At 36.8% G+C, this 72089-nt stretch overlaps 2 long non-coding RNA genes across 4 annotated transcripts; both read left to right on the top strand.

Moving 5' to 3' along the window:
• The first annotated feature begins 12675 nt into the window (after positions 1-12675).
• On the top strand, positions 12676-15473 carry LOC120779738. The gene is made up of 2 exons (XR_005705744.1): positions 12676-14175; positions 14231-15473. It is a non-coding gene; the product is annotated as an uncharacterized LOC120779738 (long non-coding RNA).
• Positions 15474-20280: 4807 nt separating this feature from the next.
• On the top strand, positions 20281-50532 carry LOC120779704. 3 transcript variants are annotated; one of them, XR_005705722.1, is made up of 6 exons: positions 20281-20321; positions 27862-27989; positions 30400-30641; positions 49048-49227; positions 49281-49624; positions 49782-50532. It is a non-coding gene; the product is annotated as an uncharacterized LOC120779704 (long non-coding RNA). The 3 variants fall into 3 exon arrangements; XR_005705720.1 differs by having other exon boundaries at positions 49281-50532; XR_005705721.1 differs by lacking the exon at positions 30400-30641 and having other exon boundaries at positions 49281-50531.
• The last annotated feature ends 21557 nt before the right edge of the window (positions 50533-72089 follow it).

Genomic DNA, 72089 nt, shown 5'->3' with positions numbered 1-72089 from the left:
TCCGATGTTATGTGGTTTGCCTTTTTGAGCAATTAACAAAGAGATATTGTACGAAGCTCGAAGTCCGTCGTCATCTTGCTTAGCAGCCGCCGAAAATAGTTTTGCTACACTTGGCTGAGTATTATGTTTCTTCTCTAGGTCTTAAAAATATGCTACATTCTTGTCTTTCTTATCTGGATGCTATTTTTTAAAATGATTTTGCAGTCTTGAAGGCTTCATCCGAAAATGTTTTTAGACATAGAAGACACAAAGGCGACGATGGGTTTGTGGGATTTTCAATGAATCCGAATTTAATATATTCCGCACAGTATTGCCGTCTCTTCTTTTTTACTTCCGACATTGTTTTACTTTGAGAAATACGTTCAACTTCGCGAGTAGTGTAAAGGAGGCGTAAGTACTGCTCATCTATTGCGCGCAAAACCACAAATGAAAATAAAATAAATATTACATTGTTTATATAGGAATGCTTAAGGGGGGGTAAGGTTTGTTTCGTCGAAAAAAGACCTTTTTTCGTGATTTTTTTTTGGAAAAAATTATTGTTGTAGATTTATTTTACTTATTATTATATGAAAGAACAACATTTGAAGGATTTTTAAAAAAATTTTATCGAAAAATAGCGAGGAATATCGGATTTATAGTCGATCTCTGCAAGCACCTCGAAAAAAAGTGCGGTGACCAGCCTACAGCATCACTGGATCATCCGAAACCAAAAAATCAAAATGCTTTCTTTAGTTTAATAGTTTATCTTTCAACTGACGTCGCCAAAATGACGATTTTAGACGAAATTAAAATTTGGAAAAACTCGACGTCATTCGAGAGCTATATATCGGGTGATTTTTTAAGAGCTTGATAACTTTTTTTTAAAAAAAAACGCATAAAATTTGCAAAATCTCATCGGTTCTTTATTTGAAACGTTAGATTGGTTCATGACATTTACTTTTTGAAGATAATTTCATTTAAATGTTGACCGCGGCTGCGTCTTAGGTGGTCCATTCGAAGGAAGTCCAATTTTTGGGCAACTTTTCGAGCATTTCGGCCGGAATAGCCCGAATTTCTTCGGAAATGTTGTCTTCCAAAGCTATGGAATAGTTGCTGGCTTATTTCTGTAGACTTTAGACTTGACGTAGCCCCACAAAAAATAGTCTAAAGGCGTTAAATCGCATGATCTTGGTGGCCAACTTACGGGTCCATTTCTTGATATGAATTGTTCTCCGAAGTTTTCCCTCAAAATGGCCATAGAATCGCGAGCTGTGTGGCATGTAGCGCCATCTTGTTGAAACCACATATCAACCAAGATGCTAACAAACTTTTGTTGCCAAAAATGGAAGAATTGAACTTGGTTGACATGGGTTTCAACAAGATGGCGCTACATGCCACACAGCTCACGATTCTATGGCCATTTTGAGGGAAAACTTCGGAGAACAATTCATCTCAAGAAATGGACCCGTAAGTTGGCTTTCACCAAGATCATGCGATTTAACGCCTTTAGACTATTTTTTGTGGGGCTACGTCAAGTCTAAAGTCTACAGAAATAAGCCAGCAACCATTCCAGCTTTGGAAGACAACATTTCCTGAAGAAATTCGGGCTATTCCGGCCGAAATGCTCGAAAAAAGTTGCCCAAAATTGACTTTCCGAATGGACCACCTAAGACGCAGCCGCGGTCAACATTTAAATGAAATTATCTTCAAAAAGTAAATGTCATGAACCAATCTAACGTTTCAAATAAAGAACCGATGAGATTTTGCAAATTTTATGCGTTTTTTTTTTAAAAAAGTTATCAAGCTCTTAAAAAATCACCCGATATATGTAGAATATTTGTACAAAATTTCAAAACGATCGATGCAGTAGTTTTTTCTGTAGGCTGGTCACCGATGAAATGACATATTTGGGAAAATCGATTCAAAGTTTTGTACACTCAGCGCAGGTAGCATGTTAAAACATGATAGATATCTACGAGTACTAATAACTATTAATAAGCGAAAGTGTGTCTTTTGCCTTTTTATTTGTTTGTTTGTGCCTACTTTCATTATGAACGGACCGATTGACATGATTTTAAGTTTTTTTATGTTCAATAAAATAGGACAGATATATGAACTACGCGGAGAGAAATATAGAACCGAGTTTGAGCAATCTTTTAATTCATATTAGTTGATGTTCACCAGTTGTTGTTGATAGTCGAGAGCTCATGCAGTCGTTGTCTAAGAGGCCTCCTAGCTAAATAAAATTACAAATCACTCCCCCAGGCCTCTACACAACGTCCCCATTTTCTTTCTGGGTCTCTTACTGCCCCCCTTGACACCTGCAGCGCCCACAAGGGGGCGTTATCGCCCTCTTTGGGAAAGACTGATTTAGATGCTTTGGAAAAGTTCATATTAGAAATGTTGCATATGAACTCAATATTGGTTATTCTTCGAAAGCGTGAATGGCCCAATCATATAGTCATATAGTAGAGCTGAGTTGATTTAGTGATGTGTGCCTGCCTGCTCGTCTGTATATACGCTAAGAGGGACTTCTTCTTCTTCACTGGCGTAGACACCGCTTACGCGATTATAGCCGAGTTACGTGGCGCCAATTAGATATTCTAAGCGAAGCCAGGTCCTTCTCCACCTGGTCCTTCCAAAAGAGTGCAGGTCTTACTCTTCCTCCGGCGGGTACTGCGTTGAATACTTTCAGGGCTGGAGTCTTTTAATTCGCTGACCTATGTCCATGTCGTCATATCTCATACAGGTCATCGTTCCATCGCTTGCAATACTCGCCGTTGCCAATGCGCAAGGACCATAAATCTTTCGCAGAACCTTTCTCTCGAAAATTCGTAACTTTGACTCACATCCTTGCCTCTGCACCATATGACTGGACGGGAATAATGAGGGACTTATAGAAATTGGTTTGTGTTCGTAGAGAAAGGACTTTACTCTTAATTGCCTGCCCATTCCGAAGTAGCACCTGTTGGCAAGAGTTATTCTGCGTTGGATTCGAGGGTGACATTGCTGCTGGTATTGATGCTGGTTCCAAGATAGGCGGAATTATATACGAAAAAGTATGACTGTCAACACGTACGTGAGGGACAACTTGCGAGTGCGACGACTGCTTATTTGATGACTGGAGATATTTCGTCTTGTCCTCGTTCACTACCAGACCCATTTGGAGAAAGCAGAACTAACGGTTCGAGAAAGCGGTGTTTTCGCCAGTAAAGAAGAAGAAGAATTTATAATTATATGTATATATATAATTTTAGGAACTGCTGAAAAGGTTTATGTTGTTTTGGTACGTAGAAATTAAGAGATTGTTAATTTAAATTATGGGGTTGAAAAAAGTTCTTTAATGTTGAAAATAGTCCGCATTTTGAATTAGAACAAGTTACCTCAATTTAAAAAAATTAATATAGTTTAATTTGTACACTTGTTCTAGTCCTCCCACTCTACACATTATTTGCTTTTGATACCATTTTTGTCGGCTGTCTGCCAGCCAAACCCTTATTATGCCTTTATCAACATACAAACACACACATAGCAACAAACGCTTCAAAAGTTATTGCCGACTCATAACAAAGTTTCTAGTGTTGGCAGAATGCTGGAGTATGCACTCGAAGTTGAATCAATTGTTGCTCCCTATTTCTTTTCCAATTCAATGCATAATTGCGCATGGATGCGTAAATTTACCGATTTTTGTACGACTTCAAAGCTCCGGCTTAGCACGATACAATTTGTTGTACGTTTCCTTAAGTTTGTATTGGTAAGATTTGGTGGCTATCTTCTTAGAGCTCTTCTTTGACCTCCTCGTCCTGCCGTCCTACTGGGTATATAGTATATACTTTTCAATATTCTATATAGAGATTGGAAAGCAGAACGATATCAGACAACAACGAAGTTTAAAACACTTTTTAACCAATTTATACAAATAATTGGGTCATTCAAGCTTCATACTCGTATCAACAATGAAAATATGTTGATCATCATCCACTAAGATATCTGATGTTGGGGTTTTTTCATATCTGAAACATACATATTTTAACACTTATGTATTTCGGCGGACCCCTATTACATACTATGCTACTGTGAGCAAAAAATAGTAAGATTCTTAACTTAAATTTCGCGCGAAATATTTTACTATTATTGACATCTGTGCCAAATGTCACATCAAAGCAATCATTACTGATAGTATACGCTTGTCTTTCTGATGTACATAAATTGCATTTGGAAATTTTTACGATGAGTGAAATTGTTCAACAAAGAAGTTCCATAAAATTTTGTGTGTGGAATCAAATTTCTGGTGCCGAAACGTTCAGAATGTTGCAAAAAGCCTTCGGTAATAACTGTTTGTCGCCAGCAAGGGTTTTTGATTAGTACAATTTATTCTAAGATGGTTTTGAACGCGTTGACAACGAACCGCTTCCAGCACGGTCATCAACGTCAACTGATGATCAACAAGTCAATATAATAAAGGAATTGGTGCTTAAAAATCGGCGATTAACAGTCAGCGTCGGAAGGAGCAGTGAAAACTACATTGAAAGTTCATTTGAGCCTGAGAAAAGTAATAGGGGGTAGATTGGAAAAAACGTTGATACAAGTGTATTGGGGTCAATGGGGATTACTTTGAGAGGGATGACATAGATTTTAAAGAATAAATTAAGAATTTTAAAGTTGGGAATAAAGTTTTACTAATTTTTTCATGGTACTTTTATGTGCAGAAATTCCTACATACATATAGTTATGTACATATTAGGTTGTCAAAAAAGTCTCATTTCACGCGCTAACACGTGTTTGATTGATTTTCGTTTCTTTTAAGTCGTTCGTGAGTTATAACGTTGCAAATATGGAGCAAAATAAAGAGAAAATACGGCATATTTTACAGTACTACTACGATAAAGGCAAAAATGCATCGCAAGCCGCCAATAAAATTTGTGCAGTTTACGGACCCGATACAGTTTCCATTTCCGCCGCACAACGATGGTTTCAATGTTTTCGTTCTGGTGTAGAGGTGGTCGAAGATGCGCCACGCTCCGGAAGGCCTGTCGTCGAAAATTGCGATAAAATCGCTGAATTGGTCGAAAGAGACCGGCATAGTGGCAGCCGTAGCATCGGTCAAGAGCTGGGCATGAGTCATCAAAAATTCATTTCAATTTCAATAAAAAAAAAATTCAATAAAAATACCGCAAGATTTTTTTGACAACCCATTATATAAAACATTCAAGTTCTTAATCGTAGGAAGGTCTTTCGAATTGTTTCGATACATAACAAATTACTTTCCACTGGAGGAGCTGGTGCTTAAAATACTTCTTAACGCCTCAACGAATGACAAATTTTGTTATTACTCCCTCAAAAAAAATGCATGTTGTGTCCTAAATCAGTTGTGTGCCTTATTGCACAAATACTTGCGTTCAATAAAAATGCACCACCAAAAATAATTGAAATAAGATCACATGAGCAATTTGTTTAAAAAGTTAGAATATTTAGGCAATTTTTATTTGTTTGACTACATAGTATGCAATATAGTTGTCCACAAAATTTTTTCTCGAAAATGGTTTTTACAAGGGACAGCCAATAAATTAAAAAAAAATTACAAACATGTACAAGCCGTGATATTCATGATTTAAATAAAAACAATGTGAAATTAATTTAAAACGACTGTCATTTTCACCACTAAAGGTAGATTCATTCCTCCTTTAGCCTCAATAACTGCCTTAATTCTTGAAGGCATTGAATACACTAGGAAATGAATTGACTTCCCTATAACGGAACCATACCTAAGCAGTTTTAAAATCTTTATTAATTGACTTTTGTTTAACAGCTTCACACTTCATAAGTGCTCAATAGAGTTTAAATCGGGGGAGTTTCGTGGCCAATCTAAGCGTTTAATCCTTAAATCTTAAAGATCGTTAAATGTATTGGCTAACTAAAAAAAAAATTCGAACTGGAATCATATACAAAAATGTTGTGTACATGTCTTATATTTATAAGATTTGTTTCCAGTCAAAACTTAGCCATTTTGCACGATGGCATGGCGCTGAGTCATCCTGGAGAATTAGGCGATCCCTATGAGGGTAATGCTCTTCAATTGCGGGTTCTAAAAAATTTTTAACCACTGTCGCATATTTTTGTACACAATTATACTGGAACCTCTCATTACATGAATGGCGCACCTAAAGCGAATTTTGGGAGCTTAGCAAATTAAATTTGCTTTCATCGTTTTTAGACCAATAAAAGCGTGCAGATGGAACTTTTTGGTCACGCCTTAATTTTTTAAACTTTTCAAGTACACAACCAAAACAAGACCATAAATGAAAAGTGTTCAGCTAATTACAGTTATATAGCTAAAATCTACAAAATTTGTGGTGCGTTTTTATTGACCGCAAGTGTACCTAATTGTATATGCGCGCGTATACATACATATGTTCATACATAACAGAATGGGAATTGTCACGAAAGTGCCTGTTAAAGCAAAATCAATTTGTGCTTATGATAAATTCAATTTTAAAATTTTTAATTTAAAAAAGTTCGTCGCTTCAATATGACCATAAAAATTATATTACTTCCATCTGACTTGTTTCGTAATTCAGTTAGTGATGCTATCACTTAATGGATGCTGGTGAGGTGATCGTCTCTTTACTAGACAGATGGCAATGGGGTTGCCAAAAAATTATGTTTGATAGAAGCACACACATGCGTTCCCATGAGTTATACATACATATGCGCATATTGTGTATATATATCCTTGAAGTCCGTGAGAAATATAAGTTCAAAGACTTAAGTTCTGTTGACATTCTGGACAGTGCAGATAACCCCAACAATCATTAAAAGATAGAGATTCAGTTCAGTACAGCTTGTCAACTTAAGGTAGTAGTCTGGTAACTCATGCCTATTTTCATGATTTCTTTGGAGGGTGGTTTTTTATAGGAAAATAAAAATGACTTATCTTGAATATTTAGAGTATTTTTATTTACATATTGAAAAAAAAAATATTTGAAAAAATTTAATACTTTATTACTATTATTATTGCCATTCGAAGTTGGAACCTAGTGGGTGGCCTGGGTGATTTTGGCTCTTGATGTTATCTGCAATCAAATATTCTTGATTATTCTTAATCCATAGAGATGTCAATCTGGTCGGAACTACTGAAGTTAAATTTCAAGGCTAAATAACAAAATGGTAGAAAAAAGTTAGGACCCGGGCCGACCAGAAAAACAATGTTTTGAGAAAGACGCTTTTAAAGTTCAACAACTCTGAGAGAGTGGACTCCGGGCGCTCCTGGAAACTCATTATAACTCCCGAAATATTTCGAATTTCTGTCTGAAATTTTCACAGTATATTCTCAAGACATTGTACTTTCAAATTAAGCAAAAAAAATCTTTTTTAACCAAAGTTACCAGACATACCTAAATCAAGAATATGAAGATTGGTTCATGTCCAAAGCAAAGGCCGAGTTATACTTTTATTTGTGTACGCAAATTTACTTTTTTCAAAAGTTGATTTTTTTTCATATTGAGTCCAATATTTTGCCTTAAAGAACATAAAAAAATGTTTCGCACGAAAATGTGGAACATAGAAACACAATCATTCTATTCCCAGAATTCATAAACCATCAGTTAAACACACTTTTGCTATTTTAATTGGAGATCGATTATATTTCGCATTTTCATCATAAATCGGAAGAGAAGCTCTTCTAAGTGTTTAGCAAAGATATATGTAAGAGTAGAATTAGAATTAAATAGGAAACACAGTTTTTAAACTTTCGATTGTGATTTTGTATTGAATATTAAATTACATACATAGGAATATGGCTTTCCATACACATACGTACTCGTTTGTCGAAATTTTTTTGGAAATGACTATTCTGCACAAATGTGGCTGAATTTCATTGATGGTGAATCTTTTCCTTTAAATGACGCTAAATCGCGCGTGGTTGGAAGTTTTTTTAATTGTTGTGACCCCTGTGTAAATAACCCCATAAAAAGAAATCTAATGGTTAAATTGCCCCATTTTCAGAAAAGTATGACACTCTTTATATGAAATGTTAGAATTAGCTCTCCAATATTCCGAATGTTTTCGTTAGGGAACGTTGCCTGGGCTACTTTGAGCAGCAGATTTGATCCAACGTGTTGTATATTTGTCGTTTTGTATTAGCATATACAGCAATAAGAAGTTTACATTAATTAAAAACATTAGTTCCAGTTTCTTGAGGATATCAGCACTATTTTTAAAAAACCCTTAAATTTTAAAAAATCTATCAGATAAGTTCCAATTTTTGCTCCGCATTCAAGCTTTCTGTATAACTACTTTCACCCCTAAATTAAAAAAAAATGTATAAGAACAATTCAAATTTTTGCACTGATCTGCTTTCAAGCTCTCTGTATCATTATTTTTGTTTAATTAGATGCTAGTGACATTAAGTTTTTAATAGTTGGTGGCAGGTAGGTGGAATCAGACGAGTCGATATGAGCATATTACACAAATACCGTTCTTAGAAAAAAACATAGGAAGCTATAACTTACTGATTGGCCAAATAAGCTACAAAACTCAAATTTGTGTGTGTGCGGTACAAAAGGAGGATGTAATAACGCCCTATAATAATGAATTTATTGTATGTAGTATTACAAACTACCAAAGCTTTGTGAAAATACCATAATAGCATTACTGTTAAAAGAAACGAAATCGGAAAATAGGCGCGTCCACCTCTGCTGCTTTGTTTTGAACTATCTAAAGTGCTAAAACGGTCTAACCAATTACACCAGAAAATTAAATTAAACGAAAGGAACTAATACTCGTATATTTTCACAATTATACAAGTGAAATTTGACAGTGGGCGTTTGTAATGAAAACTTTAGTTTGACATATGAGAAAAGATTTACATTAATGTTGTTGTTGTAGCGTCAGAAAACAGTCCTGAAGGAGGTGCCGAACCGTGTTCGTTCCTCTTACTTAGGTGCGAATGTCCTGGGAACGGATCGTTATGCGTGCGGATTCCTCAATCATACCAATATGGGCTATAGATAGATATGCTTGACTTTATATCCGATGATGTAACAAAATTACGTGACATATGGGATATGGAATAGGTTTTTAAAATACCAAAACTGTAAAATGTATTGTGCTTTCCACGGACCCATTATATATCGAAACTGTACAACTTTCCTTCCGCCGTTTTTTTTTTGTAAATTTAAGGCTTTATTGTATAAAAATGGTTACAAAAATGTTATTCAAAATATTGGCCGTCGCTAGCTACTGCTTTTGACCATCTTTCTGGCAGCATGCGTATTCCGTGACGAAAGAACTCCTCATCTTTCGAGTCGATCCAAGTATCAATCCAATTTTTGTTTTCTTTATAAGAACTGAAGTGCTCGTTAGCTAGACCGTGTGCCATCGATCGGAACAAGTGGTAGTCAGATGGAGCAACGTCTGCAGAATACGGCGGGTGGGGTAAGATCTCCCATTTCAACGTCTCCAAATATTTTTTTGAATGACTTTATCGTGTCTTTCCTCGTACTGTGACCGTTTTTCTTTTAGTGCTCGGCTCAAACGCATCAATTGCGTTCGGTATCGATCTCCTGTGATGGTTTCACTTGGCTTTAGCAGCTCATAATATATCATGCAAACAGATCTCTACAAATATTTTGTTGGGTTAGTGTTGACACAAATGTCCAAGATCGATATAAATCGATTTAATCGACCAGTGCTTGACCCTAGAGACATCTATTGGAAAACGGAGAAGTTGTAGACCTAATATTTTGGTTTTGATGGATTAGTTTGAATCGCTGCTATGTATATGTTATGGTGAGCCAATCCTCAAAACTTTTTAGAACATTGTAGCGTCGCCTTAAACAGTAATCTGTGCAAAACTTCGTAAAGATACCATTTCAAATAAAAAAATTTTCCATACAGGAACTTGAGTTTGATCAATCAGTTTATATGGCAGCTATACACTATAACGGTCCGAATGTGTGTAAAATTTCAGATCGATATCTCAAAAAATTTCTAGTTCGCTCATATATGATCGTATATACATTTTATATGGTCTGCGACATTTCCTTCAGGGTAATAAAAACTTTTAATTCAGGTACATATATTAATATATATTATGTTTTGTAAAAGAATTCACTATTCATTATTTGACGAAATTGTGAAGGGATTACAACCATATCAACTTATATAGGCCCCGGACATATAGTATATAGCTTCTTCACAAATTTTTGGGATATTGGGGCTAAGAGAAAGTGGCATATTATTGTGATACCTAAATTATTTACAGATACATATGTATATTCGGTATTTAGTCCACTAGAATAGCGCAAATCAGTACATGTAGTATATGGCGGCAACGGTAATTTATGGGCGTATTTCACGTACTAGTTACTAGTTACTCAGTGGCGTAACTATGTATACCGTTCGAGGCCCGTGGCAAATTCATCGAGTGGGCCTGCCCTCCCACTTCCCCAATATATAAAGAAGCTGAACCAACAACAATAGTATTTTTTATTTTATAATATTTATTTATACACTTTTATTTGTAAGAGTTAACTAATAAATTACTACGTGAAGTAGGTACATACAAACTTTATAATTATAATTTCTTGATTTTCTAATTATTCACTTTTAATTAAAGGTACCTAATTTAAAGTATATATTGAACTGAAATCACAATTTTATTTTAAGTACACAATTTTAATTACTAAAATTCCTTTCTTCGGACTTTCTGTTCAGCAAAAGTGTTAATGACATCATGAAAGTTCAAATTTCGGGCCATAGAATTTTCGATGGATAGAATAGCCAAATTGCTTAACCTTTCTTGTCCCATAGAATTTCTTAAATAAGTTTTTATCAATTTCAGTTTTGAAAATGATCGCTCGGCACTAGCCGTAGTTACAGGAATGGTGAGAAACAACAGAAATGCAGTGCACACTTCAGGAAAGCTTGAAGATATAAAATGATTCTTTATTATTAATAAGTCAGCAAGTTCTCTTATAGATGGTGACCTTTCTATTTCGTGTTTAAAAGAGGATCGAAAACTGAGAATTTCTTTGGAAAACGACATAGATATATCTTTTTTATATAAATGGACAAATGCTAAAGCCTTTTCCAATAAATCAGTATCGTTCAAGTTTTGCAAAGTGGCAGGCTGCAAGACACTAAAATTGGAAACAATTTCATTCATTCCAAGCAAACGCGATCTAAGTTGATTAATGATGATGTCTAATACACGATAGAATACGTTCACTTTAAACAAGCTTTCAGGATCTTGGAGACGTTCATCCTCACAAATTTCATCAAAATGACGTTTCACTTTTCTCTGACGAGCTTCAGGAAATTCAGGGTTTATAGACCATTTAACTGCAATACTATTTGCTTCCGTTTTTAAATCTTCAAATTCATGTCGATACTTTTCAAGTTCTTCTAGACAGACTTGCTTTGAAGCATTTGAAAGATCGATGGCTTTAGATTGAAGTGCTTTAGAAGCCGCGTCTATGGTTTGTAAGACTTTGCAATGGAAAACCAGCAACATAATAAAATTGTAGTTCTCTACCTTCTTCTTTAGCAAGATAGCTTCATTTCTCTCATCTGATTTGGAATTTGATAAAATGGTTTTTGTTAGCGCTTTTTGAACATCAACAAATCGAACATTTAAAGCAAACATGGCATCAAAGCGTCCTGCCCATCTAGTTGGATTCATTGTTTTTAATGTTACTGAATTTTATGATAAAACGGTTTCTCCTTTTTTGTTGTCAGATATAAAACTAGATAATATTTTCCGTCGTCTAATACTATGGCCAAAAAAATTATAAATTTGTTGCACAGTTTCGAATAATGTTTGTATTTCTATGACCTCTTACTGCATCATTTACTACCAAGTTTAAATTATGAGCAGCACAATGGACATACACTGCATTTGGCTCTATATCTCTTATGAGTTTTTGAACTCCGCCATAAGTACCTTTCATGGTATTGCTCCATCGTACCCTTGTCCACGGCACTTATTCAGAGAAATACTTTTGTCATTTATGGATTTTATTATCTGCTTGGACATTGCTAAGGCAATTTGATCCTTAACCTCATGAAATCCTAAAAATGACTCTTTAATTACGAGCGCCTTTGAAGTTCCATTTTCATCTTTCTCGATTAAGGTTGGTACGCAGCTCTCAAGTAATTGCTCAAGAAAAAACATACATTATTTCTCAAGTAATTTTGACAGCTGGTTACGCATTGTGATTACACATTACATTAGAAGAGCAAGAGAGAATAAACAAAGAAAACAAACTTTGTGCGTAATATGTATGTGTGTATGTGTATGGTAATATAAATATTTTCATTGAGATTTAAGAAATGTTGTTGATGATTGATAGGTTTTATACAACATTTCAAATTGGAATATACATATACATATACATATATATACTTCAAAATAATGATTTCAACTAATTTAGGATGAATTTGACGATTACTTCGAATTTCCTTCAAGAAACAATTGTTGATTTGATGTTTCTTCGCAAAACCGGGTTTGCCATATTCACATTTTACTGAAAAAAAGTATCAAAAATTAGTACTAGATTTCTTGAGAGCTGCGTACTAGCAGAAGTAAATTTACCGCAGGAAAGTTTCTTGACCGTTTCTTAAGCGTTTATTTATATGAAGTTTTTACGTTTCTTGACAACTGCGTACTAAGCTTTACACAGTAACGGTAAAGTTCACACAATTGATCTGTTTTGGAAATATCTTGAGTAGTATCAAACAAAATGGAATAAAACGGTGCAGTGACTATTTCATTTACCAGAGCATTTTCCACTTTTTGAACCAGAACAGCAATGAACTCATTTTGTATTTTTGGACTTAAGTATTTAATCTGGCCCTTAGATTTGTTTAGCAACTCTTGTAAAATAGGATCGTATTTGGCTAATAACTCAACAATACTCAAAAAATTTCCTTTTGGACCAGAATCGTTGCCATATACCGTTTCTTTATGGCCACGAAAAGCTAAATTACAGGTTGAAAGTGTCAAAGTAACATCAAGGAGTATAGGGAGTACCTGGCGCCAAAAAAATTTTTCTCTCTTGATAATGACTCTTGCTCTTCATCTAATGTTCCATGTAACTGCCCCTCTTGATGTACAAAACATGAATGCAAAAGTTCTTTCTATGTCTCATGTCTTTCTATGGCTTCCACAATATGTTTCCAATCATCATAGCCTTCCATCCAAATATTTTGTATATTTTTAGATGCCCTATTTGCGAATAACCAACATGGTTCACAATATGCTTTTTGAAGCAATAGAGAATAGGACAGCCATGTACGTTCTAACTTTACGCCAGATTTAGAAACAGTGTAATAATATTTATCTAAGAGAGAGCCCTTAAAAAGGGGCCTTTTGGTTTACAGTGTCCGTTTTCGATCACAAACCGTTTTACTTGATCATTGAGTTTTTTAAAGTTACCTTTATCAGTAACATGCGGTAAAGATTTTAATTTTTCTATGTCCAAACATGATTCATTTAAAGATTTGCTCGTACCTGGTTGTGGTTGCTCTGAATCTAAATATTCACTGTTATGGGGCCCTACGATATTGCCACTTATGTCATCATTTTCTGCCTTTCCGTCGCGCTGTTCATTTGATTCTTCTTGTATACTATCTTGATTATTAAAGTACTGACTTATTTTAGGTAACTTTTTATTTTGTTCTTTAGACTCCTTCTTTCGCTTCCACTCTGATACTTTCTAGAACAAAACCGCAAAAAGTTTGTAATAATACTATAGTTTTTATTTATTGAAAAATCTACTTAATTGCTAACAAATGCCAAAAAAGCGACCGTAAAAATGTTTATTACGAAAGTCCACCGATTGTTCAAAGTTCAATTCAAGTGTCAAAATTTGTAAGTTTTGAAAGAACGATGAACATAGGTACCGAAATAGTTTTGGTGGTTACGAATGTCAAAATAGTGAAATGATTTTGAAATGCGCAATGAGAATCATTTATGGTATTCAGAGTTTACTTTTAAAGTTAATAGGTAGCAACTTTAACAATGTAACACATTCAAACTGTGAGCAACCCTTCAAACAGCTGATTCGAACTGTCAAAAATTGTGTAGCTACAAAAATATTGACATGTAAGCAATGCCTCGCAGAAGTGGAAAAGAAAAATTACTAAACGGACTGTGCTTAAAAAACATGTTTTAATTGCTGCTCCAAGATTCAAGTAGGTGCACATTTCTATATTCATATAACTTTTGTAATTTTGCGCATTGATTTAGGCAGTGAAGATGAGGACTGCGATATTCTAATGGACTTTAATGTTAGTGCAGCAATAATTTTGTCCTCAAGAAGATGCAGCGACGTAAATGTGCCAAAATCTACTAATTGGATTGACACAATCCTTCCCAACTTCGATAACAATCGTATGCGGCAAATGTTATGACTGGAAACTCCGGAATTTCAACATATTTTAAGCTTAATCAAAGAAGATACTGCTTTTAAAAATAAAAATTCGGTTCCTCAAATGCCAGTGGAATTGCAATTAAAGATCGCACTTTTCCGTTTTGGTTCTAGTGGGGATAGTGCATCCATCAGAAAGGTTGCAAACTTGTTTGGAGTTGGAGATGGAGGAACTGTGATTACAGTTACAGACCGCATTATTTCTGCCATCGTAAATTTGAAATCTAAGTTTTTGTGTTGGCCAACTAGGGAAGAAAGACGCAAACTTTGTCGGAATCTCCAATTGAGGATCATGAATTCTATTTTTCCAGGAAAAAACAGTATTCCATGAAAATGCAAATAGTGTGCGACTATTCTTTGAGAATTCGACAAGCAACAATTGGATATAGGGGCAGTGTACATGATACTAAAATTTTTGCAGAATCAGCTATTGGACGAGCACCTGGAAATTATTTTTGAGAAAGGCAATGGATAGCCGGTGATTCTGCGTATCCCTTAAATAGAAATATAATTATACCTTTTCGGCAAAATGGCAACGAACTGTCGCAATATAAAAGGGATAGGTTCAACAAATACTTTTCTAAATATCGAGTACGAGTAGAAAATTGTTTCGGCAAATTAAAAGAAAGATTTAGCAGCTTAAAAGAGCTTCGGTTTCGATTGTCCAACGAAAATAATTACAAGAGCTGTTGCAGATGGATTTTAGCCTGCAGCATTTTGCATAATATATTGCAAGACTTTAACAATGACGACGATAATAGCTGTGATGAGGAAGAAATTGATTATCCTCCAGAAATTTATGAACAACACGAATTACGAATTGCATTGGCTGAATTTATTAATAATAGGAGCTCCCAATAAAAGTTTCTAAGTGATTTTTTTTTAATTTTTAGAACTAAATGTGTTTTTTTTAACCAAATACCATTTAGTTGTAAAGACAATTATCTTAATATTTAAAGGAAGAGTTCCAATGTAATTAATAAATAGAGTAGTAATTTTTGGTCTATCCTCGGAATGGGTTGAAAATTGTAAAGTACAGAAAATAAAAACCGCCAAAGAATATGTAGCAGTCTTTCCGACGACGTGTTTTTCTTTACGCTTGATTTGCAAAACAGGTTTTTATCAACACAGGCTTTAGTTATTTAAATTGAATTAGTTTCGTATAGAAATCTAAACTTTACAAATTTTCAGCGAAATATTCAACTTTTTAGTCGACATTTTTAGCCTTTTTGGTATGCAGTTCAATAGCCTATTAAATTTTATTGATATAAGAGATGTTTAATATTTTTCTAATGAAGGTGTTATACATGTTTTCTTCATATAACGCGATTTATTTTCTATATGGAAGAAAATACTTAGCACCGCGAGATTTTTATTGCATTATTTTCATTTTTTCCATTTCAATTCTTTCTTTCATTTCCAGTTCTTTCATAGCTATTCTCTCCCTCATTTGAATTTCCATAACTTGAATTTCCCTGTCAGCTTTTTTTCTAGCAACTCTTTTTCAAATTTTTCTTTATCAAACAAAAATTGTTGTTCTTTTAGCATTAATTCATTTTCCCTCATCTTAAATTCCTTCTCGATTCTGTCTTTTTTTGCATCCAATAAGCTGGAGTGTACATCGAGAACGTCTGATAGGGCTGTACGCGAATATATACCCTTTCGGACAGCCTTCGACGTAGAAGGGGTGACCAGAGACTCGGGTAATGCCACGATTTCCTCGACGGTTATATCAGAGGACGTGGCAACTTCTGGTGAACCAGTACATGCAATGTCCTCGGTATCCAATATAAGGCAGTTTGAAGTGAGCTCCCTATAGCCAAAAATGTCTAATGTTGGGCCGTTGGTTTCTCTAGTGGCCTGTTGTCCCTCAAAAGTTGATTAAACTTTCATTTTCGTTGTCGGTCCACTTTCTGTAGGGAGCCTTTCGAACACGCTTATGTACAACCTGCAATAGAACAATTATAGGCAGAATATTTTCATATTTATATTTAAAAATATTGCGAATACCTTCTGTATTTCTGTGTTGCTTTCCATTTTTTCTAATCGCGAATAGTCAGCTGAAGTTGCCAGTTTAGCAGGAAACAAAAACACGAAGTAAAGTAGAGTAATTTTGCCTAAGACTGTTATTTCGAACTTGTATAGGAAACAACAACAAGCAAAGTTACCACGTGGTAAAATGTTTTGAAGTTAACAGATGGCAAAATTAACACATCAGATAATAAAGAACTGTGAACACCCTAATTATTTTAAATAATAATTTCGTAACTTGTGATTTCAAACTTTACTACCGATACCTACCGACGATGTAAATGATTAATTTTATGGGTAGATTAAAAATTAAAATAATTGTAATAGTATAAATTATTTTAAATATTAGAATAAAATTCTTACCGAGTAGACATTGTCTACCTATTTTCACAATTAACTAATTAAATATATCCTCACTTGCAACAAACAACCAATTCTTACAACAATAAACTGCTAATTGCTTGGTGAGTTCTTGCGTAATACAATAGTGGAGTTTTTCATATTATATGTATATACAAACTCGAATCGGGGATTCTCCAAGCATCAGCAAGTATTACCAACATAAATTTTAAGCAGTGTTGCCGTTTGAGAAATAAAAAAATACACCAAACTCATTTCAAAATTGCGCTAAATTTTAGCTGTGAATTTTTAATGGCAATAAGAGAAGATGTGTTTTTATGTGAATTTATTTAACCATTATTACATTTATCAAAATCAACTAAATTAAATAACTGAATATCTTTCTGGTCATCATTACGTTCGGGTGCGGTTGGTGTGCCTTCTCCAGATGCCGTTACTTTTTTTACAGTTTTAGTCATTTTCTTCAAATCGTGTTCAGGCAACATAAAAGTGTGGCAATTTTTCTTAAGAACTTTTAACTGATGACGCATCATTATAATTGAACTCTGTTAGTAAAATCAGAGACAGTCATAACATAACACTTTAATGTAAAAAAGAGACAAAACATTAAACGCATCAATAACATTGTGATCGGGGAATACTAAATCCTTTGGGGAATTCCCAGCTCGTTATTTTCCTAACGTTTTACGGCTATAGCAATTAACTTATTGGCTTAAATTTACGCTCGTCAATAATTTTTACAATTTTCTACTAGATTCCGAAAAATATTTTTTAGCGCATTGTATTGAGAAAAAAAAGCGCTGAAGAGTCTAGAATTGCGCTATCTAGCGCGAAATGCGCTAAAACGGCAACACTGATTTTAATGTCGGCAGTATACCTAGTCTCAGCGAGACACCCTGTGACATGCCCAGTGGATATAAATGTAAACCAATATACACATTTTTGAGGTATGTTTGTCCACACATGTTTCCGAAATTATTACGAGTAATTGGATTTTGACCATTCTTTCTAAAACTGGGTTAAATTTTTTTTTTACTAATGCATTGAAAGTTTAATACCTAGGTATATTTTTTTTAGTTGTGTATGCAACTAAGAAGGTAACAAATAAATTAAAGACAAAACTTTTTTTTTTTACTTAAGTAATGTGTATGCGTAATAATAAATGTTGGGAATTGAGATTTCCTCTGACCGGGGGCTCCTTCGGGCTGAGTGCCCGTGGCATTTTGCCGACTTGCCACCCTATAGTTACGCCACTGTATGAGCCAAAATATTATTAGCAAAAGCCGCTTACTTCATTGGCGTCTGATTTCATTCACAGAATTCAAGAGTTTAACTTTATCCATAAACTCTAACAATTATACTCTTTATTACTATGAGGGGTGTTTATTCTTTGACCCTGCGGAATCTTATGTGACTGCATCAATTTCTTCAGAACGTGTGGCAAACAGTTTCGCTGTACATGAAAGAAATGACAAGTGAGTGATTTGCGTATATTTCCGGTTGAAATGTTGCCAGTGTTGATTAACCCTTGTCGTTTATTTCCCCAGCCTTTGCACATTTCGTATTATTTAAGCGTGTTTTCGAATGTTTAAATAAATGAATTAAAAAGTTTAACAGAAAAGTATTTAGGGATCATGAATAATATTGACAAGTTCCTCCCACATAGCAATAGGCACTTGAACGCACAACCACGAGGATAATGGATGTTGGATTCTTTTAATTTGTTGTTGATAAGCATAATACATATTTAGTTTTGAAATACTTTGAAATTAAAGAATCAAAAATCAAATTTCGTATAGATATCTCATAAAAGAAAATAGCTTTCCATACAAGACCTTGCTTTTGATTTGTAGTGGTCCGATTTACCATAAGCAATTTCTACGGAGATCGCATCCTTGCCTTCAGAACAGTCTATGTAAAATTTCATAAAAATACCTCATCAAATAAAAAATTTACCCTACAAGGACTTAAGTTTGAGCGTTCAGTTTGTATGGCATCTATATGGTATAGTAATTCGATGTCGGCGGTTACGACAAATGATCAGTTCCTTGGGAATAAAAGGACATGTGCAAAATCTCATATTAATATCTCAACAACTGCTGTACTAGTAGTTTGCATACAAATAGACGGGCATGGCTAAATTGATGCAGCTCGCCACTCTGATCGTTTATATACCATATTCTTTGTAGGTTATTACAAACTTCATGACAAATTTAATATAAAACAAGTAAGGAAGTCACCGAACATTTTATTCTCCCGCATGATAAAGTGATAATCGGGATTTCATTATCCGTCATTTACATATTTTTTATTTTGCTGTAAAGTTAATTAGATTAGATAAATTTGAGTATTGACTTGTATTTTCATTTCCTAATGTATATATTATACAGAGAAGGCATCAGATGGAATTCAAAATAGCGTTATATTGGAAGAAGGCGTGGTTGTGAACCGATTTCACCCATATTTCGTACATGTCATCAGGGTCTTAAGAAAATATCATATACCGAAATTCATTGAATTCGGTAGAGTAGTTCCTGAGATATGGTTCTTGGTCTATAAGTGGGCGAGGCCACGCCCATTTTCAATTTAAAAAAAAAAACCTGGGTGCAGCTTCCTTCTGTTACTTCTTCCGTAAAATTTAGTGTTTCTGACGTTTTTTGTTAGTCGGTTAACGCACTTTTAGTGATTTTCAACATAACCTTTGTAAGGGAGGTGGGCGTGGTTATTATCCGATTTCTTCCATTTTTGAACTGTATATGGAAATGCCTGGAGGAAACGACTCTATAGAGTTTGGTTGACATAGCTATAGCAGTTTCCGAGATATGTACAAAAAACTTAGTAGGGGGCGGGGCCACGCCCACTTTTCCAAAAAAAATACTTCCAAATCTGCCCCTCCCCAATGCGATCCTTTGTGCCAAATTTCACTTTAATATCTTTATTTATGGCTTAGTTATGACACTTTATAGGTTTTCGGTTTTCGCCATTTTGTGGGCGAGGCAGTGGGCCGATTTTGCCCATCTTCGAACATTCTAACCTTCTTATGGAGCCAAGAAATACGTGTACCAAGTTTCAATAACATAAGATGCGTACAGATAAACCTGCAGCACTCGAAGAGTGCTACAGCGAATCTGACAACCCTCGTGAACGAGGGGGTCATCGACATCAGCCTAGTACAGGAGCCCTGGGTCAATGAAGATACCATTAAAGGGCTAAACAGCAGCAACCATAACCTGTTTTACACACGGAACAGAGGTAAACCTAGGGCATGCATTCTTATCAATAAAAGTATAAATGCATTTCTTTGTCCTAATTACAGCACAGCAGATATCACAGTGGTAAAGATGGAACAGAAGGAAAACCCCTTCTTTTTGGTCTCGGCCTACTTGGCCCATGACGAAGACATACCAACGGCCCCGCTCACCAGACTAGTAGAGGAGAACAGGAAGGAAGATGTCCTAATAGGGTGTGATGCGAACGCAAGGCACACCGTATGGGGTAGCTCCAGTATAAACACCAGAGGTGAGTCACTCTTGCAGTATATTTTGAATAGTAATCTAAGTATTTGCAACAAGGGCGATAAGCCAAATTTTATTTTCCCAAGCTCGGATAGGTTTCCGGGGTTGGAGGAAGTGCTTGACCTCACGCTATCAACAGACACAGACAGTCTCGTTGTGGATAACTGGAGGGTATCCGATGAGCCTTCCATGTCGGATTACTCCTGGATACTCTTCAGCATCCGCGAGAAGTACAGTGCGCCTCTCACTTACCGGAACCCTAGAAGAACGGCATGGGGAAAATTTACCAGTATAGCAACAAAATGCCTTGAAAAGGGAGGCAATAAGAGCATCAGAAATCCTGAGGAATTAGATTCAGAAGTAGAGAAGTTGGAAAAAATCCTAACCACACCTTTTAATAAATCTACTCCGCTAACAGTTTTAAAAAAGAGAAAGTCTCTTCCTTGGTGGAACAGTGAACTCAAGAGTTTGAGAACACAACTAAGGAAGGCTTTCAATGAGAGTTTTAGAACCAAAATCTGGCAGCCATATAAAGACAGTATGAAAGAATACAAAAAAGCAGTCAGGAAAGCTAAAAAGGACTCATGGCCATCTTTCTGCACATCGATAGAAAGTTGCACAGAAGCCGCCAGGCTGAGTAAAATGCTATCCAAAGATCATATTAATACTGCATACATTAGGGCGGAGGGAAGTGATTGGACCTCCTCGGCAAAAGAGTCTCTGGAGGTACTAATCACAACGCACTTCCCCGGGAGTCAGCAAACACCTTCAACGAGGGTTCGACCAGAACCACCGCTGAACGCAGCTGACTATCGCAGCCAAATAGTAGACAAAAGAAAAATCAAATACGCCATAAATAGTTTTGCACCATATAAAGCAGCAGGTCCTGACGGGATTATGCCCATAATGCTGCAAAAACTGGTAGAACCAATGGTTCTAAGGCTAGAAAATATATACAAAGCTAGAATACAACTATCTTACATCCCAAGAAGTTGGAAAAGAAGTAAAGTTGTGTTCCTCCCGAAACCAGGCAGAAGAACACACGAGAATGCCAAGGATTTTAGACCTATAAGCCTTACCTCCTCTATGCTGAAGGTACTAGAAAGGCTAATAGATCTACACGTAAGAACAATAATGGCGGAGAAGTTATCGAAGTCCCAACATGCGTACATGAAGGGCCGATCAACCGAAACCGCCCTTCACGAGGTGATAAGTGTAATTGAAAAATCACTTCATCACAAACAATACACCATGGCTGCATTTCTAGACATAGAGGGCGCCTTCAACAACATAGAAGTAAATGCGATAATTAATTCTCTGGCACATGGTGGTATAGACGATACTGTGTGCAGATAGATACTATCGATGCTTGAGAATAGGAAGATTATAGCTTCAAACGGCGCTGCAACACAAACAAGCTATGTGAGTAGAGGAACGCCTCAAGGGGGGGTCCTCTCTCCGCTTCTATGGGTTGCAGCGCTGAACGAAATACTACTCCAACTAAACGGTGGAGGAGTGAAAGCAGGTCAGGCATATTTCCTTCAACAGTCAGCGAGATTATGGAAAGAGCACTTCGTAGGTTAAACGTATGGGCTAAAAACAATGGTCTAGGAGTTAACCCGAACAAAACAGAACTGATGCTATTCACGAGCAGAACCAAAATACCTCAGTTTCAACTTCCGGTACTAAACGGTACAACACTCACTCTATCCCCCACAGCTAAATACTTGGGGGTGGAGATTGACACCAAACTGTCCTGGAAAATAAATATAGAAAAAATAATAAACAAAGCATACATGGCCTACTATACTTGTAAGAAAATCGTCAACAAGAATTGGGGCCTTAAACCAAGTATAATCATGTGGATGTATACGGCTGTCATAAGACCTATACTTTGCATATGGAGCTCTGGTAGGGTGGCCAGCGCTAAACAAACAATACAATATTAGAAAATTAAATGGAATACAAAGAGCAGCATGTGCGGGTGTTACGGGTGCAATCAGGTCATGTTCAACTGATGCGCTTAATGTGATCCTGCATCAACTACCAATGGACATTTTTATTCACAAAACAGCAGCTATTGCGGCGATAAGAATAAAAGAATTGGGAGGTTGGAATCAGTAGAACTATGGACATAGTGTAATTTTAAAGAAATTCACTATTAATAAATCAGACTACATTCTCCCAAAGCTGGATTTCAATAGACACTTCCAGGTGAGGATACCATCTAGACGAGAATGGAGAAGAGGTTCAATGGTAGAGGAAGATACCACCTCAATCTATACCGACGGGTCCAAAATGGACTGTGGAGTAGGCACGGGGGTATTCTCCGCTGATCTAGGCATATCTCTCTCTATACGTCTACCGAACTCGGCTAGCATCTTCCAAGCAGAAGTACTAGCATAGAAAAAGCCTGCTAAGTACTATTAGAAAACCACGGGAATATACATAAAGCTCCAGCTAAACTTGATCAGGGTTCCCGGCCACAGGAACATTTTCGGTAACGAAAAAGCAGACGAGTTGACAAAGGCAGGAGCTTTCCTCAATGAATCCAAAGCGGAGCTAATACCAAGCACGCTAGGATCGATAAAAGGAGAGATCAATAGACAATTTCAGCAAATTGCAAACAACAGGTGGAAAAACATTACAAAATGCGTCATAACTAAACAATTATGGCCAACATGTGACAGAAAAGGAACCAATGACTTGTTAAATAGGTCAAGAAAAAGTATTTACAGAATAACAGCTACCACAGCAGGGCACTGGCCATTTGGGGAACATGCGTCCAAAATGGGATTGCCCTACAACGACATCTGCCGTGGCTGCGGAGTAGCAGGGAACAAGGAAACAATCTTCCACTTTCTCTGCGAATGCCCAGCTCTAGCACAGATCCGACACAAAATACTCGGAATCCACCAAGCACCAAACCTTGAATGGATTTCCACCAAAAGTATATCGGACATAAGTAGTTTCATCGAAACCTCAAAATGGTTTGAGAGAGGAGGTGAAACGTAATAGCAGATACAGGAGGTTCTACGAATAGTGTATCAAAATGGCACATCAAGTGCTAATTGAGCCCAATAGAGCTGCACTCCTACCTATGTACCTACCTACCTCATCATGATATCTCAATTTTTACTCAAGTTACAGCTTGCACGGACGGACGGACGGACAGACAGAATCCAGATTTCAACTCTACTCGTCGCCCTGATCACTTTGATATATGTATATAACCCTATATCTGACTCTTTTAGTTTTAGGACTTACAAACAACCGTTATGTGAACAAAACTATAATACTCTCCTTAGCAACTTTGTTGCGAGAGTATAAAGATATTGTGAGTAGAAAATTCCCTCAATTCAATCTAGATGCTATGCACTGCACAAGAATTGAGCAAACAAGGTTTACAGAAGTATAAGTTGAAATTAAATTAAAATTTATTTCAAACAAAACTATTTTTTAAACTTATTTATCTTAATGTTCATATCGTAATATTTACTTTATTTTGTCACTGTAATTGAAATTGCAATGATTGGATTCATAAAAATGAACTCTTAGGTGTACTAAATTTGTTGGAATTATTCATCGATAACAGCTGTTATCAGCATATAAACGAAATTAGTGGATATTTATGTCTAAACATTTGTTTTGAGGAATTTTTGATGGTATTGTTTTCTTGTATGGGCCATATGGTATAAGGAGATATTAAATCAAATAATATGTATAAACCATACAAATATACTTTTTTGAATGGTGCCATACTAGAAAAACTGCATGTAGATTTATTTTCCACCAAATTGATTACATTACTAACACTTCTGTGACAAATTATAATAATGTACTGTATGTTCAAGAGCCACCCTCTCCAAATGTTCGAAGCCATCACGGTTATTATCACAGCACAAGCATGTAAGCATGTCAATGCTCACAGTTCTTGCACTGAGGTTTTAAACAAAGCAAACAAAATTTATGCTGTCAAAAGTAATACGACCGTACCAAATGAGTTTGAGACTTTCAACACTTGTCGCTTTATGTTTTATAAATGCAGGAGGGTTGAGTTCGAATCCTTTATTAGCATGCTAAAAATTTAAGAGCGGAGTTAACAGAACTTAAGTTTATACTCACTGAGTTCAAAAACTTCTTTTCAAAAACACAACATACCCTAATACGAAAATGATCATTCAGTGTGCGTCTAAACTAAAGCGCAGAATTTAATATGCATTGCTGGTATTACAATGAATAAAATAATTAAGTAGATTTTTAAATGCTTTTATTTTTATTATTAAGACATACATTGTTCTTTTTAAGTTAGTAAAAATTAAGTAAATAAAAAATATAAATTCATATATGAAAAACGCCAGAATTCTGGTGCGACAAAACGAAAGCACATGGCTGTGATTTCTAATTGTACACATTAATTTTTCGCCTAACGGTTTTTAATGATCAGTAAATGTTGAATATGTGTAGTTATTGGCTAAATAAAAACAAGAAAAAACGTTAACTTCGGCTGCACCGAAGCTAATATATCCTTCACAGGTGCATTTCTTTTAGTAACTATGTGTTTAGTTTGTATGGAAGCTATACGTTGTAGTAATCCGATCCGAACAATATTTTCGGAGATTATATTATTACCTTAACCCATTAAATTTTGTGAAGACACCACATCAAATGCAAAAGTTTTCCATACAAGCCCTTGATTCCGATCGTTCGGTTTGTATGGCAGCTATATGCAATAGTGAGCCGATCTGAACAATTTCTTCCCATATTACATTATTTCTATGAACAATAACTCATACCAAATTTTGTGAAGATATGTATATCGTCAAATGAGAAAGTTTCCCATGCATGCATTTGATTCCGATCATTCAGTTTATATGGCAGCTATATGCTATAGTTAGCCGATCTGGACAATTTCTTCGTAAATTACATAGTTGCCTTAGAAAATAATCTCTACGAAATTTTGTGAATATATCTTGTCAAATTCAAAAGTTTTCCATACAAGAACTTTTTTCCGATCGTTCAGTTTGTATGGCAGCTATATGTTATAGTGGTCCGATATCGGCAGTTGAGGAGCTTCTTGAAGAGAAAATGACGTTGGCAAAAATTCAAAACGATATCTTAAAAACTGAGGGACTAACACACTGACACTGCTTACTGAAAACAAAATTGAGAAAATCCCGGACGAACCAAAATGACCTAACAAAAATTTAATTTGGTGTTAAGCTTTGCATGGCCACGACTGTATCTTCTATCGAAGTTCTATAATCAATACACACATTAGATGCAGGGATTGACAGCGGTTCTTTTGTTGACACTGTCACCAGCATGCTATCTGCGGTCAAATAAACTATATTCAAAATTGCCTGCGCATCTGTTAGTCATCTTTTATAGAGTAACTAGTGAATTCCGTTTCGCCATTCCGTAGAGACAACATTTGAGCTTTTTGCCAAAATTGAACTTTTTTCCCTAGAAACGAGATTTTCTTAACGCTCTCTTAAACGCAGAGTTGCCAGTCTAAATATCTTGTAGTATTTAAAAAATATACTTGAACATATTTCAAATATTCTTAAAGTAGCTCAAAATTATATTGTAGTGATGTTGTTGATGTTGTATTGAAGTTTTTCCGTTCCGCCCTTCCGTAGTGACATCGTAGTTGTTGTTGTTCTCTCCTGATCACATTTGAGCAATGTTGCCAATGCTCAATTTGTATACATGATTTTGCACACATCTAGTTTTTCAAAACAAAAACATCAAAACTAAAATTTAATTATTAAAAAATTATAAATAATAGTATTGGACTGTAATTTTGAGTTAGTTAGTTTGTTAGCTTATTACTACCAAATATATATACTGGCCACCCTATTCTTAAGAGAGCAATCTCGTTAAGAGAACCAACTCGTTCCTACGGAAAATATCCAATTCGGGCAAATACGCACGTAAGGGAGCGTAGAAACAGTGGTGAGTTTTAATTTACATTGAAACAACAAAAATGCTCAAATGGGAACATGCATTGTCACTACGGAAGGGCGGAACGGAATTCACTATTTGCACTATTATTAGTATTATGCTTTAAAATCAATGTGACCGTCTCATTGATAATACACGTAATTTCATATCATATTATTATATGCAACAACAACGTCAGCGCCAGTGGAGTGGTATCGAAAGCAACAGTGACTGATGCGGTCAATCTGTCCATTACCGTTCCCCGCTCTCTAATAGGTTTAATACAGAAATCCTAAACCATTAAAGTTACAGCAACCAAATTCTTCTACCAGAAATACAGGGTTTGTCCAATCATTACAATTCTTTAAAAACTTTAGTTCTGCGTCAATTCAGCGCTGCAAGCGCAATTTCCGAGCATTGAAGGCGTAACGAAAGGCAATCTCCGGAATAGCCTTGAGAGCCAAGTTGCATGCTGCTTGGCGAGGAGACTCCGGCGTGTGCCACTGGGAAGATTGCCTCTTTGTCTCGGGATCATATTCAAAGATCCATGAGCTGACGACCTGTAATTAAATTATTCAAATACTCGTATTGGGGGTCACTTTCACACATGTTCAAATTTTCCTGGCACACTTCCACTCGCCGCAATTTCTGATCGTTAGTGAGCAATTCTGGGATAATTTTCACGCACACCTTGCGCATGTTCAAGTGCTCCGTTACAATGTCATGAACCACAGATTTTGATAAATTTAACATCTGAAGCAATTAAATGAATACTTAATCGACGGTCTGAGCTCAAAACTTTGCGCACACGGATCACATTGTCGGTGTTTGTCGAAGTCGCAGGTCTCCCAGCACGGTCTTTACCGAATCCAGTCGGTGGGTGCACGCTCCAAAATACAGTCGCGGAGGAAGAATATCAGTCATATTACTTTCCGGACAAACCTTGTACTATAAAATGAGTTCTTCTACCGTCAGTCTGAAAATGGATGTACTCGAAAAATAACGCCGCCCACTCTCCATATAATGGTGCTGTTAAAAACTACTAAAAGCGCGATAAATCAATAACTAAGTAAGCCAAAGACATTGAGTTTTAACCCCGAGATGGTCTGAGAGGACTTTAAGGGCTATGTTACAGTGTGAAAATAAACGAAAGTCGAGAGTAAATAAATCAAGAATCAATTAATATATCAGGATAAAACTTTGAACGGAAAGTGCCTTTAAAGTGTGTCGCTTATGATTAAAAATTTCCCAAGTCAAACCAAAACAGTACTAATAGTTGAATTTTAATCGAAAATATCGGTTAACATGGGGGATATATAGGTATAATTGAAGTTTTGGGATAACTCTTTGGAATATGTCCGTTTGTTAAAAATGAGTTGAAACGGGTCAATTCCACTATGAAATATTCGGTTATACCCGATTTTAACCCTTTCTTACTTGTTTAACTATTATAATGGAATTTTTGAAATAAGTTAAACTTAAATTAATTGATTGAAATGGATATTCAAAATATATAGTTATTTTAAAATCAGACGAATTTTACGTAATGTTCTCGATTGCTGTCATCAAATTTCATCACTAGTTTCATTTTATTTCAGGTCAACGTCTGTTCTATGGAGAAATTTTGAAATATGTAGCTCCAGCAATGCTTTTCTTTCTTCGAGGCGGCTTCTCCGACAGCACTATCAACAACAAAGTTGTAATTTTGTAAAATTAAATAGTTAAGGTATGTTTATGATGTCGAATTTGCTTATACCATAGACTTAAGTATAAATTTAGCAATTATTTTCGAACATTTCGTCGCTAGATTTATGCATTTCGTGCAACCATCATCATCATTCATGCTTGCAGCTGTCAAAATAATTAAATTTAGTATACAATATAAGTATGTAATATATAGTTAACTGAGCAAACAATATAAACTTCAAATACAGTAATTCGCTTACCTACAAATTGAAAAAGCAGACGCTAAGGCGGCGTCATTTCCTATAATATGTAATACTACCATGAGCAAAAAGTAGTACGACTTTGCTTATAGTTTTAAAATTCTTAATTTATTGTTTCAACCAAATAGCTGGGCAGCGGCACCTTGCCAATTAAGGGATCGGACATTTCAGGTGTATGCCCTCAAATCGTAGTCCTTATTTCGTTTGCCATGGTCGTCATCAAAAGGAGAGCCTCTCATCCGAGGCTGTCGATTAGTTTTCATTGGTACTGTTTTTTACGTGGCGGTTTCCAAACCCAGCGCACAACCCTGTGGAGGGGATGTTTCGCCTTCTCACTTTAGCTCGCCTTTACACGGATGTTCTTACGCTACCCAGAGGATTCTTGGTCAAAGACCGGAAGTCGTGAGCTGCTTAAGCCATATGAAGCCATAAAAGAATCATTTCTAGCCATTGCCTAGTGAATGGCGATCAGAGAACTTTCCTCACTTGCGTGAACTTCTACACATTACTCCATCCTCCCGGAATATCTCCTGTCATCAAACAAACAGTCGTCGCACTCGCGACTAGGCACTCACGTCATTTATGACAGTCATAACTTTGAAGTCGTAGATAATTTCGTCTATCTTGGAACCAGCGTAAACACCACCATGTCAGCCTAGAAATCCAACGCAGGATAAATTTTGCCAACAGGTGCTACTTCGGACTGAATAGGCAATTGAGAAGTAAAGTCCTCTATCGACGAACAAAAACCGAACCATATAAGTCACTCATTATTCCCGTCCTGCTATGTGGTACAGAGGCTTGGACGATGACAACAACTGATGAGTTGACGTTGCGAGTTTTCGAGAGAAAGGTTCTGTGAAAGATTTATGTCCTTTGCGCATTGGCCACGGCGAATTTTGCATTCGATGAAACGATGAGCTGTATGAGATATACGACGTCCATGCCGTCCATAGTTCAGCGAATTAAAAGACAGCAGCTACGCTGGCTAGGTCATGTTGTCCGAATGGACGAAAACACTCCAGCTCTGAAAGTATTCGACGCAGTACCCGCCGGGCGAAGCAGAGGAAGAGGAAGACCTCCACTCCGTCGGAGGTTAACTCGGCTATAATCACGTAAGCGGTGTCTACGCAAGTAAAGAAGAAGAATTTATCCTTTAAAATCTTTATCGTCTCCTCGGAGCGGTCGTTCGCGTTTGCTGAATAGCCAGAAGTTACACTGAGCTCAATTAGGCGAATACGGTGTTTGCGGCATGATATTAGTTGAAAATTTGGCGAAAAACTCTTCGTGAGTACAGTATCAATACATTATGGGACGGTGCATTATCTTGGTGCAAAAACCAAGAGTTTTCGGCTCATAATTCTGGCCTCTTTTTACGAGTAGCTTCGCGAAAACGATGCATAACACTGAAATACTATTCTTTGTTGCCAGTTTGGCCGGTCGGAAGGAGTTCGGCGCGCACCACTCCTCGAAAACCGAAGAAAACTGTCAACATAACCTTACCTTTTGACCTGCTTTGATGTGGTTTTTTCGGCTTCGGCTCACCTTTGCCACGATATTCGGCCGACTGATCGTCTGTAAGCACAGATCCAAGATTTATCGCCAGTATAATACGTTTCATGACATGTTGGAATTCATTGTTTCACAAACGTTAATGTGACGATGCTAGTAAAAGATCTCATTGTGAATTTCCTTTCCTTTATTTTATTGGCGAGTTGATGACGTGGTTCGTTGTGAACACGTTCTCAACCCTCTTTGAATAATTTGTACCAATCAAAAGAACTTTTCCGCGACATACTATTATTACCAAAGGCGTTTTCCTACATTTTGAACATTTTCAACCTAGAAAGAAAATATATCCACGAATGGACTTCAGCGCAAAACTTAAATTAAAAATTCTTACTATATTTTGCTCACAGTGGTATACACAATATACTTACCCAAATTTAATAAATAAAAATTTATAGAAAATGACGTAAGAAACTTCCTTTCGTGAAAATCTTGCAGAGTGATTTGTGCATACATATAGGTGCATACTACTACATGATTGTACATATATTCCAAGTGCCCTTTTAGCATATGTTGATAACTCTTTATACATACTTTTTTGTTAAAAGTCAGTAAATGTATCACTGTAACAAAACTACCTAATAATTAAGAAATTTCATTAACACAGAGGTGTTCTTGAAGTTGCAGTAACCCAGTCGCACGTCGGGAGTAAGCGCAATCAATCATATTGTCTTTGACAACCACAGTCAAAAGCGATAAAGAACAGCATTGAAGTTGTCTGCAAGATCAACATCGATAGCCGCATTTTCGGTGTTAAGCACCTGATTGCTGTTGGATGCCGCAAAGCAACTTCGACGAACTGAACGAATCGTGTAGCCGTCAGCAAATGCATACAGAAACATATTCAAATTCGTATATAACAAGTAAGGAAGAGCTAAATTCGAGTGTAACCAAACATTTCATACTCTTGCAACTTGCAAGGATCAAAGACTTTATATTAAAAAGAAAAATAAAAGAATTCAACACTCAATATTCGACGAAATGGTGACTGGATTAGGTCAAATTTGGTATTTTATTAAGTTATATTATTGGTTCTAGATTCAATTAGTTTTACTGCAATAATTTTCTTCGTGTCAGCTAATTTGATTAAAATCTAGTTCAAGTTTTTACCCAATTTTATCCATTTAAAGCACAATGATGCACTGTTAGACTCTGTTAAATTTATTAAAATAACTTAAATATTTGCTGATAACTATATGTACATAATATTAAGCAAGTCGGAAGTCCTAAAATCTTTGTATGAGGTTTATGGCGGCTAAGGGAATTAGTGAACCTCCCTTAATTTCAATTTCATACCACACACCTTGATCAATAGTTTCGATAAAAAGTCAGCCATGGGCCCTAGAGCCACATTTCCAGTATCTGAGGCTGGAATAATTTTGATCTGATTTTGTCAATTTTTTGACTTGAGATAATATACCTCAAAGGCAATATTCGTGAAAAGTTGTTTCCCTATACATATATTGGGTAGTCGACAAAGTCTTTTCGTTTCCAGTGCTACCAATTACATTGTGTCATACCATATAGTGTTGCAAAGATGAGTTTTAAGCTTCATTTAACCAAAAAATGATTAAATTCGGGGAAGTTAAAAAAAGTTACAGCTGTTCAAAAATTAGTGAAAATAATGAAGAAATTCGCTATATTTTGAAATTTTTATATAAAAAAGGAAAGAATGCCACGCAAGCACCCAATGTAATTTATGAAGTTGACGGAAACGATGCGGTGTCAGTTCGTGTAGCGCAACAATGATCCGCTCGCTTCCGTTCTGGAAATTTCGATTTACACTGATGAAAGTTTTACACTGATGGCATAATGTTTCTAGCGGAAAAATGGAAAAAAGAAATCGACCAAAATGACACATATTTGTTTATTTATTTATTATTATAAATAAAAAAAAAAACAATTTGAAGTTTGATTAGAAAGTCTGATTTCGCCCATTTTCGCACTGTGATATGGTAAAAATAATACTATGTACCAAATATGGTTGAAATTGGTCGAGTGGATACCGAGATATGTATGGGATTTCACCTAAACATGAGCGGTGCCATTCCCGTTGTTCAATTTTCCCATCAGTCACCTCGTACCATCCCGGATATAAAATTTAAAGTCTCTGAGGCACTTAGTTGCATTGTCGCAAGAGGTATCGAAATGATTTGTACTGCGCAAATTTGGGTAATATAGCTTCAATGGTTTGGGTTAAATACATTAAACCTAAAGCATCGTGACGATATCTCAATTTTACTCAAGTTACAGCATACTCAAACAGACGGTCACTCGGAATTCAACTCATCTCGGTATCTTGACTATGTATGTATATATTTAAACCTATATCTATATCAACTAGTTTTAAGTGATATAAATAACCATTATGTGAACAAAACTGCTATACTCTGTTTTAACATGTTGTAAGAGTATAAAAATATGAATCATATGAGCAGTAACGCAGTGAAAAGTCTTTAAGAGCAAACGAAAATATTTTTTTTCTCAATATGTATACATACATACATACATACATATATATATATCAAATTGATTGTGTGGGATAATATGGACAGTTTTTTGGAAATTGACTCATGCAGGTGATAAAATACAAAGTAGAGACAAAATCGTAAAACATGTGTAATGAAAACATCTGGTTTTACAATAAATTTACCACGAGTGACGTGTTGGAGCGCAAACCTTTGGCCTTCAGGAATGTTTTCTGCCGCTGCAGCAACTACCAGGGTACGAGTATATGTATATTAGGGTGTGCCATTTTGAGGCAACCTTTTTTTTCAACTGAAAAACAGGCTCAACAATTTCGAAATGTGTAAAAAAAAAGTCACTCAAAATATGAGCTCTTAATATTAATATTAAGAGGTGCCTCTTTCAAATATTCTGTTTTCCATATAAATTACATGAAAAAAAAATCATTTTTTTTGTGATTGTGCGCAGGTTATCACATGATCGATTTTTCGAATGTCAAGAATCGATTCTTAATCGACTTCGACTACTGAAGATCGATTCTGAAAAATTGATCATTTTACGAGAAAACTCGATTTTCGAGTAGAATCGGAATCGAGTTTACTAGCTAGAACAGGGTATATTAAGTTTGTCACGAAGTTTGTAACACCCAGAAGGAATCGTCGGAGACCCTATAAAGTATATATATAATCGATCAGTATGTCGAGCTGAGTCGATTTAGCCATGTCCGTCTGTCTGTCTGTCCGTCTGTCCGTCTGTCTGTATATATACGAACTAGTCTCTCAGTTTTTAAGATATCGTTTTGAAATTTTGCAAACGGCATTTTCTCTTCCAGAAGCTGCTCATTTATCGGAACGGCCGATATCGGACCACTATAACATATAGCTGCCATACAAACTGAACGATCGGAATCAAATGCTTGTATGGAAAACTTTCACATTTGACAAGATATATTCACGAAATTTGGTATATACTATTTTCTAGGGCAACAATGTAATCTCCGAAGAAATTGTTTAGATCGGTTAACTATAGCATATAGCTGTCATACAAACTGAACGATCGGAATCAAGTTCTTGTATGGACAACTTTCACATTTGACAAGATATATTCACGAAATTTGACATATGTTTTTTTCTAAGGCAACAATGTAATCTCCGAAGAAATTGTTCAGATCGGTTAACTATAGCATATAGCTGCCATACAAACTGAACGATCGGAATCAAGTTCTTGTATGGACTACTTTCACATTTGACAAGATATATTCACGAAATTTGGTATATGTTATTTTCTAAAGCAACAATGTAATCTCCGGAGAAATCGTTCAGATCGGTTAACTATAGCATATAGCTGTCATCAGGGGCGTCGCGAGGATCCAGATCATGGGGGGGTGAGTCCCTTTGAAATGCCGACTAATTTCAAGAATTTGCCGATTTAATGTATATGTTTATAAATATATATAAAATAAGGATATCTTCATTTCTGAGAAGTTTGACAACATAATAGCATAATTCATTATTTTATTCTCAAATAAGTATTGTACATATTAGTATAATCATCATTTAATATGTTTCTCTTAATATAAAATACATATATTGTTCAGCAACGTGTTACGCGGGAAAAAACAAGATTTTCTTAAGAAATTGAATTGCAAAAAATATAAATTTCTGAGTTATATTTTCACTCTGCGATGTTTCAACATTGACATTTTCCAACAACATCGCGCAGATCGTTTTTGTCTACTTTATCCTTTGAAGAAAGCAGCATCAAAGAATTCAAACGTTCATCCCCCATTGTTGTACGCTAATCGTTGAAAACAAATTTCAATTTACTAAAAGAACGTTGACATGAAGCTGACGTGACAGGAGCAGTCATTATGTAATGAACAATTTTGTACGCAGAAGGAATGACCTTTCTCAATTTGTACGCTACTATAGAAATGTCATCGAAAGATTTACACTCTTTACATGAATCAAAAAGAATTTGTGTTTCAGCAAAAATACAATCTAGATCTTCACTGAAGAACTTAGGTTCCAATTGCACAACAAATTGTATAGATTCTATTGTAATATTACTTCTGTTAGCTGGAATCCTGAACATCTCTTGAATGGGTTTGAAGGTTGAAATAGTTTCTTGCAAATTATCTTGAAAAAATTTGTGAAATTTTCGAGGACAATTTTGAATTCTTTTCTATAAAATGTCTGGAAATCAATATTACAAGCAGTTGCTGGATTATCGTCATATTTCTTCGGAGCACGGCGTGTTCTGTGGTGTTTCGAAAAGTCATTTTCAGGGTTGATCTGACACTTTTCAGCAAATGCAACTGAACTTGCTAGCAATGCGTTAATTTATAATATATTCAACCACTGTTATTCGACCCACCCCCACCACACCCCCCCTCGCGACGCCCCTGGCTGTCATACAAACTGAACGATCGGAATCAAGTTCTTGTATGGACAACTTTCACATTTGACAAGATATATTCACGAAATTTGGTGTAATTTTTTTTTCTAAGGCATCAATGTAATCTCAGAAGAAATTGTTCAGATCAGTTAACTATAGCATATAGCTGTCATACAAACTGAACGATCGGAATCAAGTTCTTATATAGACAACTTTCACATTTGACAAGATCTATTCACGAAATTTGGTATATGTTATTATCTAAGGCAACAATGTAATCTCCGAAGAAATTGTTGAGATTGGTTAACTATAGCACATAGCTGTCATACAAACTGAACGATCGGAATCAAGTTCTTGTATGGACAACTTTCACATTTGCCAAGATATATTCACGAAATTTGGTATATGTTATTTTCTAAGGCAACAATGTAATCTCCGAAGAAATTGTTCAGATCGGTTAACTATAGCATATAGCTTCCATACAAACTGAACACATAGTTACTAACAGAAATGCACCTGTGAAGGGTATTTAGCTTCGGTGCAACCGAAGTTAACGTTTTTTCTTGTTTGCTTTTATTTTTTCATGATTCAGCATCGTAAAATACATACCATTCTAAATTTTCACCCTTATACTATCAACCTTTGATTTTTTATCGCAATGCTTATATAATTCCCTTCCATTTACAGATCTGCAAAATGTCAATCGAATATAATAATTATAGTATACTATAATTTTCATATATGTATAGTTTTATTAATCAATCAGCTATTCCCTCAGGCGAGCCCCGTTGTCACTTCTCAACCAGCAACGGTTATGAAGGAGGGGTGAACGAAGCAAAAAATGCCGCGTTTCTATACAATTTCAATTTCAGAAAGTTCCTCCAATTTTCCCCATTTATTTTTTGTTTTTTTTATGTATTGATCTTAGCAGGGACCATTATACGCTTCATTTAAATTTTTCAGTGTATGTAACTTTCAATCAATTTTATTTTCATAGTGAATTTAACATTATTTCTTAGTATTAAAAATATCAATAACGCAATCGTTGACATTAACAATCATTGGGAGGTACCATACTCACCCCTGCTGCAGTTTTCATTTATATGAAAATTTTGAAGATACAACACATCCCATTTATACATATACCGACGGCAGTTTCATTACGGTAATATTAAATTATAAAAATAACATTCTCAAAATAATATAAATATTTAAATAAAAATATTTGGTTTAATATCGTTAATTTGCAGAAAAATTATACAAAATGGATTGGCAACTGAGCGAATTCTTAAATTTAATAAACTTATACGAGCATAAATCAAGATATCATTGCTCATTAAATTCATTATTTTAATTGGTATATAAATTTTATGCTACAAGTATTATAATTCGAAAATATGAAATTTTTTTTCAAGAAATACGTTTGTAGAAAACAATATATTTCTTCTTTTTTTATTTTCCATCTACATTTTTTTTATCCATATAAGAATATAAACAGTTCAAGAGCTCAACACATGCGCTACACCCGACGCCTTTTCGCAAATGATTATGTATGTTATGATAACAAATGCTCACATACAAATTTGGCAATGACAATAGATTTGACAGTTAGTATACCATAAACTTTAGCCTGTAGAGATGCGGGGTTAAAATCATCGCGACTGTGTCGAAATATTAAAAAGTCCAACTGACAGTGAATAGGTACGTTCATATGCATCAATATTATATATTAAGTAAATCCAAAATTATTGGTTCACGTATTGCCAAGGTATCTCATATATTAACTGATTATAGGGTATAGAGCCAACCAGAAGCTAAAATTGTAAAGGTATATGAGAGCTAGGTTATATTTTGATCCATTTTTAAAATACTAGTTACAGGCACCGAACTCTACATATACGGTATCTGGAGACTTGACAATTTATTGTCCGATTTCGACAATTTTTATACGTAAGATACCATGCACCCAAGAAAATCTTTGTACAAAGTTTAATACGATATCTTCCTTAACACTTGATTTATACACTGTAAAGTGAAAGAATCAGAATGAATCTTCATAATGTAACTGGTGGAAATTTGTTAATTAGCTCCTGAGGTATAGGATTTCACTTAAAGGAGGGGGCCAATATTTACACCGGCTCATACAAAGCCTTTTACTATCGAAGGAGGTCTTGAAAAGATGTTACCAAAGAAAATTTTATTGATATAATTTGACGGGTTTGGGAAATATATACATTAAGCCTATTAGGGGGCGGGAACATGCCCACTTTTTAAGAAGCTGCCACTCCCTCTTACGATCTGTTGTACCAATTACAGTTGTGTAGGTTATTTTACTGTTAATTTGCCGCACTTTATAGATTAATGGCGTTTCGTGGCAGTGCTCGCATTCCGCCCATACCGAACTTTTGATGATGCCAAGGTACACGTGTCCCAAGATTCATTAAGATATTTTAGTTTTTACTAAAGCTTGCACGGACGGACAGACAGACAGTCATCCGGATTTCAACTTCTCTGGTCATCCTGTCATTTAGATAAGTATACCGTATACATATATCTATATATCTCGATTACTTTTGGTTGATACAAACAATCGTTATTGTTGACCTAACTAATATACTCTGTAGCGACATATTACTGTATATCTTCTATTATATAAAATTTAATCGCAAAATGTGTTGCTAAGCGCATAACTCAACAACGCCTGGACCAATTAGCCCAATTCTTTTTTTAAATGTTCGTTGAAGTTCAAAGATGGTTTTTATGGCGATTCAAATAATTGCCGGTAAACCCCTAAAAACAGCCCCTTTCTTAAATGCTTGTTTGTTAGTAACGCTAAGGCTCGAGAACTGCTGCACCAATTTTGATGAAATTTTCAGAGGTTGTTCGTTGTGGATCGGGAAAGGCTTAGAAATAAAAATCGGAAAATTGAACAATTCCAGAAAGTAACTTTTTTCCACACAAATTTTTTTAAATTTTTTTGTTTGGTTTTCAATGTTTTGATTTGTAAATTATTTGAATCGTTCAATTTCGGTCGCTTGCTTTTTTATTCCGGCTATTCAAAAAAAATGTTTTTGAAAATTATTCAGTGAAAACTTTATGTGTGTTTCAAACATTAGAAAATGAAATTTGTTACGATGCCACGAAGAGGTCGGGCTAATATCGGTCGGTATTCTTTTTGCTATCAACTATGGCAGCCCAAGACACATGAACGAGTACTCCCAGGATGCGATGACATACGTGTAGAATTAGGGATAGCGGTCAATCAGCAAGCGATCGTCACGATATCACAGCTTCTTCTTTGGATGGTTGATGGTGGTTACACCAGATCAAATTGGTGAAATAATTTTTGCGAAAATTCCTGAGGCAGAGAAAGATAAAGTAAAGATAAAGCTGAACATTCAGCATTCAATTTATAGGAGTGAATATCGAAGTTGACAACACATGTATCGTACCATATTCGCCATTATTGTCTAATTCACATTCAAAACTCATATAAATGTTGAGTACTGCAGTTTGGTGAAATCGATCAAATACGTTTGCAGATACGTCACCAAAGAAAGCAACATGGCGGTTATTGGCCTTGAACGAGATGAGATCAGCAAGTATCAAATGGGTCGATAAGTGAACTGCAATAAAACGCTATGTAGGATATTTACTTTTGCAATTCATGAACGTTTTCCGACTGTTATGCGTCTCGCTGTTCATTTGGAGAATGGACAAAGAGTGTATTGCAACCAAGGGAATACATTACAAACAGTGGAAACACCGCTAGCAACAAAATTGCCCTTGACTAGTTTTTTCTCAACTTGCGTCAGAGATCCGTTTGCAAGAATATTTCTCTATTCGGAAATGCCTTGATATTATACATGGAATACATCGTCGAAGAAATAGTTACGCAGAAAGCAAGACCAACCAGTAGATGAGCACCTATGTAGGAGTCTTCTAAGCTAATTCATTAGGACGAATTTACACAATCCATCCGAAAAATGACGATTGCATTGCTTCTACCTTCGGTTGCTATTGATAAATGTACGTGGTTTAATTTCATTTGAGTATTTGCGTACTGTGAGTGGTACGGTGTGTGTAACTTTTTGAGAAGGAAGCCAGCAATTACAATTGCTGGAACATGATAATCAATGGAATCAAACGATGGACAATTCGATAGCTGCCTCGCATGCCACTGAAGTTCGCACAATTTTCGCGATGATCATTTCGACATATCTGCCTTCAAATCCACGTCAATTATGGGATGCGAACAAAAATTACATTGCCGAAGACATTTTACATCGTATTCGATAAGAATTGGAAATAGGCAAATTCCGGTTCCACTGGAAAGGTTTGTTATCAATTCCACCTGCTTTTTGTTAATTCACTACAATGAAATAACTGTATGAACTCATCACGAATCTTTATCCGAGCCAAATTAGCGTAACTTCCATTACTTGAGTGCACGCGCAATTTTCTTCTTCTTCTTTACTGGCGTAGACACCGCTTACGCGATTATAGCCGAGTTAACAACAGCGCGCCAGTCGTTTCTTCTTTTCGCTACGTGGCGCCAATTGGATATTCCAAGCGAAGCCATGTTTTTCTCCACATGGTCCTTCTAAAGGTCTTCCTTTTCTCTGCTTCCCCCGGCGGCTACTGCGTCGAATACTTTCAGAGCTGGAGTGTTTTTGTCCATTCGGACAACACAACAAGACCTAGCCAGCGTAGCCGCCGTCTTTTAATTCGCTGAACTATGTCAATGTCATCATATATCACGTACAGCTCATCGTTCCATCGAATGCGATATTCGCCGTGGCCAATGCGCAAAGGACCAAAGAACCTTTCTCTCGAAAACTCGCAACGTCGACTTATCAGTTGTTCTCATCGTCCAAGCTGTATTTTTGGAAGCCGTGAATTATCCAGTGGAATTTCTAAAATCTTTAGGGAGGCTTGGTATGTCGTCGCAATATTTGCGTCTCAAACTTGGATCTGACATTATTATTATCTTTCGCAATCTTATGCGCCGAAATTTTGTAATGGAACCCTACTGATTGTGCCGCAGCTATCAAATACAAGGGGCAGAATGCTTGATTCTACGAATTCCTTTGAGTTCCAACGATTTGCCATTTCATTTCAAACGTATTCAGTTCCCAGTGAAAATTGCATTTGCGATGACAACCAACAGGACACAAAGATATTCGTTAGAAGTGTGTGGCATAAATCTGGAAATGCCATGTTTTTCACACGACCAGTTATACGTGGCGTGTTCACGAGTTGGAAAACCATTTACGCACAGGAACAGAAACCGAAAAATGTTGTTTATCAAGCTGCGTTACATTGAAACAAATTTAGAAAAATCGAAAATAAATGATTTTTAACACAACGTAAGTTCACTTTTCTTTTCATTTCAAAACACATAATATCGCGCAGAACAACGCCTGCGGGGCCAGCTAGTTAGAGTGTAAAAATTGTGCAAACTCTGAGGCTGAGCCCCTACTTTTTTTAAGTTTTGTGTTCTTTGTAATTAAAAAAATAATTATAATTAAAGAATGTAATTGTTCCGTCACTCTTATTAAAGGACGTCTCCATTTCCATGGTTTAACCATATACTACTGTGATCAAGTTATAATAAAAGGTTAATTTTGTCCATTTTATCTCCTTCAAAGTTCCCCCCTCTCGCTGCAATACACTTATGCCAACGAATTTTCCAGTCATCATAGCACTTGGAAAAATCCTCCGTCGTGATGGCCATCTGAGCCTTCTTCGATTCAGCTTTTATATCCTCAATTGAGTCAAAACAGTGTCCTCGGAGTGATCATGTGAATTTGCTGAATAGCCAAAAGTTACACGAAGGTAAATTAGGCGAATGCGGTGGTTGCGGCACGATATTAATTGAAAATGTGGCGAAATATTCACGAATATCCAATGCAGTATGAGATGGTGCATTATCGCACTTCTTTGTTCAATAAATTCAGACATAGTAAAAATCGAAGAATTTACTTCTAGAGCCTCACAAAACGACGCGTATCTCAAATACTAATGAATATTTTGACGTGAAATTTAGCATAGACGTCACTAACAGTACTATCAACTTATAGAAAAAAAATTACCGATTCGAAAAACACGCGAAGTATAATTAAAAATTCATCTTTCAATTTGATCACAGTAGTATGTACATATGTATGTATCGGGTGATTTTTTAAGAGCTTGATAACTTTTTTTAAAAAAAAAACGCATAAAATTTGCAAAATCTCATCGGTTCTTTATTTGAAACGTTAGATTGGTTCATGACATTTACTTTTTGAAGATAATTTCATTTAAATGTTGACCGCGGCTGCGTCTTAGGTGGTCCATTCGGAAAGTCCAATTTTGGCAACTTTTTCGAGCATTTCGGCCGGAATAGCCCGAATTTCTTCGGAAATGTTGTCTTCCAAAGCTGGAATAGTTGCTGGCTTATTTATGTAGACTTTAGACTTGACGTAGCCCCACAAAAAATAGTCTAAAGGCGTTAAATCGCATGATCTTGGTGGCCAACTTACGGGTCCATTTCTTGAGATGAATTGTTCTCCGAAGTTTTCCCTCAAAATGGCCATAGAATCGCGAGCTGTGTGGCATGTAGCGCCATCTTGTTGAAACCACATGTCCAATCCAAGTTCAGTTCTTCCATTTTTTATAAATGCAACAAAAAGTTTGTTAGCATCGAACGATAGCGATCGCCATTCACCGTAACGTTGCGTCCAACAGCATCTTTGAAAAAATACGGTCCAATGATTCCACCAGCGTACAAACCACACCAAACAGTGCATTTTTCGGGATGCATGGGCAGTTCTTGAACGGCTTCTGGTTGCTCTTCACCCCAAATGCGGCAATTTGGCTTATTTACGTAGCCATTCAACCAGAAATGAGCCTCATCGCTGAACAAAATTTGTCGATAAAAAAGCGGATTTTCTGCGGACGTAAAGCGCGAAACACATTTCGAACCGAACACTGATTTTGGTAATAAAATTCAATGATTTGCAAGCGTTGCTCGTTAGTAAGTCTATTCATGATGAAATGTCAAAGCATACTGAGCATCTTTCTCTTTGACACCATGTCTGAAATCCCACGTGATCTGTCAAATACTAATGCATGAAAATCCTAACCTCAAAAAAATCACCCGATATATATACATATTTGAGTTTATGCCATAAACAGGCGTTTCAAATATCTGATTTCTCGGAGGATAAGTACACACGCGTGGGATGTGTTTGCGTTTGCCACAGCTTAAACCATGCTTAATTCATCAGTGTAGCATCGAAAGCAAATAAAGTGTGCAGCGTTGTGCTCCGATTAGATACGTTCAAACATAACCTGTTCAAGCTTCTGGGGAATGTGAACCAGTACATACATACATACACATGTAAGAGCAGTTAATACGTTGATGAATATTGTAAATGTAGAATTACTCGAAGCTTGAGCTAATTATATTGTTATGCTTCAAGTTGTGCTATTCTAAGAATACATTGAGCCATTTAAAAAATATGTTATATGTACAGCGGTGTTCAACATAATAGGAGTGCTCCTGAGAAAAATATTTAACCCAAAAAAATTATCATGTTAAAACATGAACGTCAAGCACTTTTCAAGAAATATTTCTAACGGTATTCCGCGAGTAAAACACAAAGCATAAACTTCAGCTGTTAACATTATTTCCAATGTTATGAGTTCAAATCTGTGTCGGTCACTGAATTGCGCTGTTCACAAAAATAGGAGTGTGAGCTACCAAGTGGTATGAAACATTTTTATTTGAACAAAATCTGTTAAAAACTTAAAAGTAAGTACAAAAAATAAAAACGTTGGGATTTTTAAAGGATAAGTCATTTATTTGAATTAATGGGTAGGAGAAAACATCTCAGCAACAAAAAGCGTGAAATCATTAAAAATCTTAGAAAAAAAGCTGAAACTTATAAAGAAATTAAAGAAATACTCGCGTGCTTTGATCAAATGATATCAAATTCCCTGTCCTACAAAAATAAAGCCGAAAAAACGTGGACGAAAACGCAAAACTACTAAAGAAATCGATCGACACATACTCCAGTCGTCTAAAAAAGATCACAAAGCGTCGCCTAGAGAAATAAAAAAGCATCTGGATCTTGATTTTAGTGCCGTAACAGTTCATAAACGTTTATTGGAATATAATTTAGTTGCGCGGAGTCCGCGAAAGGTTCCATAGTTGACAAAGAAACATAATTAGAGCACGGCTCCAATTCGCCAAGGAACATGGCAACTGGCAACCGGAGAAATGGAGAAATATTTTGAGGACAGAGGAATGTAAGGTAGTTTTATTTGGTGGCACAGGGTCTAGGCAGTATATCCGTCGTCAACCAAATACGGAATATAAACCGCAATACACTCTTAAGACCGTCAAACATTGGGTGCATAGTTGGAAAGTTTCTCGTGGAACGACGTGACACCAATCCATCTGATAAAAGAAACCATAGATCAGTACGTGTATGTGGATACTTATATTGAAAAAAGTTATGTTGCCATAGGCGGAAAGGAAGCAACAAGCCTCGGATGAGAGACCCTCCTTTTGATGACGACCATGGCAAACTAAATAAGGACTACGATTTAAGGGCATGTACCTGGAATGTGCGGTCCCTTAATTGGGAAGGTGCCGCTGCCCAGCTGGTTGCTGTCTTCGTGAAAATAAAAGCTGACATCACCGCCGTCCAAAATATGCGATGGACGGGACAAGGACAGAGACGAGTAGGTCCTTGTGGCATTTACTACAGTGGGCATATAAAGGAGCCCAAGTTTGGTGTGGGACTCGTGGTGGGAGAGAGACTCCGTCGCCGAGCACTATCATTCACTCCGGTGAATGAACGTCTAGCCACAATCCGCATCAAAGCGTGGTTCTTCAACATATCGCTGATTTGCGCCCACGCCCCGACGGAAGAGAAGGACGATGTGACCAAAGATGCCTTTTATGAGTGCTTGGAGCGCACTTATGAGAGCTGCCCCCGCCACGATGTCAAAATCGTGCTTGGCGACTTTAACGCCAGGGTGGGCAAAGAAGGTATCTTGGCACTACAGTCGGTAAATTCAGCCTCCACGAGGAAACATCCCCAAATGGGTTGAGGCTGATTGACTTCGCCGGGGCCCGAAATATGGTTATCTGTAGTACTAGATTCCAGCATAAGAAGATTCATCAAGCTACCTGGCTGTCTCCGGATCGAAAAATCACCAACCAAATCGATCATGTTGTGATAGACGGAAGACACGTCTCCAATGTTTTAGATGTGCGTGCGCTCCGAGATCCTAACATCGACTCGGACAACTATCTTGTTGCAGCCAAGATTCACACCCGCCTCTGTGCAGCAAAAAACGCACGCCAACAAACACAAGGAAGGTTCGACGTTCAGAAGCTGCTATCACTACAGACAGCCGAACGATTTTCTACTCGGCTTGCACTCCTGCTCTCTGAGAGCACTCGTCAACAACTCGGTATAAGGGAACTGTGAGACGGCATCTCAAACTCCCTACGTACAGCTGCAACCGAAACCATTGGTTTTCGGAAAGTACAAAAGAACAGCTGGTACGACGAGGAGTGCCGTGTCGCAGCGGAGAGAAAACAGGCTGCCTACCTCGCAACGTTACGATCGACCACAACACGTGCGGGATGGGATAGATACCGAGAGTTGAAGGGGGAAGCGAGACGCATTTGCAGACAGAAAAAGAAAGAGGCCGAAATGCGTGAGCACGAAGATCTTGATAAGCTGGCTGACAGGGGTATTGCTCGAAAATTCTGCTAAAAAATGCGGCGGCTTACAGAAGGCTTCAAGACCGGAACATACTCTTGTAGAACCCCCAAAGGTGATCAAGTAACCGATGCCTAGAGAATACTTAAATTATGGAAGGAACACTTCTCCAGCCTCCTGAATAGCAGTGAACGCGCAACGCCAGGACAAGGCGAACCCGATTCCCCAATCGACGACGATGGAGCCGACGTTCCATTGCCCGACCATGAAGAAGTTCGAATAGCAATTACCCGCGTGAAGAACAACAAAGCGGCGGGGACCGATGGATTACCGGCCGAGCTATTCAAACACGGCGGCGAAGAACTGATAGGAAGCATGCATCAGCTTCTTTGTAAAATATGGTCGGACGAAAGCGTGCCCAACGAGTGGAATTTAAGTGTGCTATGCCCAATCCATAAAAAATAAGACCCCACAATCTGCGCCAACTACCGTGGGATTAGCCTCCTCAACATCGCATATAAGGTTCTATCGAGCGTATTGTGTGAAAGATTAAAGCCCACCGTCAACAAACTGATTGGACTTTATCAGTGTGGCTTTAGACCTGGCAAATCAAAAACCGACCAGATATTCACCATGCGCCAAATCTTGGAAAAGACCCGTGAAAGGAGAATCGACACACACCACCTCTTCGTCGATTTCAAAGCTGCTTTTGACAGCACGAAAAGGAGCTGCCTTTATGCCGCGATGTCTGAATTTGGTATCTCCGCAAAACTAATACGGCTGTGTAAACTGACGTTGAGCAACACCAAAAGCTCCGTCAGGATCGGGAAAGACCTCTCCGAGCTGTTCAATACCAAACGAGTTTTCAGACAAGGCGACTCCCTATAGTGCGACTTTTTCAATCTGCTGCTGGAGAAAATTATTCGAGCTGCAGAACTTAATCGAGCAGGTACAATCTTTTATAAGAGTGTACAGCTGCTGGCGTATGCCGATGATATTGATATCAACGGCCTCAACACCCGCGCCGTTAGTTCTGCTTTCTGCAGGCTGGACAAGGAAGCACAGAAAATGGGTCTGGCAGTGAACGAGAGCAAGACGAAATATCTCCTGCCATCAAACAAACAGTCGTCGCACTCGCGTCTTGGCTCTCACGTCACTGTTGACAGTCATAACTTTGAAGTTGTAGATAATTTCGTCTATTTAGGAACCAGTATTAACTCCACCAACAAGGTTATCCTGAAAATCCAACGCAAGATTGACATTGCTACTTTGGACTGAGTAGGCAATTGAAAAGTAAAGTCCTCTCTCGACAAACAAAAGCCAAACTCTATAAGTCGCTCATAATTCCCGTCCTGCTATATGGTGCAGAGGCATGGACGATGACAGTAACCGATGAGTCGACGTTGCGAGTTTTCGAGAGAAAAGTTCTGCGAAAGATTTATTGTCCTTTGCGCATTGGCCACGAAACATACAAGTCTGAAATGGCTTCGGGTCAATAAAGTTGAGGTTATGTCGTGGCCTGGTCAGTCGGCTGACCTTAATTCCAAAAACAACTTATGGGCATATAATAAAAAAGTTGTTGCTGACCGTAGACCATCAAATGCAAGGGAATTATGGAGCACAGTCCACGAGGCATGGCAGCAAATCCCGATGAAAAGGTGTCGTGATCTAATCGATCCCATGTCCCGCAGATCTGCTGCAGTAATAAAAAATGGCGGTTACTCTACTAAATATTAACTAAACTAACTTATATACTAGTCATAATTTCCAATTTTATAACTTTTGTTTTAGTTTTATTGCATTTTTTGATGCACTCCTATTATTTTGAACACCGAATTTTGGAGGTTTTTATTTAAATAATTTACTTTTGTACATTTACTGTGTATTACTAAAAATTGCATAATAAGACTGCGTAAAATGAACAAATCGTGGATAAAAGATAAATTAATAAAATTCTTGTTTTTGTTGAAAAACATAACTTTGTATTCTATATTGTGATGCACTCCTATTATTTTGAACAGTACGTACATATCTTAACTTGCTTTTTTTTACATATGAGAACTTTCTTCAACTTGCTTAAGCGAGATACTTTAAATGTACATATGTATATATGTATGTGCTTTTCGATGCCGTGCGAATTAATTTGCTTAGTTCCATTCGACAACGGGTTGCACAAATAAATTCCAAATGCAGCTAACCTAGGGATAATGAGTTGGGTATGCCCTTCCTTTAAATTCAGCCCAGAAATAAGCGCAGAGAAAATCCATCGGGAGTTTGTAATGACGTAGAAGTTTTTAAGGATTTTAGATCATACATCATGAACTATCAATAAGGCCCTTTTCCCTGAGCCTTATAGTTATTTTATAATTGATGCTGAGGGTAGTCCTAAGATAATTTACCATATGAGCAAACTGTAGGAGAAACCATCCATTGAGGTGAATGTGGCCACCGGAATTTAGAAGGGGTATTCAGACCGAACGTGCTAATCTAGTAATTTGTTAGTTGATATTTCGTTAAAACAATTAACTGTGAACATACTCTTTGCTCTACCTCAGTAGTGAGTGAAAATTTTAAATAGCTGATTAAATTTTATTAAGTACTTACTTTTGAAAAATTTGTCAAAAACTTTTTTTTGTGGACAGAAAATGTACTTTTTCACAATAAATCCAATTAACTTTTGAGTCAACAACGTAAAAGAAACAGCCGAGTGATGTTACCAAGTCTGGTACTTCGTTCCTCTGTAAAACGGTAAACTGTTAATTTTACAAAAACAAAACGCACATAAAAAACTACCGAGTAACGATTAAAGAATTAACTAAGCTGGTCCGAAAACCCAAATATATACATATGTATATATATACATAGCCAAACATATCTAGCCCCCAGGTATATGTACTCTTGAATTAGCTCATATTACTGGAACTAGGATTTTTTCATTCAGCATATCAATCTAATCAGTATATTCAATCGGGGGAAAGAGCCAGCCTTGCAGAGTGACCTTATTTACCGTTCCCGCGACAGTGAGATCTACGTAACCGAAACGTACCCACTTTTTTATCCGGCCAAGTATCGCAACTTAGCATAATTCCTCCAAATAGTGTCTTAATTTACTCTTTGATGTGCCTATTCATTATTCAATTCAGCTGTGATGCTTCTGTGGTTAATAAATGTCATAGCCGTTGTTGGAAGTCCTTCAATAAACATGGAAATCCGATTGCGAGGTCGAAATATCTTAACTTTTACTCAAATAATTGCTTGCATGTACAGACCGATAGTCATTGATGTTTGACCTTCCATAACTCGAACTCTTAAATTGGTAGCAGAAGTCAAATTTCCTTCTGTAACTAGAAGTCTCTCTAACTCGAAATTTTTTAGTGTATTATCGTGATTCGAGATAGGGAAGTTCAACTATATATCCATATAAGGTTAGGATTGTAATCTCCGATTTCAAAATCCCTAAATTAAAATTGGACATTTTTTCATACATGTGGGAAATATGTACATATGTAATATTCAGGGTTTGTCCGGAAAGTAATAGGACTGAGTCGATTAAAAAAATTTATTAAATCAATCGTTATAATTCTTTAAAAACTTTGAAAGTAGGCTTGAGAGCCGATGTGCAAGGAAACAAAAAAATCTGGGGGCCACATCTGGGATGTAGGGCGGTTGCGGAAGCGTTGGGATTCCGGCCTTGGCTAGGTAGCTGTTCACAAGAAAGGTGGTGTGAGCCGGGGCGTTGTCGTGGTGCAACTTGCAATCGGCTACGATGTCTTGTCGGACCCGATTGACCCTTTTTTGTTTTTCTTGAGGACTTCCAAGTAAAACTTGGCGTTGAAGGTTTGTCCAGGAGAAACAAATTCATGGTGGGCGATGCCTTTGATGTCAAAAAAAAAAACAATAAGCATAGTTTTCACTTTGGATTTGCGACCTCTTCCCGGCCCTCCAAAAAGGCCTGGTGCAACCGAAACACACCACTTCTTGCTAAAACAACATCTGGGTAAGCCTGCTTGATCATATCTTTGTCGCAGATTGACCGAGTTTCACTTAGAATTTAATCAAATGTCTTTGTCGCAGATTGACCGAGTTTCACATAGAATTTAATCGTGTACCTCTGCTCTAACGAACGCTGCATTTTCGGTTTGCACCACTCACAGAAACACATCGCGCGACAATGTTTGTCCTGACTCTCCAGGTGCTCTGAGACAACTGACTAGCCGCTCGTTCATTAGCTAGGAACACCCTCTACCGAATGCACCCTCTGAAGTACAGTTGCGGCGGAAGAAGATCAGTCCAATTATTTCCGGACCCTGCATTATTTAATAAATATAGATAAGTGTTGTGTCGAACTTCTTGTCCTGTTACTTTTTGAGTTTGGCGATTAAAATGTTATGGAGCTTTTTATATTAGGTCTTTGTGTTTGGGAAGTGAATTTTTGGGGGTTTCGAACTGTATATCTATGCTTGTAGATTACTTATTGCAAACAACCGATAGATAAACAAAGCTATTAAAATCTGAGTAAAATGTTGTGAGAGTTAAAAAAAGTGTTAATCATTAACGTAATAAAATAAATGAAACATGAAAGAGCTATATGCGTTGACAGTGCGGGTTGTATTATAATTGAACTGAAAGTAAAGAATTACAATATTTTTTTCGGAATTTCAAATAGAATTTTCACTTTCAGAGAAAAATGACTGTACATTTGTGAATTTCATCACCGTTAGATGGCTGAACGAACGTGCGTACGCGTGTCAACTACGACCCTTGCGGAAATCTCAATTTCCTTGTCTGATTCTAAAGCAGTTCGACTACAAAAAGAGCACATCAAAGTCGAAAGGGCGCAGCTGCAAAGACATATATACAAGTATGTATTCTTGACGAATTGAAGCGATTTGAAACTCATACATATGTACATAGGAAGTGATGTGATTCAACCATTCAACACCAACAATCGTCACTTCCATCGCCATTGTGCCCACAACCATTATCATTACTCCCACCATCAATCCACAAAATCATAAGCAGCATCATCGCAGCGAGGGACGACTTTAACCTGCTGCACTATAGCCAACAGCACTAGCACCACGCCATGCGGCACGTTTTTAGGATTTTTTTTGGCCTTGGCATCGAAAATACTTTACGTCAGCTATCACTTATGAATATATGTACATTTGTATATTCTTACCGCCAAACGCTTGCGGAAACATGTCGGGTGCACTAGAGCGAAGTGATTTTATTTTTTACTGGTTGCAATAAAAAAGGTGGGCGCTACGATGTAATTATACTATATTGGCATCACACAATTTTAGTAACTTACATTTCATAAAAGGTCTTTGGGAGGATCTTGAAAATTTATAACTAATTTTAACTACATAGAATATTTTTTAAGATGTATACACAAAGTTAAATATTTTTCAGTAAAAATTGTTTGCCGATATGTTGGCGTATCGTTGTCGATGCGGGAATTTCTTAGCCAAAAATTTCAATTATCCAACAACCAAAGCGAGAACAACATGTCGGCAATAGCAAAGGAAATTATTTTGGGTGTGACAATAATTTAACGCAGAATTCGCTAGGTGTAATATACCAAATTTTTTCTGCTGGAATATACGGAAAATATGCAAATCAAAAATCAAGAAATTATTACATAATATATATACTGAATGTAACTCAACTAATTACTCAGACAGTTCTGATCACTACCATACAAACTGAGAGATCAAAATCATGTCCTTGCATTGAATACTTTTTTAATTCCGAGATATCTTCACGAAATTTAGCGAGGATTATTAAGGCAACGGTACAATTTCTGAAATAACTGTTCAGATTGGACTACTATAGCATATATATAACTGTCATAAACAACTGATGGATCAAAATCAAGGCAAAGATCTGTTTATATGTCTTGATAATATATGAAATGTACCTGAGAAATATTTCTTGAAACTTCAAAATTCGTTAGAGGGTGGAAAGTCCACACACCACTTGGCGGTTAGCATTTCTCTTTTAAGTAATATCAAACCGGAGGATGCAGACGTCTGCTGTACAGAATAACAATAAATTAATAAGTCGTTGGGATCATGTAAAATGTGCATTTATCTACAAATTCACAAATAAAACACAGTCAATAAGACAAGCGTATAATGGGCAATAACAACTAAATTTTAAGCGTTCATTAGAAGGGTGGGAGACGATTTGCAGCAACTCGCGCTGCTTTGGCACTTTTTGATAATTTCCTGTTGAACACACTTATGAGAACTTCCCAGCATGCCGCTTACATCCACCATCTAGACATTACTTGCTGTTTCCAAGTCTGATTGTTGTTTTTCTGGATATCTTCGACGCACGCACTCGTTGGGAACAGATCGGCAGCATGCCGCAGTGGGTTGGTGATTATAGAACAGCTAGATGATTTAGCTATTTAAAATAATATATCCGTATCCGGTCGGCAATAGAAAACTCATGCTGCATGCATGTGCTCGCACCCCTACTGATGTTTTCACATTTCATGTAACAATTCACACCCACACAAATGCTACTTCAACCTAAAACATTTTAAATTTTCAAAAATAATGTTAATATACCATATGATATATAAGTATATGCCAAGAGGCATCTTTTTATCATTTTACTATACCTTTATGTAGACTAAAATCCCTTTTGTACCTATTACCGATTTCTTCATTCTTAGCAAATTGACAGCCAATTGAAAATAGTTATGTAAACGTGGCACTGCAGAGATAAAGATATGTCCAACTCCTCTATCACTGGAAGTGAGACAGCAATTGCTAAACGTCAAAACCTACTGAGCTTTGACAGCTAATCGAGTTCAGTAGGTTTTGACGTTTATCAATTGGAAACGAGCGATGGCCAGATTGAAATCTTACCAAAAAAATATGTAAACGGAGGGATTTGTTGGATCGTCCAAAACTATAAGTGGTCTTACTTATACTTATACTTATAGTGGTATGTTTTACATTATAAAACCATACTACTAAAAGAAACAAAAGAGCACTACTCTAAACTATTGGTATGAAAAAAAACTAATACTATATCAACACAGCTATTTTACTATGCTAATGACTACTAAAGACTCAACATAGGCTTAGGATTCTTTACTAGCGTGGACACCGCTTACGTGATTATAGCCGAGTTAACAAGGGCGTGCCTGTCGTTTCTTCTTTTCGTAACGTGGCGCCAATTGGGAATCCCAAAGCGAAGCCAGGTCCTTCTCCACCTGGTCCCTCCAACGAAGTGGAGATCTTCCTCTTCCTTTCTTCTCCCGGCGGGTATTGCGTCGAATATTTTAGAGCTAGAGCGTTTTCGTCCATACGTATGACATGACCTAGCAGGCGCAGCCGCTGCCTCTTAATTCGCTAAACTATGTAAATGTCGTCGTATATCTCATACAGCTCATCGTTCCATGGAATGAGATATTCACCGTGGCCAACGCGCAAAGGACCATAGTTCTTTCGCAGAACCTTTCTCTCGAAAATTCGTTACGTCGAATCATCAGATGTCTACATCGTCCATACTTCTGCACCATATAGCAGGACGGGAATAATGACTTACTTATAAAGTTTAGTTTGTATTCGTCGAGAGAGGACTTAACATCTCAATTGCCTACTCTGTCCGAAGTAGCACCTGTTGGCAAGAGCAATCCTGCGTTGGATTTCGAGGCCGACATTGTTGTTGCTGTTAATACTGGTTCCAAGATAGACGAAATTATCTGCGACTTCAAAGTTATGACTGTCAACAGTGACGTGGGAGCCTGGTCGCGAATGCAATGACTATTTGTTTGATGACAGGAGATACTTCGTATTGCCCTCGTTCACTGCCAGACCCACTTGCTTTGCTTCCTTATTCATTGTGGAGAAAGCAAATCTAACGGCGCGGTTGTTGGAGCCAATGATAACAATATCATCGGCGTACCCCAGCAACTGAACACTCTCATAGAAGAAGGTACCACCTCTATTTAATTCCGCAGCTCGAATTATTTTCTCCAAGAGTAGAATGAAGTCGAAAGGGAGTCGCCTTGTCTGAAACTTTGTATCGAACGGCTTAGATAGGTCTTTCCTGATCTTTTTGGGGATACCATTCAGACATCGCGGTATATAGGCAGCACCTTTTCGTCCTGTCAAAAGTTATCAGTTCTTTGTCGCCGTTTTTGAATAGCTTGGCTTGCAATCTATCGCTTTTGTTGTTCTTCAGACGGGTAATTGCTACTCTAACTTCTTTATGGTCGGACAATTGAACGTCTGCTTTATCGTCATGGATTTGAGAGTAAGGTTCGCCTTTTCTTAGCGCTATGTTTTCACTTTCGTTCAGTGAAGTGTTCCCTCCATAATTTTAGTAAGCTCTGGGCATCGGTTACTTGATCACCTCTGGGGGTTCTAAAAGAGTAAGCTGCGCATTTTTCGTATAATTTTCGAGCATATCCCCTGTCGGCCAGCTTGTAAAGCTCTTCATACTCACGCACTTCGGCCTTCCTCTTTTTCTGTCTGCAAATGCGTCTCGCTTTCCTCTGCAACTCTCGGTTTCTATCCCATCCCGCACGTGTTGTGGTCGATCGAAACGTTGCGAGGTAAGCAGTCTGTTTTCTCTCCGCTGTGACACGCCACTCATAGTCGTACCAGCTGTTCTGTCGCATTTTCCGAAAATCAATGGTTTCAGTTGCAGCTGTACGTAAGGACCTTGAAATACCGTCTCACAGTTTCTTATACTGAGTTGTTGACGAGTGTCCTCAGAGAGCAGGTGTGCAAGTCGTTCGGCTGTCGGTTGTGATTGCAGCTTCTCAACATCGAACCTTCCTTGTCTTTGTTGACGTGCGGGAGCGAATCTTGGCTGCAAAAATATAGTGGTTTATTTATGGTCCATGTTAGGACCTCAGAGCGTACGCACATCTCAGACGACATCTGGAGACGTGTCTTCCGTATATCAAAACATGGTCGATTTGTTAGGTGGTTTTTTAATCCGGAAACAGCCAGGTAGCTCGGTGAATTTTTCTATGCTGGAATCTAGTACTACAGATAATCATATTTCGAGCCCCGGCAAAGTCGATCAGCCTCAACCCATTTGGGGATGTTTCCTCGTGGAGGATGAATTTACCCACTGTTGTGCATTCTTTACCCACGGTGGCGTAAAAGTCGTCAAGCACGACGCCGTGACAGGGGAAGCTCTCATAGGCGCGCTCTTTGCATCTTTGGTCAAATCAACCAGCCGGGCAGCAGCACCTTCTCAATTAAGGGATCGGACATTCCAGGTGCATGCCCTCATATCGTAATCTTTAATTCGTTTTCCATGGTCGTCTTCAAAAGAGGGGTCTCTCATCCGAGGCTGTCGATTAGTTTTCACTCGTAGTTTTTTTTACGTGGCAGGTCCCAAACCCAGCGCACAACCCTGTGGAGGGGATGTTTCGCTTGTGAAAGGCAATCCGAGAACTTTCCTTACTTGCGTGAACTTCTATACAAGACTCCATCCTCCTTAGGCTTAGGATTAACAACAGTTATTATTAATATACTTTTGATATCATTCACCCGCTGTACATTTGTGGAAGCTTTATCCTTGATGGAGAGGGTGCGTCAACTTTGCAGCAATCGTCAACGCTGCCGTCTCCCTTTTGACTATTGTATAAGTTAGTTGAAGCGTGATCACTCTTAATTAAAAGCACGTGATCAATTTCGAAAGAGTTTATTATAAAATTTTTCTTCTTAACAATTTAGTACAGAATCGAATCGATAAGCATCGCAGTCAGTACTAAAGTGCCGAAATGAGTCGTAGTACAGCAACAAAGAACCTGCAATTAAACGTGGTGCAAACACTAAATTGAATCGGCTAAACGCGTAGTCACAATTAATATCGGCGCCCAAAACAAATAAATTTATTGAGTACATCTCCTTTAAACGCCGATGCCATGCATGTTGAGAGTTGTTATGGCAAGAGAAGTAGCACACCAGTAAAAGCCGCCTGCCTACCTATAAGATTTAATGACTGCATAATATTTCGATATACAAGGTGCGTTCCAAAGTAAACAGTACTTAAAAAAAAAACAGAACAAATGGTTTTTCGGTAAAATCAATTTATTTTAATCAAAATAGTATCCTTCTGCTTCAATATAGCTTTTTGCACGGTCTAAAAGCATGTAGAACGAGTGTTTTAGCCCGTTGGCCGGTATGGCCGCCAGTATGCCGGCGTAAGCCTTTTGAATGGCCTCTACGTCTGCATAACGCTTTCCTTTCATTGGAAAATGCATTTTTCCGAAAAGGAATCTAGCGCCCCCTAGTGGCGCCATCTATATGTCGACTGGTGCGTTAGAATTTGCTTTCTTTATCGAATGTCCAGTGAGAATTTCATGACATTTCATTGATTGGAAGTGAAGTTATTGCATTTTAAGTGTCAGTATGTTTGTGTTATGGGTGCGAAAATGTGCTTCGAACAAAGAGCCAACATTAAATTTTGTTTTAAATTGGTAAAACTTTTACCGAAACGTTTCAATTGATGAAACAAGTTTATGGCGATCAACATGTGGGCCAATCAAAATCCATGATTAACGGAAATTCCTTCGAAACTGTCAGTGAATTCATCAAAAATCAGCCGAAATCGTCATTGAAATTCATGGAAGTGGAATTGAACATCTCCAAAACATCGATTGATCGCATTTTGACCGACTATTTGGTCTTACGAAAGATGTGTGCACGGTTTGTTCCGCACAAATTGATTGACGACCAAAAATTGCTCAGAATCCAACATTCGAAGGACTATTATTTGACCAAAAATTACATTTTAACCATTAACCACTCCCCGTATTCACCTGATTGGCACCGTGCGACTTCTTCTTTTGCGGGAAAAATGCATTTTCCAATGAAAGGAAAGCGTTATGCAGACGTAGAGGCCATTCAAAAGGCTTACGCCGGCATACTGGCGGCCATACCGGCCAACGGGCTAAAACACTCGTTCTACATGCTTTTAGACCGTGCAAAAGCTGTATTGGAGCAGAAAGAGACTATTTTGAATAAAATAAATTGATTTTGCCGAAAAACTCATTTGTTATTTTTTTTTAAGTTCTGTTTTCTTTGGAACGCACCTTGCATGTATATGTATTAAAATACATAGGCACTTATGTTAACGTTAATTAAAAAAATGATAAAATTATCGTATCTCTTAAATTTATTGCAATGTTTTATTTTAAAACATCGCCATTATATTAATTGGACACTTCTCGAAACCAATAAATTAGTGAAGCAAAAATTTGGGAAAATAACAAACAAATCGTTAACTTCGGATGCACCGAACCTATAATACCCTTCACAATTAAGCAAATTTTTATACCAAAACATGAATTGATTTTTATTAGTCAATTCGTATGACAGCTAGAAGCTAACATGTATTTGTTCGATCTGAATTTTTTTTTCGATGATTCCAGTGTTGCCTGCTATAATAATACATGCCAGATATCTTATAGAATAAAAAATTGTGGCCATTATCGGCGTCGAATAAACAATTTCTGGATGAAAAAAGAACGTGTGCGAAATTTCAGATCGATATCTCAAAAACTGAAGGATTAGTTTGCGTATTTACAGACAGACAGACGAAATGGCTAAATTAACTCAACTGATTATTTAGATATGTATATAGTATATACTTTGTAGGATCTCCAAAAACGTGTGTTAGTAAATTTCCAAATGTAGAAGGGTAAATATAAGCACCGGTCTTGTCGCGCATATGGCCTTTTTTACTTTGGCATGTAAATGGTATTTCTGCAGGGTGCCACGCTCCACGATTGATATCAAGAATTTATGAATAATCGCTTTTTGTTGTTTATTGGTGCGGCCGCCGCTCTTGTGGTAGGAGGTGGCAAAGGCGTGGCATTTGCATCCAGCCTGCTGCTGCTGCTCATACGGTGAGTTCCCCGTGGCGAGCACGAGGCATCGACTGAGAATTTTTCCAAATTGGTTGCAATTATATTTGAACAGAACAAAATAAAATTTGTTGCCGTCACCGCTGGACCGCCGCTGGACCAGGCATTCTAACCACTGGTTGTAGCGCAACAACCGCTATTTGTTCGTTAACCTTCTCCACAATTAAAACTGAACGGTCTGCACGTGCGCCAACTCAAAAGCGTCAAGTTGAACGGATGAAGCAAACGGCTGAATGACTGATCCAAATAATATAACGATATGGGCAAATTCGCTAAACGGTTGATTTAATAGTGTGTTTTTTGAAGAAGAAAATACACATAGCAACGAGCACCCGTGAAAAACGAATACTCCAACATTCTACAATTTGCTTTCCCCTTGGGTCATTAATGACCAGTGGCACTGTAATATTAAATGGAAAGGTAAATGCTATGTCAACGAGATTATAATGCGTATGTTAGCTTTACACTTCATGCGATATTTTTTGCCTTTCCCCATCGATAGGGACAAATTTGATCAAAATATTAAGTTAGATTTGGTTCCCCAATGTCCAACATATTATCACTTAATCAATTAATTATGATTAATGTATGATGAGCAAGAAAAAAAGTTAACTTCGGCTTCATCGAAGCTTCTCATTTTCATTTTTCATATCACAAAAATTATAAAAAATCTTCTTTAACTTGATTATGATCGGTCAGTTTCTATAGCTGCCTATAGTGATGATCATTTACATATGTATGTCCAGTGAAGTTCCCGACTGAAATTTTACGAACAGTCTTTATAGCCGGTAATTTCACGAACACATTGTTTTCATTATCAAAAAGCATTATCACACAAAAGCAATTCCTATAAGCGGAATTGAGAACGTTCCAATGACCAGGCACGGTCACTATATTTGGTAATTTTTCGTTAAAATATTGATATTCATTCACTAATGCCTGACATTGGTTCACATTTTTTAGTTCAATAGAAATATAGTTCTGAGTTGCAACTTCTGGCTCTAAGAATAAATTTTAAACATTCATTTCTGCCACGCTATGAGTTTTATGTGGACCATATACCCATTTTATGTCGTGGACCATGCAATTGATGGTATATATAGCCAATGCTTGGTAATACTTCAGTTGTTGCATTTATTTTATATATTGCTATAAGTAGGCTTACTTTTCATTTTGTTATACATACCTTATTTTTGTTACTTTAATATCTCAAAATAAGATAAAAAAGTTCTGTATTTGCTTCTATGTATAAAAAATTAAAAAATCCAACTCAATAAAATTACCAACAAGTTTTACATATGTATATATATATATACATACATTTATTAAAAGATACCAAAAAATAATTTAGAATCCATTCCCTTAACAGACATTTTAAAATAGATTCCACGTGTTTCAAGTTTCTCTTATATTATTTCAAATATGTATAATCCCCAATACTTTATACTGGCCTTAATAACGTCTCTCAAATTCCATTATATATTGATGGAAGCGTTCTGCTTGTTTTTCTATATATTTTTTTGAGGGCCTATAAAGATTCCAGAATCTTCTCCACTCTGAAAGCTTTGGAAAAAAATTCCTCAAATATTTAAAAGATGATCACACAAGGGGGTCCATTTTTTGCTATGCTTCGTAAATTTTTACTTAAATCATACTTTTTCATTCTCATTTTGATAAATGCCCCGCAAATATGAGAAAACGAGTCATGGTATCCTTTACAACTTTTCGAAGACGTTTTTTACTCATTCTCTGCAATGTACATATACTTTTACATACTGTACACAACGAGCGATGCAAGCGACACTATCTCTCGTGCTCTTGCCTCTTTTGTGACGACAACACCGAAAACCAACACTATTTGTGTGCTGAAATCAAAAATAGATTCGATATATAAATAACTTCGATTTTTTTGTAGTATGTGTAACGACTGCCTTAAATAGTTGCAGAACTGCACTTCTTTATCTCAATAGTCCTCGTCCTTTAAAAAAACTCTGACAAGAAAAACACAATATAACATTTTTCCAATAAAAGCTACGAATAACTACGTATCTGAGGTGAAATGAATGCTTCGCTTATGCACATCCATTCATACTCTCATTTATGTACCGGGTTTTCCAATAAGGATGATATGATTTCTAAGTGTCGTTTCGGTCATTTGCAATATGTCATCTCTATTTTTTCAATTTCATTATGTTAAGAAATACGCAGGAATAAATTTTACAAACTATTCAATTTTATTATGAAAATAATCGAACTTCTTTTGTACGTAATAATCGTCCCCTGTGGTCACAATTCGCTGAATCTTTGAAAATTTCCAGCGTACATAATGTTCACGTGAGAAAAAGATAAAGAATCGCCGTTTAGGCAAGTGTTACTGAAACCACTATTCGTCGATTCCAAAATGTTTGCAAGAATTGGGACTAACTCAAACCACAATCTGGAAGATTTTGAGAAAGTATTTGGGCTTTCATCCGTATGAAATTGTTCTCACTCGAGAACTGAAGTCATTTGACCATGATGTAACGTCTTGAAAACGATAACGGTTTGATAAGAAAATCAAAATGTCCAATAAGGCTCACTTTCATCTGAGTGGTGCGGTAAATAAACAAATCTGTAGATTTTGGTGCGAAGAAAATCTACAAATTATTTATGAGCAACCATTGCATTCATCTAAATTGACAATTTGGTGTGGTTTTTGGTCTGGTGGAATCATCGTTCCGTAGTTCTTTTGAAATGAAGCTGGTGATACCGTTTCTGTCAATGGAGAGCGGTATAGATCGATGATAACATTCTTTTTATGACCATAATTGGAAGAAATTGATCTTGATCTTATTCCAACGAAACGAGACTACGTGCCACACAGCGCGTGTAACAATCGAATTATTGCGAGAACAATTTGGTGAATCGATTACTTCAAGAAATTGTGATATTGAATGGACTCCAAGAAGTTGTGATTTAACATGATTAGACTACTTCTTGTGGGTTTATTTGAAGTCATTGGTCTTCAACAATAAAACAGACTCTCTTCAGTCTTTAGAAGTCAATATTGAAAATGCTATTGATGATATACGATTTGATTTAGTGGAGAAAGTACTCGAAAATTGGGTTCGTTCCTGCAAAAGAAGTCATGGAGGCTGTTTGAATGATGTTATTTTCAGAACTTAATTGTAACGATTGTGCTTCAGCTTTAGAAGCTTCAAAAATTTATTTTTTTTTTGCTTAAATCTCTTTAAGGATTCTCTAAGAATATGTCTCCAAAGTTATAGATAGTAATTCGATACATTATCGAAGCTAAAGGTGAAATAGTGTCCGAGCGTCTAGCAGATATATGAGCGATTGGGCAAACTTTGACGCGCAATTTCTCGGTTTTTCATTTTTACGATTTTTCTTAAGGCGGACAGAATAGAAAAAACTAAAGGTCGTATGGAATTGAGGCAAAGTTTATTATCTTTGGTATTAAATTATCATCTATTTAGACTAAAAAAAAACTAAGAAAAGTCAAGTTTGAACATATTTTTAACCAACATAAAGTTGAAATTTTTTGATCGAAAACCAATTTTTTTTCAATTTTAAGTTTTTTTTAGTATATTACACTATTTTTGGAATTTTCTACTACGGTTTTTTGAAGCCTTTAAAGAAGGCTCTCTCCTTAAATAGAAATCATTTGAATTCCCTTTAATTTTTCGTTAATTCTCAACAAGCTTGATAAGCTAGAAGAGCAAAATAGACTTACCTACGAACGTCTTACTAAACTAGAGAGACAGCACAGCGAAAATAAGGCGCAAAATTGAAGCCGATGAAAATTATGACCTGGAATGCAAATGGCCTGCTCAAACGTAGTAAAGAATTAGAGACATTACTCCATGTTGAAAAAATTGATATTTGTCTTATATCAGAAACTCATTTTACAAATGAGACTTTTGTTAGATTCAAAAACTGCAAGACGTATTGCTCGAACCACCCAAATAACAATGCGAGAGGGGGGAGTGCATAATTATCAGAGATAATATTCCCCACTAGGAAGAAATTAATATAATTGTACCAGAATTCCAAACCACGACCATATCGGTTGAATCTAGTTTCGGAAAAATAAACATTACAGCAATGTATAGTTCATCTAGACACAATATCAAAATGGACTTGTACACGGAACTTATATTAAAACACCATGGGAAATTCATCATGGGTGATTTTAACACAAAACACTCACAATGGGGTTCAAGAGTTACGACACCGAAGAGGAGAGAGCTATTTAATGCTGTTACGGCCACTGGATGCGACTTCATGTCTACTGGCAAGCCGACTTACTGGCCTTCCGACACAAGGAAATTACCTGACTTGATCGACTTTTTCATCACTCGGCAAATATCCAAGACCTTTATTACTATTGAAAATGGATTAGACTTAAATTCGGACCACTCGCCAGTAGATCTAATCTTAAATGGTCATCTAAAAGAAATCGACATACCACCTTATCTTTCTAATTGACATTCAGATTGAGAGTATTTCAAAGTTATGCTCGACAAAAATATTGATTTTGAAGTAAATATAAAAAGCCAAGATATCTTAGAAGATGAAGTTCATACATTTACGAAAGCTATTCAGGAATCGGCTTGGAAAAGTACACATGTTTCTAAACAAAAAAACTTTTATATTAAATATCCATCGGACATTTTAGATCTCATAAAGAAAAAGAGAAAACTACGTAAAAAATGGCAAATCACGCGATTTCCTCAGTATAAAACAGAACTGTACAATTTAACCAAGCTTCTCAGTACTAAAATAAAGTTATTCACGAATCAAAATATTTCTAATTATATTGAGAAACTAACGCCAAATAAACAATCCGATTATTCCCTTTAGAAAGCAGTAAAAAATGCTAGGAAACCAATATTGTCAAATGCACCCCTCAGAAAGCCAAACGGATCCTGGGCCAAAAGCGAAGAAAAAGAAAAAAGTTTTTTCAGAGAAACTCGCTAAAACGTTTAGTCCTATTCTGTTCCATGGAACTTTACCTCAGATGGAAGGATCGCAATGCGTAGAAGAAATCCAACCAGCAACAATTAAAGAAGTGGAAAATATAATTAAAAGTAGATTTAAACCAAGAAAAGCGCCCGGTTTCGACTTGGTGACAGCTGAGGTACTGAAAAATCTAACACGGAAAGCATTAGAAAAACTTACATCGATAATAAACGCTTGCTTAAATCTCAGTTACGTTCCATTGTCATGGAAGGTATCTGAAATCATTATGGTACAAAAACCCGGGAAAAGCGCACAGGAAGCATCATCATATCGTCCAATCTCACTGTTGCCTATTTTGTCCAAACTACTTGAAGTTATCATAATAAAAAGACTTCAGAACATAATTGAAGAAAAGGACCTTATACCAATTCATCAATTTGGATTTAGATCGCAACATTCTACAATCGATCAAGTTCATCGAATAACAGATATAATTGAGGATGCGATGGAAAAAAAGCAAATTTGCACAGCTGTTTTTCTTGATGTATCTCAGGCGTTTGACAGAGTATGGCACCAGGGCTTACTTCATAAATTAAGACTTCTCTTCCCACAGCATCTAACTGAGCTACTTGCCTCTTACTTTAGCAACCGCTACTTCAGAATCAAGCAGGGACAATCATATACTATGTTACAGCCAATAAAAACAGGAGTAGCCCAAGGAAGCGTCCTGGGACCACTCTTATATATTTTGTATACTAGCGACATGCCTACGCCGGCAAACAGCACAATCGCCACATTTGCAGATGATACCTGCATCATTACTACTGGTAAAGTTTTGTAGAGTCGTCGAACAGAATGCAGTCTTCAATCAACCTAAATGTGGAATGGACACAAAAATGGAATATTACTCTCAACGAGTTGAAGTCAATACATATACACTTCACTAACAAAACTGATACGTATATCCCCTTATATATTGGGAATGAAGTAATTCCGTACTCCACCTCGGCGAAATAAAGTGGAAGGAGCATATACAAAGAAAAGTTGCAGAACTAAAACTAAAATACAACAAAATAAATTGGTTAATCGGCAAGAAATCACCTCTAACAACCTCAAATAAAATTTTAGTCTACAATCAAACGTTAAAGCCCATTTGGACATACGGAATTCAGCTATGGGGATGCGCTGCACCGTTATACATCGAAATGGTGCAAAGATTCCAAAATAAAGTCCTGCGAAAAATTGTAAATGCCCCGTGGTACATACGGAATTCAGATCTACATCGTGATCTTCATATAAAAATGGTTCGGGAAGTCATTCGCGAAACGGCATCGAAACATGTCACAAGGTTGCAAAACCACGTAAACGCTGAAACGCGACAACTAGGAGAGGCTAGAAATAGCAGGCGCAGATTGAAAAGAACAAAGTTCCATGATCTTCTAAGCAAATAACAAATATTATAATATTTAGTTTAAATACAAAGTTTAGTTTTGAAAAAGGTTCTTAATAGAGCTTTTATTGTTTTACCGTATATGTTATGAAAAATATTGCTTGTTAGTACATTTGTCACTAGTTGCAATTCGAATGAAATGTAAAACCATATCTTGTTACATTTCAATAAAACAAAAAAAAATTGAATTCCCTTAAAAATTATTGTGTTTTTTTAAAGAAATATTGGAAAAAATTGTATATTTAATAAAATGAGTAAACAAGTTTATGTCCGCACAGTCATATCCATACAAAAGTATGTATGTAAATATGCCTTGCTCTTACATGGGTCGTATAATTACGAAATGATTTAATTTGTGTAATCCTCCAGTTGGCTTGTAATTACACAGCGGTTTACCATCGACATTGTTAATACTACAAACATAAACAATAACAACTACTAGACTCCTACTTTTGCAGCTAATTCCCCCACTAATCTCTCTCTCTTTTCCAGCTGCATATGTATGTATGTACGATATGTAAGCTGTATTCGTATGCACTCAATTAAATTGCAATAATAACGGTGTTAGTTTTTGTATACGAGTTCACAAACATACATATACATACAGTTAGTCACATAAGTAAGTATACACTAGGTATGACGGGATTATTTACCTAACAGTTTTGTTAAATAACACAAAATAAAATAAAATAATGCTTTATTTACTCGAAAGAAACATAGGGATCATCTCCAGTACAGAAATATTTACAGAATGACTAAAATAAGTGTTTTTTTGAATTTTATACAAAATCTGATATAAATTTATATCACAAAAGTAAGTATACGATAGATTAAGTGGTAGAAAAAGTAAGAAAAAGGCTGTATTAAAGTTATATTCTAATACTTGGTTGGATAACCTTTAGACTTAATAATAGCATTAAGTCGTGATGACATTGATTTCACCAAGTTTTGTGTTACTGCTGGCGGTATTTTATTCCACTCCTCGTCAAGGATATTTTTTAGCTGATCCTTATTTTTTATCGAATGTTTACGTACTTGACGCTTTAAGTGTTCCCATAAATGCTCGATAGGGTTTGTATCCGGTGATTGTGGCGGTGTTTTCAATTGTTTTGGCACGTTATATAAAAGCCATTCTCGCACAATATTCGATGTATGCTTGGGGTCATTGTCTTGCTGGAAGATGAATGACCCCTCCATGTTCAATTTAATAGCACTTTGTTCTAAATTATTTTTTAAAATGTTTAAATAACCGTATCGGTCTATAGTGTTCTCAACAAAAACCAAATTAAACACCCCTTTTGACGCCATGCACCCCCAAACCATGACCGAACCCCCACCATGCTTAACAGTGCCAGTCATATTCATAGGATCTAACTCTGCGTTAACTTTTCTCCATACCTTTTCACGATCATCGGATCCACATATACTAAATTTGCATTCGTCTGAAAATATGACTTGGTTCCAGAATGTTTGGTCATGCTTTTCGTAATCTTTTGCAAATGCGATCCGTTTATGTCGGTTGACGGTACTCACAAACGGCTTTTTCCTAATACTACGTCCATGATAGCCAGCATTATACAATATACGACGAATAGTTTGGGTACTACAATGTTTTCGAATCTCATTTTCCATTGCAGATTTTAATTTAGGGGCACTAATTTTGGGATTTGTTCTTACTTTGTGTACAATTAAGCTATTTTCCCTATGACTGAAGACCCGTGGGTGACTCGGAGCGCGACTTATTTGCTGTGTTCCCCACAGTTTTATACTTAGTAACGATCTTTTGTATTGTAGCAAAACTTTTATCTACCAAACGACCGATTTCACGTAAGGATTTATTTTCTTTGTGATATTTTATTATCAAAGTTTTCAAATCGTCAGAAATCTCTTTTCCTCTCGGTGCCATCGCTGAAAATTATGTCATAAAATAAAAAATATATATTTCTTCTATTGTTTAAACTCACTTTCTATTGGTTATGTAAATTGCTTGAACTTTTGATAAGATACATAGATTCACAAAGCAACCCACTCTGTATACTAACTTTTGTGATATAAATTTCATTCTCATCACCAACAAAGCCATGTGTGCCTAACGGGTTATAAAATTGACAGTTAAATTTGTGTGCTTATATAACCGCATACCAATACGCAAATTCCTTTAAAATTTTTTTGGATTATATTTTGGAGAAATGCGTTAATTCCAAAAAAATACAGTGAAAGCTCTATTAAGCGGACAACTCTATTAACTGAGAAAGGCTGGTAACCAGACATTGAGAAAGCAGCCTTAAATTTGTTATTTTTTCCAATGAAATTTATTTCTATGAACATATTAAAAATTAAACCTCAAGTACAATCCCTTGGATTCTTATACAGACAAAAAGGTTTCCCCTATATTCGTAAATAAAATGTTCGCTGTATTGAATAGTTTATTATATGAATAATAGTATAAAATGTATACAACTGCAACGCGTGGCTGGATATATGTAATATACTATATTTATATTATAGTACAATATATGTGCATAATAGCCAAAAATACCTTTTAATTAAAAATGGGTGAAACCACCAACAATACTTCTTATTATTCTTCAACAAGAAAAAACGTTAACTTTTGCTGCACCGACGCAATAATTACTCATTTATGTCATAGAAGAGTATTAAAAGTGTGTATCTTGATTTTGGTCGACCCGTTTGTATGGCAGCTATATGATAGCTGTCGTCCAAAATAAAAAACGTTCGGAGATTGTTATGTTATGTCAAATAATAATCTGTATAAAATTTTGTGTGATACTTTTGCAAATGAAAAAAGTTTTCCACACAAGGACTTGAGTTAGATCGGTCTGTTTAAATGCCAGCTACCTGCTTTGATGGTCTGCTTTAAACAATATAGTATTGTAACAATGATATTTATGTAATAGCACATCCAAAATACCTGGAAAGTGATGTTATTTTTCTTGTTGGTCTTGCCGAATGGAGCGAGAATATTATTTCAGAATTTGCCAAACACCCGCACTATTGCGCACTTTTAGCTCTATCCGAGCTATCAACCGATTTTTTATTTAAGAAGTGCTTAAGAAAAAGGAACTCAGACCTTTCGAATTATTGGATATATAGATGGCTTAATAAAGCTTAAGAGATTTATTTGTTTTTCTTTACTCTTTTTTCTTTTTTTAACTTTGGCGATATTTTCACACACTATTTTATTTAACGAGTTCTGATTTGTTTCGAATAGTATATTAACACCGAGTTTAACGAAAATTCTTCTCAAAAATCGGTTAAAAGTTTACTAAGTTATTCAACTTTTTATAAAAAAGAAATTTTTGTAAAAATATCGAACTTAATTTACCAATAAATATTCTTAAATGAAAAAATATGCCATAGATCGAAAATAATTTTTTAATCGATTTTTCTTAGGTCAGCATCGTCAGTTTCACGTTGTACTAACCAACAATATTCTGCCATCACACTTATTTATTATACCCTGAACAGGGTATATTAAGTTTGCACGAAGTTTGTAACACCCAGAATTAAGCGTCGGAGACCCTATAAAGTAAATATAGTATATAAATGATCAGTATGTACGAATGTACATACGAACTAGTCCCTCAGTTTTTAAGACATCGTTTTTGAAATTTTGCAAACGTCATTTTCTTCTCAAGAAGCTGATCATTTGTCTAAACTGCCGATGTCGGACCACTATAACATATAGCTGCCATACAAACTGAACGATCGGAATCAAGTTCTTGTATGGAAAACTTTCACATTTGACAATGTAAGTATCTTTACAAAAGTTGGCACAGGTTATTTTCTAAGATAATAATGTAATCTCCGAAGAAATTTTTCAGATCGGCTTACTAAATGCATATACTATATGCAGCTGCTATACAAACTGAACTATCGGAATCTAGTGTTAGTATGGAAAACTTTTGCATTTGACAAGACATATCACGAAATTTGTTACAGATTATTTTCTAAGGCAACAATGTTATCTCCGAAGAAATTGTTCAGATCGGTTTAGCTGCCATACAAACTGAATGATCGGAATCAAATGCTTGCATGGCAAACTTCCTCATTTGACGTGGTATCTTCACGAAATTTGATATGAGATATTGTTCATAGAAATAATGTAAAATCGGAAGAAATTGTTCAGATCGGCTCAATATAGCATTTGGCTGCCATACAAATCGAACGATCGGAATCAAGGGCTTGTATGGAAAACTTTCGCATTTGACGTGGTATCTTCCCGAAATTTGACATGGATTACTGCTTAAGGTAATAATATAATCTCCGAAAAAATTGTTCAGATCGGATTTCTATATCATATAGCTTCCATACAAATAGAACCCATAGTTACTAAAATAAATGCACCTGTGAAGGGTATATTAGCAGCCGAAGTTAACGTTTTTTCTTGCTTTTTTTCTTCAAAACGTTTTTCGATCACCTTTAAGTTTTATTAAGGCATCTATTTTTAATTCGATAGGTCTGAGTTTCTTCTTTCTTAAACCGTTATTAAATTAAAAAGCAGTTAATAATTAGCTAAGATATGGGCTAGTAGTGCGTAAAAGTACGAAAAATCGGTTTTTTGAGATTAAGACGAGAATTTGGCGATGTTTGGTGAAGTCCAAATTTGGATTCTCATTGCAATCGACAATACCTACAAGAACAAGTAAGAAAGTTCTAAGGTCAAAGGCACCCGAACATTTTATGCTCTTGCAAGTTGCAATATCCAAAGGATAGGAATTCATGTTAAGAATTGACCCGATTCAACCGATTTTTGATACACTGAATTACTACTGCTTGTTGGAGAAAAAGGAAACCGTGCAAAATTTCAAAACGATATCTCGAAAACTGAAGGCAGCTAAATACTATAGTGGTCCGATATCCACTTAGCATGTTTTTGGCAAGAAAAGGATGTATGTAAAATTTGAGGTCCATATCTGAAAACTGGAGGCAACTAGTACAAACGGACGGCCCCTGCCGTTTCCTTTTGAGCCGTTAAGTTAATATACCCTCTTCTTAGTATATTTACAATAACTAATGATTCTGGCAAGGATTGCTTCAGTTTTCTTTCGTTTTGTATACACATACCTGTAAGACACTACTTTCTTCTTCTTCTTAATTAGCGTAGACACCGCTTATGCGATTATAGCCGAGTTAACAACAGCGCGCCAGTCGTTTCTTCTTTTCGCTACGTGGCGCCAATTGGATATTCCAAGCGAAGCCAGGTCCTTCTCCACTTGGTCCTTCCAACGGAGTGGTGGCCTTCCTCTTCCTCTGCTTCCCCCGGTGGGTATTGCGTCGAATACTTTCAGAGCTGAAGTGTTGTCGTCCATTCGGACAACATGACCTAGCCAGCCCTGCCGCTGTCTTTTAATTCGCTGAACTATGTCAATGTCGTCATATATCTCATACAGCTCATCGTTCCATCGAATGCGATATTCGCCGTGGCCAACGCCCAAAGGACCATAAACTTTACGCAGAACTGTTCTCTCGAAAACTCGCAACGTCGACTCATCAGTTGTTGTCATCGTCCAGGCCTCTGCACCATACAGCAGGACGGGAATTATGAGCGACTTATAGAGTTTGGCTTTTGTTCGTCGAGAGAGGACTTTACTTTTCAATTGCCTACTCAGCCCGAAGTAGCACCTGTTGGCAAGAGCAATCCTACGTTGAATTTCCAGGATAAAATTGTTGGTGGTTTTAATACTGGTTCCTAAATAGACGAAATTATCTACAACTTTAAAGTTATGACTGCCAACAGTGACGTGAGAGCCAAGTCGCGAGTGCGACGACTGTTTGTTTGATGACAGGAGATATTTCGTCTTGCCTCGTTCACTGCCAGACCCATTTTCTGTGCTTCCTTGTCCAGCCTGCAGAAAGCAGAACTAACAGCGCGGGTGTTGAGGCCGATGATATCAATATCATCGGCATACGCCAGCAGCTGTACACTCTTAAAAAAGATTGTACCTGCTCGATTAAGCTCTGCAGCTCGAATAATTTTCTCCAGCAGCAGATTAAAGAAGTCGCACTATAGGGAGTCGCCTTGTCTGAAACCTCGATTGGTATCGAACGGCTCGGAGAGGTCCTTCCCGATCCTGACGGAGCTATTCGTGTAGCTCAACGTCAGTTTACATAGCCGTATTAGTTTTGCGAGGATACCAAATTCAGACATCGCGGCATAAACGCAGCTCCTTTTCGTGCTGTAGAAACGGGTCTAAAGTCACAATGATAAGGTCCAATTAGTTTGTTGACGGTGGGCTTTAATCTTTCACACAATACGCTCAATAGAACCTTATATGCGATGTTGAGGAGGCTAATACCACGGTAGTTGGCGCAGATTGTGTGGTCTCCTTTTTTATGGATCGGACATAGCACACTTAAATTCCAATCGTTGGGCACGCTTTCGTCCGACCATATTTTACAAAGAAGCTGATGCATGCTCCCTATCAGTTCTTTGCGGCCGTGTTTGAATAGCTCGGCCGGCAATCCATCGGTCCCCGCCGCTTTGTTATTCTTCACGCGGGTAATTGCTATTCGAACTTCTCCATGGTCGGGCAATGGAACGTCGGCACCATCGTCATAGATTGGGGAATCGGGTTCGCCTTCTCCTGGCGTTGTGCGTTCACTGCCATTGAGCAAGCTGGAGAAATATTCCCTCCATAATTTAAGTATGATCTGGGCATCGGTGACTAGATCACCTTTGGGAGTTCTACAAGAGTATGCTCCGGTCTTGAAACCTTCTGTAAGCCGCCGCATTTGTTTGTAGAATTTTCGAGCATTATCCATGTCGGCCAGCTTATCACGATCTTCGTGCTCACGCATTTCGGCCTCTTTCTTTTTCTGTCTGCAAATGCGTCTCGCTTCCCTCTTCAACTCTCGGTATCTATCCCATCCCGCTCGTGTTGTGGTCGATCGTAACGTTGCGAGGTAGGCAGCCTGTTTTCTCTCCGCTGCGACACGGCACTCCTCGTCGTACCAGCTGTTCTTTTGTATTTTCTTTTGTACTGATCGATCTAGTTGGTAGTTTTTCGATCCGGTGACAGCCAGGTAACTTGAGGAATCTTCTTATGCTGGAATCTAGTACTACAGATAACCATATTTCGGGCCCCGGCGAAGTCGATCAGCCTCAACCCGTTTGGGGATGTTTCATCGTGAAGGCTGAATTTACCGACCGTAGTGCCAAAGATACCTTGTTTACCCACCCTGGCGATAAAGCCGCCAAGCACGATTTTGACATTGTGACGGGGCAGCTCTCATAAGTGCGCTCCAAGCACTCATAAAATGCATCTTTGGTCACATCGTCCTTCTCTTCCGTAGGGGCGTGGGCGCAAATCAGCGATATGTTTAAGAACCTCGCTTTGATGCGGATTGTGGCTAGACGTTCATTCACCGGAGTGAATGATAGTACTCGGCGACGGAGTCTCTCTCCCACCACGAATCCCACACCAAACTTGCGCTCCTTTATATGGCCACTGCAGTAAATGCCACAAGGACACTACTTTACTATGAACATATTACGAATTTTGAGGGGTAGTGGCAAGTATAAGAAGCACTATCCTCGAAATAACGAAACTGTTGCGCCTTATTAACGAGACTTTGCTACAAAGCAAATATCGATATTTGAAATGTATGTTATTAGCTGCAGTTGCGCTCAGCTCTATCACACGGCAATACTGACTTGTAACGCGCCCGCGTTCGTATACGTGCAAACGTACATACATACATAAGTATATGTATATAAGCCTATCTGAAATGCAATCTCATGCAGTCATGTGTAGAAGTTCACGCTAGTGCTGCTGAGTCTGATACGCCAGCGATGAAAGGCGGCAATGTGCCGCACCCTAAGATTACGACTACTCACAGCGTTTTGTGCATACAAGTTTAACAACAAATACGCGTGCGCAATTTCGGGAAATAAAAATTTGTACCCCTGTGCATGTACGAATGCGTAAATATTCATAGTTCGATATCTTATGCACGTGCAAGGATTGCCGTTGCTAACTGTCTATTGATGAAGTGTATTAAGAACAGATTTAAACGCCTTGCCACGTTGCTACGCAGCCGTGTGTCATTAGCCACTTAAGTGGCAAAGAATTGCCCAATTTATTTTTTAAATCACAATGACGCCTCCTACAAGCCGTCAATGTACCATTAAGGGAATTGAGGTTTAACGATGTTACTATTGATCACCTTTTATATCGAAGTCCAATAAAAAAGGTGTACAGAGGGAAATTAATAAAACACTAGCAGCCCGTCCTGGCTTCGCACGGGGTAGACAATTATTTATTTTTGGAAATTTGGATATAAAACATTTTTTTTCGCAAATATTTTTATTTGTATTAAAAAAATCCCACAGTTATATTTGTATGTAAGTCTATTTATGTTCAATTTCTTTGATGGTTTAAGTGGCGGGCACTTAAATAAGTAATATTTACATAGGATATTATATGCATTTTTACTATGATTTTTTAAGGAATTGGAATAAAAGCAGAGTCGAATAAACTATATACAGTCTAAATTAAACGTTGACAACTTTCAACTAAAAATGTACTCGTATCTACCTATACATCTAGGTATGTATTTCAAAGAAATATCGATAGAAAATTGCCTATCATTATTTAGTATTTTCCTTACAAAATTATTTTTATTTTGTTTTGTGCTTTTTATTTTGGTCTTATATATTTTATTATGTTTTTTTTTTGTTTTTTATTTTTTATTAAAAAAGGGTTTGTTATCAATCATTTTCATTCTTATTATTACTTAATAATTTACATTTTTAGTATTTTTAATTATACAGGTTTACTTTTACATTATTTACAGATATAATATTAAGGTAGATTTACGTTTTTTACTTTTATATTTGTCAGTTTTTATCTTAAAGCTTCTTTGTAAAATACGTTGGCAGTGGTATTTATAGATGGCAACAAAATATTGGACCTGGTCTACGAAAAGGGAGCTAACGTGCGAAAACTAGTTTTCTGGGAAAAGCTGTTAAAAATAATCGTCAGTTTCTCGTTATTATTATATTGATTTTCAGGAGATCCCACTCGAGAAAGGGCAACATATAGTTGTCCATGAGAAAAGCATTCTTTTCTTAGGTCGATGCCAACCATCGAAAATGTTTGACCCTGGAACGTATTTATTGTGAGGGCAAATGATGTTTTTAGAGGAAACTGTAACCTCTTAAAAGATATAGGCAAGTCCGTAGGAATCATGGGGATCCGCGGTATGTGGGCGAGCTGTCCGGCCGCGGCCCCGGTGATTATAGTGGCTACTATGACGTTCTCCCGCAATTCCTTCACCATTAGTCTAGCAGCCCGTCCTCTTTGATAAAACGCAAGTTTCGGCCATACATATGTATATGGCTCGCATTTGCTTTCGTAAACATACTGACAAA

The sequence above is a fragment of the Bactrocera tryoni genome, unplaced genomic scaffold (assembly GCF_016617805.1).
Source record: "Bactrocera tryoni isolate S06 unplaced genomic scaffold, CSIRO_BtryS06_freeze2 scaffold_11, whole genome shotgun sequence".
Lineage (NCBI taxonomy): Eukaryota > Metazoa > Arthropoda > Insecta > Diptera > Tephritidae > Bactrocera > Bactrocera tryoni.
This window is presented reverse-complemented; position numbering and strand designations above follow the sequence as displayed.